This window comes from Motacilla alba, chromosome 13, assembly GCF_015832195.1.
Source record: "Motacilla alba alba isolate MOTALB_02 chromosome 13, Motacilla_alba_V1.0_pri, whole genome shotgun sequence".
Taxonomy (NCBI): domain Eukaryota; kingdom Metazoa; phylum Chordata; class Aves; order Passeriformes; family Motacillidae; genus Motacilla; species Motacilla alba.
In genome coordinates this window covers 8,999,857-9,070,899 of record NC_052028.1, presented here as the reverse complement: position 1 = coordinate 9,070,899, position 71,043 = coordinate 8,999,857, and the positions used below count along the sequence as shown (strand labels likewise).

The 71,043-nt window shown below is 47.5% G+C and overlaps 2 protein-coding genes across 3 annotated transcripts; both read left to right on the top strand.

The window, feature by feature from the left end:
* The first annotated feature begins 42,926 nt into the window (after window positions 1-42,926).
* On the top strand, window positions 42,927-50,626 carry LOC119706672 (atherin-like). The gene is made up of 3 exons (XM_038150590.1): window positions 42,927-42,972; window positions 43,622-43,657; window positions 49,677-50,626. Exons 1-3 carry the CDS (start codon window positions 42,927-42,929, stop codon window positions 50,624-50,626), a joined length of 1,032 nt encoding a protein of 343 aa, XP_038006518.1.
* On the top strand, window positions 50,111-65,663 carry PITX1 (paired like homeodomain 1). 2 transcript variants are annotated; one of them, XM_038150642.1, is made up of 4 exons: window positions 50,111-50,155; window positions 58,972-59,153; window positions 61,919-62,124; window positions 65,079-65,663. In XM_038150642.1, the coding sequence occupies exons 2-4, from the start codon at window positions 58,991-58,993 to the stop codon at window positions 65,616-65,618; spliced, it is 909 nt and encodes a 302-aa protein (XP_038006570.1). In that variant the 5' UTR covers window positions 50,111-50,155; window positions 58,972-58,990; the 3' UTR covers window positions 65,619-65,663. The 2 variants fall into 2 exon arrangements, with proteins under 2 accessions (XP_038006570.1, XP_038006569.1); XM_038150641.1 differs by lacking the exon at window positions 50,111-50,155 and adding an exon at window positions 58,493-58,856.
* Window positions 65,664-71,043: the final 5,380 nt, after the last annotated feature.

Here is a 71,043-nt window from a genome sequence, read left to right as displayed (position 1 = left end):
CTCTTACAGCAGAAAGCACACTCCTGGTCACCTCTCAAGTCCCCCTTGGAGCTGTTAGGGTCTGTTGTGTAAACACAAGGGAATGGATACTTTTTAAGTCCCAAGGAAGAAGATTTCTAATGTGGTAGCTTCATACAAAACCCCTCCCCTTGGGTGCAGCTTGACAAGCAGATTTATATACCAGAACAATTATTTGGATAAAAATTCAGGTCAAGCTATTTAAACTGCTAAAATAAAATTCCAAGAAGATCATAACTGTGAAGATATGTGATTTCCTTATCTTTAAGAAAATACCTCAGCTTTTTATAATATTGCATTTCTTGGCCCTCAAGCAGTGTGTGTGGACCTGCAGCTGCCCCTGCCAGGCTGAGGGCTCAATCTCCCCTCCCTTGGTGAGGGCATCACTGGAAGGGAAGAGTTCTCTTTCCTTCTCGGCTTTTTCTTATAACCAGGGCTTTAAAAGCAGGACAGGGCATTTCAAAATTCAAAAGCAAACTGGGAAATAGCAGCAGCTGGTTGATCCATCCACACTGATCCATCCTTGTGACTGAGCCATCCAGAGTCCCCTCCCACCTTGGGTCCCTCTCGCTGGGACTGAGGAGGGGCGCACATAGAAATTCCACCAAGCAGTACCCTGACAGTCTTCTCATTTTCAGTTATTCATGCTGATTTAACACATATGCCCTGGTCATGCCAGGTTTCTAAACAGAGCTTAGCAAAACCATTTTGTGCTAATTCTGAGTCATCGTCCAACGTTATTACGGTGATTTTTTGCCAGCATTATCTTTTTCCAGCAGCATCAGCCTGTATATTATTAATTAGCTATAGGCTGATAATATGTATATTCATATATGAATGTGTAGCATGTTGTTATAACAAACCACATACTATAGACAAGTAATTACTATATGTTCTATATGTACTGTATTACATTAAATCACTACATTGTACTCTACTTTGTCTATTATTTTTTGACTGTTACATTAACAATAATAAAATATAAAAACTTAACTGGAATTTCTATTATTAGATAAATGCATAGATAGATAGATAGATAGATAGATTAGAAAAAATTTAGAGGCCTAAAAGGTATTGCCTTATTTTTAATTATTTTTTTCTTGCCTTTCTGATACTTTCAACATGATTTTCCAGCTGCAGAGTCTTCTGCCTGGAAAAAGATGCTGTTCGCCTAAATCAGTGTAAACTGCTGTTCTCCTTATCTGCCTAAAAGCACATTTTCTCCAATTCATAACTGGGCACTCCTATACTGTTGACCCAAACAAGGAGAGGACAGAGGCTCATATCATCATTTTATTCTTCACGTAAGTAGAAAGCAGAATTTATGCCTCTGCTTTGGGGAAGTCCTTTTCCCCATACATGGTAGCACACACAGCTCAGCAGCCCCTGTTGTGTTTTCCATATTAAGCCATATCCAAGGGCAGCAAACAGCAGGGGTTGACTGCACCCATTACAAAAATCAGAGGCCGATGAAAAGCACTGGTGGGGCTGGATGATCACATCTTGCCTTTCTGCTTTACACAGTAGTCCAGAAGGAAGACCTGACTGGTGTTGAAGCCAACAGAAAAACAGTGGCATTATGGAGAGTGGAGCAACACTGCAGATTTTTGTTGATTATTATATTAGCTGCTGCTAAACTCAAAGAAAAACTCAGGAAAAGGGCAATCACAGAAAGGCACATCAAAGTTTTCAAGGAGGATTTGCCTTTAAGAGGGCACAGGCTCATTGTCCCTGGAAATATTCAAGTCCAGGGAGCTTGGAGAACTCTGATCTTGTGGGAGGTGTCCCTCCTCGTGGCAGGGGTTTGGAGCAGGGTGGTCTTTCCCTTCCAATCCAAACCAATCTGTGCTTCTATGATTATGCTGCGAGGCTCCTAAATGCCTTCTTGGAGATTTTGTGCCATTATTAATGTCATTAGCATTGTCCCTTCTTCTGTCATGACTAATCATTACAACAAGGAGCCATGAAAAACACATGGCCTTTCACACAAAAACTTTCTGACAGAGGAGAGATCAGTGGAGAAGCAGCTGGTGGGAGGACAACCACATTAGACATCACACTGTCCCAAGGGTCTCCCAGACGTACCCAGGTCCCCCACAACTCGTGCACCTCCTTCTTCTAAGCAATGCATGCAAGATTCTTCAGAGAAACAAAAGGCAGAAAAAGGACCTGAGCCTTGTTTTAGTAGTCTTTCTACAGAGGAAGAACTGAGAATTTGGGCTTTTCAGTAATGGTCCCTGGAGGTTGAAAATTAGGGGCTGGGGTTTGGGAAGAGTCTGTTCTTTTAAATTATGGAAACACCAAAATAAAAGGAAAATTTCCTACATTCTCTTCCAGGGAAACAATCCATGTTTTAATTACATGTTTCTGTTTAAACTCTCAGATGCTTCTGGTGCTATTTAACATATTTTTGCATTTGATGTTCCTGTTTAATTTTGTTTCCCAAAACCAAGGACTTTTGTTTCACATCCCCTGGAGAAGTTTGGGTTCTGGTCACTTAATTTTCCTCACTCACAAGCACAAAGTTCATGTGCTTGAGTTGCCCTGTCTATAGAGAAAAAAAAAAAAAAAGACATTATTTTGGAATTATATGTTTTCTTGTTTTTTTTCCTTTAATGAAAACACTCCCACTTCACTTATAGTTTGTGAAACTTTCTTTTTACTGATTTTCTTTCCCGAACCTAGGTTTCAGCCTAAACCAAGTTGACATATTTCTTTTAATGTGTTTTTAAAATATGCTTAATGGTGCTGAAAGCTAAGGAAGCTCAAATATAATTCCAAGAGCCTGAGCCCACCAGAAGCCTAATGCCAACATTATCACAAAAACTCCACAATGGTTAGAGATTTCAGGGAAACCTGGGTGTTCATTAACGACATCAAAAATGATATCTGCACAAGGAAAATATGTTCTGTTGTTTGACATCTTGATGGCTGTTCAGTTTTTCTTTTTTCTGCACGCAGAAAATCTGTTTCCAATGTTTCTGCCACAAAGAATATGGAACAGCAGGAGCAGGAGGAGAAGTTGATGCAAGGGGGGGATTTTGTGATTGTTATTCAGCTCACATCTCTGGAAGACACACTCCCTCTTCCCAGATTTCTCCCGAGAAATCTGCTGAATAAAGAATGGCTCCAATACAAAGGGCAGGAGAGAGGAAGAATATTTCTCCTATCCTCATGGGACAGGCATGAGAGTTGTCCAGCAAACATTAATCAATAGTCCTTACCTTTCCCCAGCACTCAACTTTTGGCAAGCGGAGCAGGATGGTCATTGTTTGGGCAGCCTGGGGAACAGCAGAGGGTACAGGAGCTCTAGGGCAGCCAGAGCTGAGCCCTTGTGCCCCTCGTGCCAGCAGCCCTCACCTCCTGCACTGCTGGGGACTGGCACTTCCAGGGAGCTTTTCACTCAGCCAGGTGTCCCCAAAGCACTTGCCCCCAACACACACTGCAAACACTGGCCTGGCCTGGTCCAGGAGGACCAGTGCTTCCCTGGCTGAGCATCCAGGAGAGGACTGAGAGGCCAGTTTGAAAACAACAGCAAATTGCTTCAGTCCTCAGGGAAAGACCACCTGTGAAGGTCTGTGTCCATGGGGTTCTCAGGAGAAGAGCTCCCTCACTCACCCTGGCACCAGCCCCTGCTATGCAGAGGCAAAATTCCAGCTAGGACTCTTTGGTGGTGTCTGGAATTCTGGTCCAGGCAAGCACACAGCTCAAACATCACCCTGAAATATTTGCTGGGAAGCTACTCTTGTAACTTCCAAAAGAGGCAAAAGCAGAGGTTTCTTAGATGTTTTTCCCTTCCCACCTCAGCAGGGCAGGAGCATGCTTCATTTCATCTCCAATCAAAACCTTTCTGGTCACACATGGACCCCGGGTTTTTACACAGTGACATTCCTTTAAAGGATGGGGACACAAAACCCAAATAATCTTCCTGTGGCTATGCCATCAACACAAAAAGAGCCCAGGCTTCTCTCCCCACCAGCCACCAAGGAAGGATTTCAATCAATGCCAGCAGCTCCCTCCTGCATTCCTTGTTCCAGGAAGCACATGGACAACCAGACTGCAGTGCCTCTGCCTGCTCCCATTAGGGAAACCCTTCCTTCCCTGTCCCTTGTCACTGCTGCTGCCTGCAGGGCTGACTGCCGTGCACAGCAGTGGCTCATTTTCGGCTGTGTCACCTCAGCAGTCCTGAAGGTGACTCTGAGCAGAAGCCTGTCTGTCAGGCTGCCCTGCACAGATGGGTTTTCCCAGGGAAGAAAGGTGTTAAACCACCTGTGCTTCCCTCCACATGGGGTTTCTGCAGAATGCCCTCACCCCACCATTAATCCTTCCTATGGATCCTCCATTTCCAAAAGAAATGGGTCTTGAGTTGAGAGGAGCAGCATCTTCCACAGCAGAGCTGATGACAAGATGAAGACCTCATTTCTATTACCTGAAGCATCCTGTGGATGAAAAGCAGAAACAGTCTGTCCTGCACCCATCCGAATTCTGCTCAGCCTCCCTGGCTGCTTCATGTGCTGGCTTTGAATTCCAGCTTTGTCATTGAGCCACATCCAATCTGGCACAAACCCCCAAACTGTGTTATTTGGAATTTTGCATCCAGCTGTTTCAGGCTAACTTTTCTTTTTTTCACTTGTTTTTTTAAAAAGTCAGAACTAACAATTACATAAACAAAACTTTTTCGTTGGGATTTTTTTCCTGCACTTCAGATAGGAAATTATCTCTGTTAGAAAAAAATATCCTTCTCTTCTAAAATGTGCTTAGCTGCATGAATTCATTCACAAGAATATCCACTGTTACTGAAGTAGCAGCAAAAGAAAAAGAAAGGAAAGAAAACCTGAACTCAGTGAACCATGATCAAGTAATCCAAGGAAATCAGCATGTTTCTCTCTAGACAGTTCAGAATACCAAATGCTAAGACACAAGAATCCCACTAAATATACCTCTTCTCCTTATCTCTGTAAATGTCTAACAGTATTTTCAATTCTCATCATTTTATCATGAGTCATCTGCATTTACTGGTGATTTAGAGCTTGGATCAATTTTTAACCCAACAATTTAAGCTTTCTTTTTCTTTAATTTAGCACATATCCAGCTTTCCTGAAGGGCACATGAGTGCAAAATGTTCAGCCTTCTGAGAGCAAATAAAAGAACCTTAAATGAAACATTTTCAGCTCTAGTTTTAAGCCAAGCTCATTATTTCAGAAAGGTTGGATTAAGCAATAGGGCTACTTGAAAATAAAAATACTTGAAACAATGTGGAGTGGAGTAAGCAATGTATTTGGTACACGAGGCCTCAATTTTATTTCTATTCATTCTTTTTTTCCATTGCTATTTGCCTACAAAACTCTTTTTAAAGCATTATTCCAGGTTTCAAAACTCAGCACCAGCCTGAGCATCATTGAATCACTCCTCATCTTTCCACGTCTGACTATGAATTCACACTGGGTGGATTTGGGAGGACTATTATTATTATTATTATTATTATTATTTGTATTTGTATTTGTATTTGTATTTGGAAGAAATTCTTCTCTGTGAGGGTGGTGGACTCTGGCACAGGTTGCCCAGAGAAGCTGTGGCTGCCCCATCCCTGGAAGTGTTCAAGGCCAGGCTGGATGGGGCTTGGAGCAACCTGGGATAGTGGAAGATGTCTCTGCCTGTGGGAGCTGGAATGAGATAAGTAAGGTCCCTCCCAGCACAAAACATTTGATTATATGATTGATATGATATGATATGATATGATATGATATGATATGATATGATATGATATATGACAGGACTAAATGGAAGGCCAGGTCCCACCATGAAGCTCATCTTCAGCCACCTCCCTCAGGCATGAGGGGGATAATCCGGCAGCTCAACGGGCTGGAGATGCCCCTTGGTGCTCCCTCCAAGAGCCTTTCCCAAAGCTGCAGGAGGCTCTACACTGCAGCCCAAATAGTTATGAAAGCCTGAGATGCATATCTATATATTTGCTTTATTCCTTTATTATAATACAATAGGAAAGGGAGCAGAGGAATTCAGCCAGCAGCCAATGCCAGCATTGCCCAGGAGCGCTGTCAGGGCAAGCCCTGGCCGTGCCACGAAGGAACCTGACACAGAGAGCAGCACGGAGAGCACACAGCCCTGTTCAGCCATGCCTTGGGGATGGGGCCTGTGCTGCCTGCTGCCCTGCACAAACCCCATGGAGATCCTGCTCTCAGCTGAGCCCTGGGCTGGGCAGTTACCCCAGGGAGGATTGGAGGGTGCCCAGCCACCTCCTCCTGCCTGCTCTTGCTGTGCCAGTGCCTGCAGGGCTGATGGTCAGAACTGGTTCCCATCTGGGGAAAGAGGCAAAACACCATAAATCATATTTAGTCTGCTGAAACCTCCAAGTGATAAAACAATCGAAAAGACTACTTTATTTATAAAACACATATGGAGGCCTTAATCAAGGCAGGAATGAGGTAATTTCTGCCAATTAAGTCTCCCTCATTCTGCAGTTGGAAGCAATCAAAACAAAGGCAGAATTATCAATGGCATGTCTGTGTGCTGCAGCCCCAGAAAATACCTGTTATATTGGGGCTACAGTAAATCACCTCTCACCATGTGCAGGGAGGCTGCTGCTCTCAGCTCCCCTGGACTTGGGAGGAAAAGAGAGCTTAAGAGTATTTACCTAATTAATGAGTAGTATTTTGAAGATATCCTATCTCTTTTCAAAGCAAAAGGCAGTATTGTAACAAAATGGCAAAGGGATAGCATGAACTCCAAGTTCCCACTTGGAAACAGGTTATGTCTTCCCTACTCTTCTCCTCCTGCTGCTCACTGGAATTGTTGGAGGGGTTTCTTTGCTCAGCGTAATTTCCAGATCAAGGAAGTCGCACACATTGCCTCTTGTTGGAATATCCCATTATTATTTTATTTGTCCCACTGGTGATCAAATGGTGAGAATCGCTCTAGTATCTTGTGAGAATCTTGTGAGAATCGCAAAATAGCAAGGGAAGTACTGTTGCTATTATTTTTCAATATTGCTATTATTGTTCAATATTAGATATAGGACACCTACCAGGCAACACCAAAAAAGAACATTAATTCATTGGATTATTGTAATGAGTGATAAACTGACAGCAACAGTACTTTGAAATCCTATGCAACTTCACACAAAACTTTGAGATTTTGGCCACACGTTAATGATCTTTCCAACAACTCTGTAATTATTAATATATTAATTTTAATTACAGAAAAGTGAGACAGAGATTTCTTTCATGTTGATGTAGCAAGCCCATTTATCCTGAGAAGCTTGCATGCTGCCCTAATCCAAATCATTCCTCTGCCACTGCAGACACAAACTGTGGAGCCAAGAAATCTGCAAAAGGACTTGGATGCCCATGCACAAAATTATGATCTTCAAACCTCCATGACTCTGCAGAAAGCATCTATAAACATCTGTGTTTTCTACATTAAAGTACTCCAGATGTCTAAAATTCCCAGAAGTTCTCTGCTCCTCTCTGTGCATTTACAGCTCAGTGCTTATCTCATCTGTAAACTGCGTCGGCGTCTGCAGAGAAGATTCCTGCAGACATTGCCCCTGCAGCACCCAGCCTGACAGGCTCTCACATGGCAGAGGAGCACCCTGAGGCCCAGTCCCAAAGCCAGATGAAGTTCAGGAGCTGCACACAAAGACTACCTCCTCCAAATGCAGAGGACCCCCTTCCTTCTTGTGCGCCAGGAAAGTGCACCATCACAGCCATGATATCTCACGAGCGGAGCACCAGGGAAGGCTGGGCACAGGGCAGCTCTCACAGGACCCAGCGCGTGCAGGGGGCACAGGACAGCTCTCACAGGACCCAGCAGATGCAGGGGAGCACCCACAGAGTGCACGGCCTGGGCACCCTCCTCCAGCAGCACAAACAAGCAGCGTGGGGGTGAGGAGCCTTCGCCAGTGCTGTGCCCTGTGGAACGCTGGAATGGCAAGGGGTGTGGGTGTCTACACCCCAGCCCTGGTCCTTCCTTCACCTCTGGAGGCTTCAGACATGTCCCAGCAGGTCACGGTTTTTGACTCTTGGGGAAACACTGGGGGCAGGTGATGAAAGCTGTTCCTGCAAGGCAGAACTGTGACCTGAGGATGATGCACATTTCCTGCTCCTGATGTGCAGGTAAATGGCTGCAATTAAAGCGTGTCCTTCCTTCTGCACTCACGTGGGCTTCCCTCCTGCCCAGACTCAGCATGCCCTCACCAGGCTCAGGATAACACCTCATCCCAGGCATTTCCCTGGCATAGTTCAGCAACTCACCATGTCTCATACAAGCACAAGATGCTGGAAGTTACTGCACTGTTCCACAGCTCCAGCAGGACTTGCACTTCATAGTGCTCACACTGGTAAAATAAAAATACAGACACAAGACCAGGGCATGCAGGGTCAGTAACAGGGACTTTGTTATTGATATATCAGATGTGCTCCTTCAATTAGACATCACAGATACTGGCAATGAACATGGAAACTGCAAACTGAGATTCTGACACAAAAGAATGAGCACCCTGAATCTGTCCACTGGGAGACCACACCAAGGAAATATAAATTTCTGGCGCCACACTTTGAACATTACTCTTAAATGCTCAGCTGCTGGAGACATACAGAGAAGCAATTAGCTCAAACTCCCTTTCTCCAAAGGCATAGTGAGCTGCAGAAAAAGCCATCCTGATTCTAAGCTGAAGGTTCAGGAATGAAAAGACAAGGTATAAACACCTTCCTGCTACTACTGAAGGAGGATATCAAGTTCTTATCTTCAAGATCTCAAATTCTCAGTTTTCTGAGGCCAAATTTAAATTATTTTATTATTTCTAGAGTTAGCAATATTTTTATGATCCATTTGAATAGACAGAGTGATTCATTTCAGTCTCTTAAATAATGAATGCCTGCAACCTCAAGAAGTGACTCTTGGTTTATCCCCTAGCACAACTAGTTATCACTGCACCAAAACAACATCAAACCAGTTCAGCAGGGGACTTGGGGATTGTTTTCACTAGGCAGATCATGTCTCCCCGCAAGGAGATTGGTAGTAGAATTGTACACCTGCTTTTCAGAAATGTTTGCAGCTCCAAAGGGTGGAGAACCTGGGTGTCAATAGAGCAGAAGTGGAATTTTTAAAAAATAAACAATTACGGTTATTAAATGAAAACAAACTGTTCTTCTGAACTGTATAATATTGATCAAAATATCTGTCAGAAGGCTGGATAGGTCCAAGGTAGAAGCTGATGCCCAGTCAGAGCCATTCCTGGTCCAGACAGGGACACGTCTCTGCCCAGCCAGCTAAAATAATGACAGGAAATACAGAAAGATTCGCTGAAACACTAATTCCCCTTCAATTAAAAGCTTTATATCAACAACTATTTCACTTACAATGGGCAATTTCCTGCTTCCAGGTACAGTTTAAGGCTTGCTTAAGCTTCAGTGGTGAGGTGTTTTTATTGGTGTACTTAATAGTGGATTTAGATTGCTTGTTATTCCATTGTAATCCCAAATCTATCAGAGATACTTTTATGTGGATTCAGACCAGGGAATCAATGGAGCTCTGCTTGTGTTTAACCCGAGTGTTGTGTTGCATTAGGGCACTTGTACAGGAAAGGTTTATTTTCTCTTATAAATTTCTCCTTTTTCTGAATTGGTGGGGAAATTGTGATTTTGGGGTCACATTAAGGAGTAAGGAGTTGCAGCATCACTCGATGTCAGCAGGATCTCAAAGAACCAAAAAGAGCACTGCCAGCACAAAATCAAGGGGGAAAAAAATATTGAAAGGGAGGGGCAGTGCTGGGCAGCAATCCTTGAATTTTGTGTTTACAGGAGATCTCAGAATACCCTTTGCTTCTGCCTACCTGGCATAACCTCCTGCTGCCTACTCATACTGTCCCAGAATTGACTGATAGAAACTGTGCTGCTAGGCAAAGCAGAGGAGAATTGGAAAGCCACTCCCATTTATCTTAAATATTTGAACCAGGTGCACCTACACACAAAAGAAAAAACCCCAAAAGGTTGCTATTCATTACTGTATTACTGCCATTGTTTGTTCTGTAATTAGTGATGATAGGTAAGCAAGCTGGAAGGAAAGCAAATAAGAAGCTAGTAAATGGAGCAGCATTCCAAGTGGGCAGAAAAGCAACAAAATGGGACTGAAAATGACACTGGAAAAGTACATTAATGTCTATTCTCTTAATATTTAATTCACATCTGACTTTCAGATTCAGGGGTTTCTGCCTGAGCATAGTGAGGGGATGGAGCTCCTGGATCAGCTCCAGGCTCAGGTGTGCAGCAAAGTGTGCCAGGCCAGTTGTAGGACATCAATCAGCAGGTTCTTATTGATGAATTAAACTAGCAGAGAGGTTTTTACCCCAAGCCACATGGCCAATGGAAAGCAGAGGGGTTTCCACTGTCATACCGAGATAGAGCTGGTACTGCTGAAGCTCAGTTTTGCTGTTTAAAAAGGGGGAAGGGCTTCCCAGGGACAGTTTTTGCTGAGATTGAAGCTTTTTCAAGCAAACAGATACTTTTAAAAGCCCATTTCCATCACAGATTGTGTAATGTTTGAAAGCTTGGAACTTCAGATATGTGGAGTGTTGTCTGACATTTCATGGGGCAAAAGAGTAACAAAAGGGGGAAATAAAGCTTGACTGCATATAGGAAAATGCTATCTAGCAGGGACCCATGGCTGAAACCTGTGCTCCTGCTTCCAGCTGACTGATGTCTCCTTCCAATCTTCCCTGAGGCTGAAAGCCAGCCATCCCACCTGCCACCCTGCTCGTGACAGCCCAGCTGTCATCTCCTCAGTGGACCAGCAGCAAGAATGGAGATGAGATTTAGAAGAATATTCTTCTGGGAAAAAAACAAACAAACAAACAAAAAAAAAAAAAACACAAACCAAAACACGTATTGGCATTTTGAAAGGCTTATGTTGCACATGCTGCCATTCCACCATGCAATCACACCACCACACCACACCAGAGCCTTTGTGTTATTGCACTCATGTCTCACATTGTTCTCAGTCTTATTGCGCATTCTTGGGGGAGGAGATACAGGTTAGTCGTCAAAATTATTTGTGTACTGAAAAATTGAGTGATTTGAAGACCATCTAGAGGAGGGACTTTTACAACACTGCTTTTCTATCCATTTTAGCTCCATCCTGAACACACATACCCATTGCCTAGAATGCACTTCAATAGATGGCGGGTTTCTAACAGAGCTTTTTTAAATCTCCATATCTTATCTTCATCTTGAAGTACTCAAACAACTTCACACCTAGTCAACTCAGGCCCTGAGGCTTCTCAAGGGTGAGGGCTGCACCCTGATACCTCATCACCCCCGGAGCTGAACAATGGAGAGGTTCAACCCATGGAAAATTCTGTGTTGGGCAACAGTCCCGCCCCACGGAGGTCACAGCACACCTCCACCGCCCACAGACGGCAAGGGAAGGCACAGTGCTTTGAGCAGCATAGAACACAGGAAAACTCACTGGGAATGGGGCTTTTAACAGGATTTGGCTTCCTTCCAACTTTATTCTTGCCCCAGGCAGGGTACAGTCCCCAGTGGGCTCCAACCCTTGGCTTGATGGCAATATATGTTCTAGGGTTCAACCACTTTGTTGGGGCTTGAAGAGGAGCTCTTTCTCAGTAATTACTCATAGCAGAAACAATCTGCAGAGTCAGCTTTGTCAGTGACAGTCCTGAAGGGTTGTCAGCCCCACCTAGGTCACCTGGTGCACAAAGCATCATAACACATGGTACAATAAAAAAAAATATAAAACCAGGAAAAAAAAAAAAAAAAAAAAAACCACCATCCAAGGCCCTGGTTCTATTGTGGGGACCTTGTAATTAAATAACTTCCAATGAGTGGCCTAGAATATCACACAAAGACCTGAAAAAAGCCCAACAAAGTGATAAGATCACTTATTAGTGCCAAACTTCTGATTTAATTATATATTCCTGGAGCCCTGTTCTCAAGGGAACTGCTTACACAACCACATGGTGAAACAAAAGAAGGGATTAGAACCTGTGGGAGAGAAGCTGGAGAATTTTCTCCCAATTCACAAAGAAAAGTCTCCACACATCTGATTGAGGAGGACTCTGAGATTAAAGTACTGAGAAGGCTGAATAAAGGATTTTCTTCTTTTTTATTTTTTTTTTTTTTAGTGATAGGGAGGTAACAAAATACTTGTTATCAACCTGAGTTGGACAGTCTGACACAGTGCCTCTCTCCTTAAGGGAGTTAATGCACCAGGGACAGGGTGCACCAGAACAGCAGTGTGCCCTCCAGTCACCATCTCTCAACTGTCCTTATTTTTTTAGGTAAGCTCTTTTAGACTTCATCTGTCTCCAAACTTTGCTTAATCCCAAATGCCAGGTTCAAACTGGCTGGACAGGGAAGGCTGGGCTAGAACCAGTTCAGCTCACAGGAGGGTGATACAAGGGACAAGGGCTTTACTCCACTTTCTGTGGCCAGACATTTGGACTGTTGGCAATGTCTAAGGAGAGCAGTTCCCACTACACTGTTACTTTTGCAGAGGAGCCACTTGATCTATCTGCCCATGACAAAACTTATAATTGAGCAGTTAGCTGTGATAACCATCTCTTGCCCACACACTGAGCCTCTTTTGAAACCTTTGTGTTTAGCCCTTGTAACATTTCTTCCATTCTTTCCTTTTCTTCCTCTGTTATCATCTCCAAAATTCTGTTCAGGACATATCTTTTGCCATCTTCCTTATCACAAACCAAATTTATTTGGCCTTTCTCATATGTGTTTCTTCCTGGCTGATTCACTTAACCAGAGCCAGCTCCCAGTGGTGACATTGCCACTGGCCCTTATGGAAGCACCCTCACTGCTGAATGCTGTTTTCACACCTTCATCTTCACAGGACTTGTTCCTCATGAACTCCACAGAGAAATTAAAATTAAATTGAACCCTTAAAAATCACCATCTCCAAATTCACATACCTACACAGATTCAGCAAAACCCTCCACACCCTCTTCCAACAAGCACCACCAGGCTCCCACCCTGCCGTGTTGCTGGAACCCAAAGCCAATATGGGGACTCACCCAAAAAAGTTTTTCTTTTTCTTTACCCTCCACTTTTGCCCAATTCCATCATGACAGCAGAACAAATTTGCTTCCCTCATTGGGCCAAGTACCTTGTATAAACTGCCTGCTCCATGCACTTTCAGAGAAATATGGAACGACCCTGCAGGGGTGCCAGCCATAAGCTGAGATATCTCCAGTAAGCTGGCCAGCCACCACACAGGGTGCATGACAGGAGTGCCCCAAATGCTCAGCACATCACCCCTTGGCCCCATCAGAAGTGGATGGACAGTGTCAGGGATGCAGCAGCTTTGTGCTTGTCAAAGCCATCTGGATTTGCCTTCCCTGAGCAGCCTGCCATGCTGCAGCTCCTGCTTTGTAGGGGGGCTGCTCAGACAGTGTCTGCAGCCCCCAGGAGCTGGTCCACAACACGACTGCAGACACCCCGTGGCTGTCCATGACTGCAGCTGGTGGGAGCCAGCAGTCAGGTTTCACACAAGTGAAGCTGCTGCAGTCCTGTGATACACAGAGATGTTGTGCACTTAAAAGCTGAGCACTTAATTACCTTCAGGCTCCTGACTCACCAAACAGCAAAACACACAGCAGGTTTTCTCCCAAAATTTGGAAAGCTCTAATGGTAAAGAGGACCATTACAAGGGGGTTTAACCAGTAATCAATCTCTTAAGACCAATCAATCAATATTCCTATGGAGCAAGGACTTAAAAGTTGTTAAAGATGGGATCACAGGTCCAGAGTCCTGTCAGGAGGAGGCTCTTGCCAGCAAGAGCAGGAGCATCACAGCTCGCCCTGGTCACTCCCCTCTCCCAGGGCGAAGGCGGCCCCAGCACTGCAGAGATGATTCTCTGCCTGTCCAAGATAATCCTATCCAAAGGAATCATCTGTTAAACAACTGGAGAGAGGCCAGCCCACACACTGCAGATCCAAACCTGAATGTTCCCACAACCTGAGGAAGGAGCTCAGGATCAGGAAATGTTTTGAAAAAAAGACATATCACATGAGAAGTGAGAAGAACACTGAACTGCTCTCCAAAGGCAGTGGCCAAGCTACTGTTTATTCAAGACATGCATCTAAGCTTTAGGAAAACTGCCATTTACATGTGAGGCAGACCCTCCTCCCAAGGAGCAGCCTCCCAAGGGAGGCTCTTGGAGCTGAGCACAATGTGGTACCTGGGCATTGTGCTCCCACCCCTCCACTGCCAGGGAGTGGAGGCAATGTGTGCCAGCCTGTCTGGCTACCACAAGACCAGGAAAGCTTTCCTGCTCCATCACCAGTCGCAAAAGGAACTCAGCACAGCTTTTTACCTCACTCTGAGCCCTCCACCCATCTGTGCAGGAATTTGGGCCAAAGGCTCCCAGAAAGGACCCCAGTCCTTTCTTGCAGATTGACCCTGGAAATATCCCCCAACACGCCCATCTATGAGGAACCTTTTGGGTGGTTGTTTGGCTATTTAAAGGAAAAATTCTGTGTTATGACAAACAGACAGCTTTCCCCATTTATTAAATGCTCATAATTTGTTTTAATGGTTTCTCTAAACAAGTAGACTTTTTTCTCAGCTCTTTGAGCTTTTAAATGACACAACTGTTATGTTAAAAGGGAAAAGGGTGATGATTTACATTTGGTGTGGGGCGGGGGTGGCCAGCAGGCAGAGGGACAGCTGCAACCCGTCGGACGTGGCTCGCCTCCACACAGATATTTTGTTTGCACCATTGCAGCAGCCTGGGTCTGTTTGTGCCCTCAACACCAGCCGTGGCCTTGGTCACCAGCACACAGATGGTGGCTGCTCCTCTGTGTCCAGCAGGGACACCTCCTGGCATCCACAGTGCTGCAGTCATCCTTTCCTCTGCATGAAGCCCATGGAAGCTGGGAAGCGTCCCTTAAAACCTGCATGAGCTTCTCTGGACTGTAACCAAGCCAGCATCCTCTGCTAATGCCAACCTCCACTTGCAGTTGGGGAGAGCCAATGTGAAAATCAGACACTCTTTATATTTTCAACTTACAGTCAATATCAGAAAGCAGTTGGCATGCTTGGCTCCCTGCATAGGGAGTATGGCCAACAGAGATTGTATGGAAATCAATGAATTATACAAAATAGCATTAACTGTACAGAGGATGAACGTTGAAAATACTGCTACATCAGCCACAAGTGGCAAACCAGATGAACAAGCTGCACTTGCTTTTCCTTTACATAAAAAATTCATCTCTTCACGAGACGGCTCCCAGCCACTGATGCCAGCTGGAGGAACCTTTTCAGTCACCCATTTCCTTCAACCTCTCCTCCTTGTGTGTCTGCAGATCCCTCACGTCTCTGCAGCAAAAACTAGAAGAGGAGATAAAATGATTTTGTGTGCACAAACCCCAGAAATTATTTTTTCAGGAAACTTCTTTGGATAGCAAACACCTGACTCAGGATTTTCAAAAGCTGTAGAGCGGGTTGGGTTATCTGATCACCCACAGGTATTTGGGTGGCTTCTGCTGTGATTATTTCCTTCATATGTACATAATCTTCAGGAAGTATGAAGCTATACAGCCAGGGGATGAATTCCAAAAAATATACATTAAAGAAATAGCATGTCACTCTCATTTACAGAGCAGAAAACAGGAGGTTTTTCATGTCCCAAACTTTATAAAAATTAATGCCAGCTTGAGGCTCCAGATGGTAAAGCGAAGGATGCATGGACCCACTTGAGAGCTGATCACCCTGCTCCTTGTTTTCTTTTTTTCTTCTTTTGCCTCTGGTTGTTGTTTTTCCAAACTCTAAAATGTTTGTACAAACTTCCATCTTGGAAGCCCAGCAGAATAAACAAGAATATACACGAGGCGCAAGAAAAGCCAGCAGACGGGAAAGAGATTTCTTTTTTTCAGTTTATGGGCGTAACCATTGTAGTTGTTGAAAATATGCACAAAAATAGCTATAAACCACACACAGGAGTCATTAAAATTCTCCACCTATCCATACCAGCAACTCAGGTACTCATTTAAAATAGTCCCTGAAAAATTTACAGTGAATCCTTATAGAATACTTCGGAAGCCAATAAGCCTAGATTCAGAGGGGTGAGCATTTTTCACAGCCAAAGGTGTCCTTCCAAAGCTAGGATTGGAACAAATTGGTGAGGTATCCCAAAAAAAATCTGCTCTGAACTCACTATCTGCCTTGGAATACAAGGGACAAGGTGTTCCCTCAGAGAAGAGCACTCAGATGCTAAAAGGTAGATCCTGCATGAAAATGAAGTCCCAGAGCTGCCTGGGGGTTGCCACAAGCTTGACAGAGCAAGGACTGGCTGAACAACAAGAATTCCATTTGGAAAAAAAAAAAAAAAGGAAAAAGAAAAGCCAAATCCCAAGCTTCAGCTATGAGTTCTGTTCCAAATTGACACGAAACTAAAATCTTCCTCTGAACAACTCTGAGGAAAGTCTGATGTGCTGGGGAAAACTGTCTCATACAGAGGATCTTCAGCTCACAGCTACAACACCAGGGAATGCTTGTGTTTCCTAGTAGGCCACACAGAGCAAGTGTATGAACAAGGAGGTTTGGCAGACAAATGTAGCCCCTGTCAGGGTGTTTAGCTTTCTGGCCTTTGTCTGCTGTAGAAGAGATGCTACTCTATCCCAAGAGACCTTTCCCAGTGCAAGCTGCATTTAAAAAAATACATTCTTAAAAAAAAAAAAAAACCAAACAAATTAAAAAAATAATCCTGGTTCTACTCAGTGCTATGCTTCAAATTTTAAAATATCTGTATAAAACCACACTCCCAACCAGCTGGAGAGGCTTTACAGACCAGATACAGAAGCACAACCTCTGCAAGCTCCTTCCACAGATAGACCTCTGGCCACAGTAGGGATCTGCTGAGCCTCCACAGTCTTCTTCTGCTCACCAATATCCTTGAATGTACCTGCAGGAGTCGTCTCCCTGGCTTCTCTTGTCCCTCAGTGTTGAGAGGAGCTGCCTGGGTGGCTGGAGTGCAGTAGTGCACCCTGGGGTAACCACAGGCCTGCACCATGGGGGTTTCTGTGCTCAGCCTCATTCTCTGGGGCAGTGGCCAGACCTTCCTATGAAAAAGAAATAAGATGTTTTTGCCAAGAGAGTTTCCAATCTGCAATCCAAACAGGTCTTCTTGTATCCTCAGGCACTTACAATTATGGAAGCATCCTATTTGTAGACGTGGTGCATGAGGACATGGTTTCATGGGGGACTTGGCAGCTTTAGATTTACATTTGGACTCAATGATCTTAATCATTTCCAAACTAAATGACTCTATGATTTCCAGCATGTAACACAGGAGCACTAACTGTGCAGGAGACCACATGCCTATGAATTTTACCCACTTTCAACACAAGTGAACACCACCAGACTTCTGATCTTACACCTTCCTACCCACACAATATGGAGACAGTACTCATATGGCTGAGAGACACAAGCAAAAACAGCCATTACCTCCCTGGCCAGCATCTCTTTGGACAATGCAAATGCCGTTAGCCCAAACTAAAATATTGTGGATAATCTTGGCTCTACTGAAGTCAGTGGAAGTGTTACCCTTAGTTTCAACAGAGCCAGCAGGGTTTTACCCATCTTCTACACAATCCGGTTGCTTCATACCCAGTCTTCCACCCACTCACAGAATCCAGATGGTCCTGAATGAAAAAAAAATTCACCTCTTCTCCTGGCATCCCAATGTCTGGAATATTTACAGCAGGCAGGCTGCAGTACACACAGAGTGAGAAATAGAGTCACTGATGCTCTGAGCGCACCATTCTTCAGCTATTTAAATCAAATTTATATAGTCTTATTTGGAGAAAAACTATGATAGATCAACTTCCAGCAGCTTATAAATAAACCAAAGCAAAGGTGCTCAGCACTCCTCAGAAGAGAAAGAGTCCTTTGCAACACTGCAGGCACCTATCAGTAATTAAACTGGAATCAAAGCTAATCCCTGGATTTCTAGCCTCACATGGTTATTAGGGTAGACATAAAGGTTTAATAGAGCAGACTGTATGTGCTACAGCTGGACTGACAGGTCAAAGATTAGCATTTCAAATTATGAGTTGTGATTACATCCAGTTCTGAATTTCCTGTAAATTACGAGATGGCAAAAGAGATAACAGCAGTGCAATGGGAAAGCCAAGATCACTGTGTAGACAAGAAAATGGTGTTTTAGCCAGCAGCCAATGTAGAGACATACAGATTATCCAAATAATCAAGTTAAATCAAGAGTATTTTGCAAGACAGTGGTTTATAGAGTTGTATTCACAGAATATCCATTTTTTGCAGAAACAAGATATATATTACTGCAAGAGAACCAGCTTTGGATTTGGGATGCTGTTAGTCCCAGGTCTGCTGTTGTCTCACACAGCCTTAGTGCATGTTATTTTAGGATGCAGGTTCCCAAGGAACTGCCAGGAATTCTGTGTCCTGATCACATGGGCTTTCATGGGCCATGAGTGTAACTCCCCAGGATCGCCTGAAAACCTGAAACTTCAGTCAGGCACCCATGAAAATGAGAAAAATATTTCCATGTTTCCTATATGCAATGCATGGCTTTATGCTATGACTGATTCTCATTATTTCTGAATTGAGAACATTTCCCTTCCAAAGCAAATAACATAATAATAAACTAGTAATTGCACAAACAAATAAAGGTTAATCAATACAGACCTTGGAGTTGAGGATTGTTCCTTCCTCTGTGTTTGGACAATGCCTGGCACAATGGGATTCCAGATCTAATTGTGGCCTTGGGGCACAATAGCAAGGGCAGTAAAACCAGCCATGTTTTCTTGCAGCAGTCATCCCATTCCAAGCCCCACATTTCCTTCCAACATTTTAGTAAGAAAAAGAAAAGGCAAGGATCTAAATTTATTCCCTGGTAAGAAAATGTTGTGTGACTTTTGGCTGGTTTGTGCCTCCCCTTGAAGCAGCCTCGCAAGAAACTCAATTCTGGTCACAGACATACACAAAAAAACCAGCAATGGAATATTCAGGTTGAAAGTCCAAATTAATCTGTGGTGTAATTGCACAGTCTTCCTGAGCTTTCTGCTCAAACCTGCCAGATGGGATGCAAAGACTTCAGTGTTTTTGCCTGGCATCACTCAATTCTTGAACTGGATTTCAAAAATGGCATTGAGCTGGTGGTGCCATTATTGCTCTTTGTGGTGATTGACACGTTTCTGGTGCTTGTGAGATAACTCCTTTCTAATGCTGGCCACAGGTCAGCTCAGTCAGCAGGCAGGGAAAAGGGAGAGGCTCCTTCTAGGAGAAATGAGTTTCCTCCTCATTCCCTCTCTCCAAGTACGGGGTTAGTTTTTTGACATGCAAAAAAAAATTGGGAGCAAAACCCTGCATGAGCAAAATTGTTCATGCAAAATTATGATAACAACTTTTACAGTCCATCTTAAAAGAAAAAAAAAAAGGAAATATTTACAGCATTTGCAGATGCCAGAGCCTAAAAACCAGGAATCATAAATTGACTTTCTAGCAAGGAGGTCCACAGGCTGCTGCAGCTGACCTCCAGCTTCTTTTAGGTCAAGAACATCTATGTTCATTCCACACTTCTGACAACCACTCCTTTTGCAAAGCTGACTCAGTATTTATTGGGATAACCTGGGTGAGACAGACAAATCTATCATTTTTGGACCAATTTGTCTGCTCTGTGATCAAAGATGTTTAGATGTCATTAAGACTCTGGAACATTATTATTTTTGAGACAAGATAAATGTCACAGATACCAAGTTGCTGGATGATTTAATGGTTAAAATCTTTTTTTTTTTCGTCTCCACCCATTCCACAAGATTTTTGGATTGTCTCCAAGCTGAGTTCATTCCAGTGTTCCCTCATTTTAGTTCTGTCCTTCTGCAAAGGACTGCACATCCCAAACCTAACAGAGGATTTGGCAAAAAATCACTCTCCTTGTTTAACATACTTACAGAAACTATAGGCTGGATCTGACTACATACAGCCTGTTTATGCAAACATGTTTTATAGAGGAACTTGAAAACATTAATGTCTTTTCTCTTTGTCAGTCCCATTCTGGTGCTTTTCTGGATACATTTCATGATGTTTTTTAAACAATAATATGAATTATCTGGCTTTCTGTCTTTTCCACAGGAAAAAAAAGGAAAATATTTATATTTGCCATAATGTGTTCTCATCAAAGTCAGTGACTGAGACTGACCCATTACCTGACAAATTAATTGTCTGGAAAGTAATCCTGATCCCCATCTTTTCCCCTTACACTGCATCAGAATGGAAGGGCTTCTCTCATCCCATCAGCAATCAGCAGGTTCGAGATGATACCACACAGTATTTTGCAAAAGAAAAAAAATCACACTATATAAAGCTATTTTTGCTTTGGAGCTTTTATTGGCCTGTAAAATATTTTTACATTTATTACGCTTTTAATGAGAACTCCTAGAACCAAGACTGGTGTAAATAATGAAAACAACACTAGTAAATGTCCCCATAAACCTCGCACCAAGCCTTTGATGCTAATTTGCAGGCCTGGCGTCCCTTCCCTCCTCCCACCCCCTCCTGCAGCAGGGCAATCCCGACTCAGAACACAAGATATCCAGCAGGAAAGGCATCCTGCAGGGCTGTGCTCCCTGCCCGGAGCTGCCCGGGTCTGGCAGAGATGGCAAGCCCAGGCAGGGCAGGCGCAGCACTGCCCTCTCTGCAGCCCCCAGTCGCAGCAGCTGCAGCACCACTTCCTCCCAAGCAGCTCCACAGGCACGGACCCTGCTCCCCGTGGTGTTGGACACAGGGCTCTCCTTCTTCTAGGAAGCTGTGTGTCACTTAGACGAGTCAGAAAATCTTGGAAGCACCTTTACAATTGCCAGATGCTTGGCATCAGCCCTTGCAAACCCCAGCACTTCTGCCTTAGCTAACAACACCCAATGCCCGGGGTGATGCAGTGGAGCTGGTCCCTGATTCTCTCTCTCTCACTGACAGTCTGATTTCTTTATGTAGGTGGGACCTGGAGACAGCACAAAAACCAGTTCAAGGGTCCATTTTTGCAGCAGAATTCAAGCTCACAGCTAGTGCACACACAAAATGCAAGAGGTGGTTGTCCTGCACCACCTTCCCTCTCAGGCTACAGGTGTTTCTCCAAACACCTGTAAATTAAATGAGTCCCATCACACTCAAAGGTCATGATGCACAGGACAGAAAGAGAACACAGGCAGGTTGTGGATTGAGCCCAGAAAACACCTTGAATTAGCAGGTCACAGGGCTGGACCTTGAACTGACTTCCAGTTCTGTGCTTAAACCCCCAGACCGTAATATCTCCTTTATTTCCTGCTGCAAGCCTGACCACAGCGTTGCTGTATTTTGGGTTAAATCCAATAGAAAAAAGCACAAAGCCTGCTGATGGAGCACAGATCAGCACTCCATGGCAGCACATGATGTACAGTGTGTTGGTGCAGCCCGGCAGCAGCGTGGGCTGCAGTGCTGCGCAGAGCTTTTGGTGATTTGTTTCCTGTCTCAGGCACTTCCCAGCTGGGTTTGACACTGCGCTGTGGACCTTCCCTTTGGCACCTCCAATTCAACACACATGGATTAATTCTGACACATGGACTGATGGCTTCAAAAACAAAAACATCACAACTCAAGGGGCTGCCCTTTTCCCACCGTGGCACATCCTTCCTGAGGCCATAAGAAATGCAGGACTGCTGCAGCTGATTTCTCCAGCCCCGACTCCCATCCTGTTGCTCTTCACAAATGGTTAGAAATGGCTGGCTGCAGCAACTGGGACTCAAATTCCAGTTCCTACCAGAGCTATCATTTCTGTGTGCTATCAGTTACAAATAGCACATTGGTTTTTCCTTTGCTATTTAATCCTTTCAATTCCAGGGCCAGATCCCATAAAAATTCCTTCCAGTATCTGCATCACAGAAACACACTCAAACCTTAACAAATCACTTTTTGCAGGGCTTACCAGCCCTGCCTGCTGCTGCTTGTTCCAGGTTGGGTCAGTAGATCTTTTTTCTCCCCAATTTTCCTATGACATTTCAATTGGAGTTTTCTCTTCTCAGTTCCCATCCCAAAACACTTTGTGCCAGTACAATGCTCTTTGAACTTAACTCGATGCATCTCACTAATGTCAGCTGGATTTCACTAGGAAATTAAGATAAAAGAGCTTTGGGTTAGACCAAATTCATATTTTGGTTTTTCTTCGGGATTCTCTTAGGAAGAAACAATACCTTCAATAGACACATTTCTTAGCTGGAACTAATGACTATTCATTCATGAACTTTGCAAAATGTCATGTAATAAAGGAAATAGTAAAAAGTTATGGTAATGCACCATGATAAGTCATATCATCTACAAAAAAACACACACAAGAGTTTCAAGTCCACAACCATTGAACACGGTGTTCCACAGCCCCTGTGAAATGAAGGAAAAGGAGAAAAACCATCAGCGTCCATGAGGATAACTCAGGACGTAAGATGAGCAATGTGGCATTGTGACATTCCCCACATGCAAACTGAAGATGTCACTGAGCCCTCAGGAGCCCTTAGAAAACATTTCATTGAGGCTTCTCATCACACAGACACCCCACCTGATGCTCCCACCTTCACAACAGGAGGAAAAACCTCTTTACACCAAGCTAAAACCCCTTGCATTAGTGGGGTTTTTTGTAGCACAAAAATACCCTTCAGGATCGTTTTCCCAGACTACGGTGAAGGCGGCATTCCCGCAAACCAAGACACGAGGCATTGAAAATGCAAGGGGGTTTCACGTTGCCTGGCCCAAACCCAGCCAGAGTGGGCCAGCGGCAAGCAGAGAGCCTTCCCTTCACCAGATGTGTCCAATAAGGGGCAACCCAAAACTCAGCCCTGGTGGGATCCAGCTTCACCCTTAAGCAGTGGCAGAATTAACCATTGTGCTCGGCTTCTCCAAGGGGAATGCCGCTGCTCTTGCCACATAAATCAAACCCGGCTGAGAGATCAAAACCTTCAGCAGAACCAGATGGCTGCACATGGGGCACACAGAGCACGTGCTCGCCGTGCAGGCAGCCCTTGTGCAGCTCCTGCAGCAGTGGAGATGCAAGAAAAATTATGTATTCCTGCAGCCTCCCCGAGTTTGGGCCATCTGTAGGAACAGGAAGACTGCCACGGGGAAAAATCTGTATGTGCCAGTCAGCAAGGTAAAAGCATGCAGTGCAAACACAGAACCCACAAATATCTGCACAAACAGCCTGGAAATATTCTTTCCTCACATGTTCCCAGCAGGAAAAATCCTCAAGGAGGGCATTGGCACTGGATCCCACAGCACCCCTCTTCCATGGCACTTTTAAGAAGTCTCTGGCTAATCCTCCAAGTCATGTGAGACTGGGAAAGAGCTGGTATCTTCAAGGACATTCATATTCCTAACTCCCTGGGTTGGTGCCCATGTCACACAGCCTGGAAATGTGTCCCACACACATCTAAGAAAAGAAAAGTGACATTGTGGAATGTGGAAAACTAATTAATTTAAAAGCAATAATTGAGATAGGTAACCTAAGCATGCAAACCAGCATGTAACTTCTAGATGGGAAATTTAATGTATGACATTTCCTCAACCTGGCAAGGGCCAGTGGCACCCAGGGAAGGCACAGTCAGCTGGAGAGACCTGCCTGTGCATCTGCCTGGTGCTGTGCCACCCCTGCCCCCTCACAGCGTGTGTGGGGCTGCTCTTCACCAGGGGTCATGTACCCTGAAAAAAGCACCTCTGGGAGAATGACACCAAGGCACAGACCTGTTCCTCCCTTCCCTGGTTGTCTCTTTCTTTTGATTGTGATCCACAGAAAGGAACAAGCGAGGGCTTGCTGCTGACACGGTGATGGATAGCTCCGGGCAGAGGGATGAGTGACAACCTCCCAGGACACAGAGCTCATGGCAAACAGCCCAGTCCGCCAAGCTCCACTGCTAAAGAGGTGGAGCTGCACTGCACAGGGGGACCACTCACGGGCAGTTTCATTTCAGCAGTCTGAGGCCACTGGAAAAGCACTTTCTGGGAAATGCAAGACGTGTGGAGAGCTTCAGCTGTGCTCAGATCTGCCATCAGCAGGGACACACCACACAGCATGGTCTGGTCAAGGGAGGTGACAAGCAGGCTCACATAACCCATGGTTGTCCTCCAGAGATGGGCTGTAGCAGTTCACAATCCTTTGTGATAGCTATAAAGCACCATCAGTGTCTACTTCACTGTGTGCCAAACACTGTGCAGCCTTTTTTTAAATCAGTATATACATGATCTTTAAGGAACAGGCAAGTATTCACAGAGAGCATGGGGATGGCATTGATTTACTAACAGTTGAAATTTCAGTTCAGATTCATTTCCATTAAACATGCCAAACGATATGGGGGTTTTATGGTTTTTCCTGAAAATAAGATCTCCGTGTCATGTGAGATCTAAGAATTCACCAAGAAAAAAGGAGTAACTATGCTTCGAAGTTATTTACTTCACATTTCATTTCAAAGCTATTTAACCTGTTGTACACAGGAACTGCTTCAAACTTTATTTATTTTTTACCACTTTCTTCAGAAGGCTGTTTTAGCAAAGCAAAGAACACATAAGCAATGAGGGATCTTTTCTAACTCTTGAATGACACTGAAAAGAAAACTGAATAAATTGACCTATACCCTTTTCCTCACACCACATGTGAACAAAGAACTTGTTCAGGAGCCCCCAGAATCCAGCCCACACCTCTCTGCCAGAAGAGCATCTCATTTACCCACTTTCTGTTCTTCAACCACAAAGTAAAACCAGAATTTCCACACAAAGCACTCTGCAGTGGTGGAGAGCTGATGCCTGCAAAGGAGAAAAAAAAAGTTAATTAATAAATAAAGCTTTTTTTTGGTTCTATGCATATCTTGAATCTGCCATTTCCAGATATCTTTGATCTTGGTGAGTCATTCTTACATTGCAATGCCTAGGGTGACAAGCTGAAAAGCTTAGGGCAGGGCTTGGAGAAATAAAAACCAGTAGCAGTTTCACCAAATGCAGCTGGGTACCAAGACTGAGGGATAATTTTTTCGCCAAAGGAATGTTGCCTCACCTGCAAAATGCTTCCTGCCCTCACCAGCAAGAAGCCAGGGAATGACACCTGGAGTAGGGCAGCAGCACCACCCTCCCTTGCTTCCCAGCAGAGCTGCACAGGAGGGAGCCTGGTCCTTGGGGCCATCACAGTCTGTTTCTGGGCGCTGGTGGCTTTTTTCTGTCAGGGGAAGAGCAGATTTGTTCTTGTTCTTGATTCTGGAGCAAGGAGGACATGCAATATCCCACCCACCACCAGAGCCTAAGCCTTGAACATGGATTACCCATGGTTCAACAGCTCTGGAAAACATTCATTTAGAGGGAGAAGAAGGTTGTTTTTTGAATAGAAATCCACTCCTACATCTTACCTCATTATTGAAAAAAGATTTCTGATTCATGCTTAGTTCAACCCTGCCAGCACTCCCCCAAAGCTGCACGATCTCCAGGCCCCACTCCTTCGTGCAGCTACTGCAGGCTGAAAACCCAAGCCCTGCCCCAGCAGCTTTTTTTCTCAGCTGCTTTGCAAACATTTGCCATACATCATTCATTACACTTACAACAAGCCTGTGTGCTCGCTCCTTCAACCACTGCCAAAGTCATCTGCAGGGGAACCCCAGGCAGGCAGGTATGGGAATACAGAGCTTCCTGCTTGTCTAGAATGCTGCAGTACTTTTCACTCTGAATTCCCATCCATTGCACCTTGTCCTCAACGTTCAGGACCAGTCTTTGCTCTGAGACATGTTGAACACCCATCTGGTACAAATATACTTCGTGGAAAACCATAACACATCTTAATTATCAACACCGTCCCTTCAGAAGGACGCAGCCAAGTTTATGGTAAGATTCCATTACAGCCTTAAACACAGATAGCTCCTGTACAGCAGGAAAGGAGGAGAAAAGGAGTAGAAACCAAGTCAGTTAATCGAAAATGCACTATCTGATTGAAAAAATCTGTTTCTTCAGCAGCTCTTTGGGCCCAGGGTAAGTTAATGAAAAGAAGGTTCCCCGAGTACATGTGTGACTCTTTAGGCGACAGTAATCAGGCTGAGGTGCATTTCCTGGGGATTGGGAGCCAGCTGAGAGGAGCTGCTGTGCCTCGGGTCATTAAGCACAGCCAGGCAGTTATCCACTGCAGCATTGCCATTACTGCCAAGTCCCCTCAGCAGAAAAAAGAACCCTGTCCAGCTCAAAGGGGGAGAACCCTGGGGATTTTGCCCCTTCGGCACCGTTTTTGGAGCTCATGGGATGTCAGGAACCTGTGTGCAAAGCTGGGTGACACAGCAAACCACCCTACTGATGCTTCTTGCAGTGTGTGGTGACAACACTGTTTGCAAAGCTGGGGTTTACACCAAAATAAGCAGTTTGCTACACTGAGGAATCCATAGATATCATTTTATTTCCCTGTAGCCACTGGAAAAGGGTGTTTGCTTTCACTGTCCTACAGCCAGAATGACGTGCTTTGTTCATCCCTGAGTTTCTTCCCTTAAAGAAGTGCAGTAAGATCCTTCAGAAATGGTCTGGGAGAGGCAGCAACTGCTAATTTAACTATGCTTTTTTAGTAAATACCAGAGTAAATAGACATAAATGTACGGGGTTTAAATAGCAACAGCCCTAAGGCATAAGTAAATTATCTTTATCCTCTTTTAACTAAATGTTTTCTGAGGGGTCGGGAGGGTTTTGCACATAAATATGTATCTTAACAAATATTCAGCAGAACCCTTTGAATTTATGTCCTGCTTATGCAAAGAGAAAAAGGAGTCTTCCAATTCCCAGCACCTTCAGAGACAGAAGGAGGGGCAAGCACAAGGTTGCACAGTAGGAAAGCTGCACTTGGCACAGAAAATAAATTGCTCTCTGGTGCCAGTGTGGGTCCCACTGAGACCAGGAACCTGCCAGGGACACAGCCTAGCGGGATGGCTGCTCACCATGCTGTGTGAACCATGCCCAATCTGCAGATGGTATCAGCACTTGTACTCCTCGTCTATCAGTGTGAAATCTAACATGATTCACAGCCCAAACATCACTCTTCAGGCTATAATTAAGCAGAAGTCTTGTTGCTGGTTTGCAATCTGATTTTAGGAAGGGGAGTGATGAGATTGTGGTTGGAGTCTGCAAGTGGCTTTGATGGGAGCATATTCGCATCACATAATCGCATCCCAGAACGTCAGGAACAGCATCTTAAACCTCCAAGGCCATTTTCACTGAGCCTTATTCATCTTTCACCATGTTTATTTTTATCTTTAGAAACTAAAATGATCCTTCACAAACAAAATTATAATGACTAGGACTTAAGCAACCCATTTGATCCTGCAACCTTCCCAAGCATTTTCCTCACTCCCACCACTCCCAGCCCAGACTCCCAAGGCATGAAGAGGTGCAGCACCTACTGCTCTGCAGAGGGGTGCTGGTGCCACCCTGTGATCCAGCCCCAGCTTGGGCATGTCTAATAGAAATATCTCTGCACATCTACTGGTTTTCACCAGCTCTTCAAACTGTGTCTCTGCATTTCAAGCGTAAAATCTTCACAAACATGAAGGGCACATGGAGATTTTAAAATGTGTGTGTAAGCAGAAAGGAAGAGAGGTGAAAGGGATCTTGGTGTTCAGCAACCCCTGGCTCCAGAGCACTGTGTGTTTACCAGCCCTGTTGGATGCAGTCTCTAGCCCTGTCCCACGATATCTGAGTGCAACCCAGTGGCCCCTCAAACTCCTGGTGTGAATTATCTGTCCTTCAGGAAAGCCTGCTGATAAATCAGTCACTGGAACCCATTTTCTTTCTGGTGCTCAGTAATTGTTACAGTCTCTCCCTGTGCCCGTGATGGCTGGGTTTCTCATTAGCATCTCAGTGAGCTGAAAGATGTGTAAACAGGTGTAGCTACAGAATTTCCTACTGGGTACACATCTGAGGAGACTCCAAAGCATAAATTACTCTTTCTAAAGTCAGTTTTAAATCATGCTCACTAACAGTCATCTCCTGCCCTTGATCCTCGTTCCTAGGATGGCAACAGGAGTTTCACATATGGTTTGAGTGAAGCAGGAGCCCTTCAACGGCTCCACATCCACCTGTTTCAGATTGTGTCATAGGTATGTGCTTAAGCATTTCATTAACATTTCCCTTTTTTAATGCTAACCCAAGCCATGCTAACTCTACACATGCATCTGGAAGTTTGCAGCAGAAATGCAACTTGCACCCAAACCTGACGCATTCCAGAGGCAGCAGAGTGTGAGGCTGGTGGGTGAGCAAGGCAGCTCTGAAATATTCCTCCTGAAAACAGGATGCTTTCTCCTATTTAAAGGAGATGAAAACTCTGTGGGTGCACGATGTGCAGTTTTAAAGATCCATCCCTAAATGTACAGATTTGGAGTATCATCATTCCCCTGGGAAGCACACACTCTGCTCAAGGATCTCAGCTGCATTCCAAGGCCACATCCACGTTACTGCTTTTTCCTCATCAAAGCAGAACTGCACCCCACCTCCTTTATTTTGTGAGCTGGGAGGGTCCTTGCTATTTCATAATTGCTTTAGGAAAACCAATACAGTACCTGTGATGGAAAGAGCCACCCATTGCTGAGCCTTTGTTCCACGAGCAATGTTACCCAGCAGCACAGCTCCAAAGCCTGGCTGGGAGCTGAACAGGTTTTAGCATGTTTTTTTCATCTCATTTTTTCTGTCTCCTTTCAGTTGGAAGCTCAACTGTCAAGATTAAACCATCCACCTGTGTGGCATACCCCAGCATGGCTGAACTTGATAGATCTGCACAGTTGGATTCTGCAGCAAAGATCACAGATCTGAGACGTACACATTGAGAATAGTCTACTAATCTTTCCCCCTCCACTCCTCCCCCCACAAAAGAGAAAACCCAAACCCAAACATGTGTTTTTCCTCGTGGTGCTTTCTTTTTAAGGTAGCTCCTGTCAACAATGTCATGATGGGAATTCTCAGGGAATTCTCAAAGGGAAACCTTTGAAAAACTAGATTGCTATTGGTATCTCATGTCTTACACTCAGCATATTGCAGCAATTGAGGACAGAAATGTGTAAAAAATTATTTGCAATGGGGGAAAAAAGAGAAAAGTCAGCTATGCAAGACACAGGTGGGTAGGGTGTTCCAAGTCTGGAACCTCCAAGCACAGTTTGGAAAAAATGAAGAACTCCACAGAAAAAGGAACAGAACTGCAGGAGTGGTGCAGGGTGAAGTGGGCTCAAACACCAGGCTGTGCTGCAGGGAAGCCCAGAGGTGAAGGAGGTGAAGGCCTCTGCACAGATGATTTGGTGATTATGAATTTTAGAGTAAGACATCCACCCATACACTGCTGCTCTCTTTCATGGGAAAACATGACAGAAATGACACAAATTGCTCAAGGACCTTAAACCCCCCTGAGAGGAACCTTAATATTCAGCCTTCTCAGGTCTGGGCTTGGAGTAACTCGTATTTCTCAGCATTTCCTCCACAAGGTGTTTTCTCCCTGTTGTTCTCAGTGTTGCTACCACACCACCTGCTATTCAGTTTTAGTTGTAAAACCTGGTGCATTCAAGTCCACCTTCAAACCTGTGCTATAATGCTCCGTGGCATCGAGTTCTGTGTCTGATCTCCTTTCCATTCCTCAAACCAAGCTGCTGCCCCTTTGTCTTTTATTCTTACCTCATCTGTTGAACAAATGTCACAGCCACAGTTATTAGAAATATTTGAACCTGACAGCTGCAAATACTCAGAGGCAACTATACGTGCAGAGAACTATAATTAGTTGGAGCATTTAATTTTGTTTCTAAATCACTGAGATCCAGTATTGGAATCTCTGCAGACACAGACAATCAATACACACAGTGTGACTTAGTGAGCTTTACGGTCATTTATTTTCCATGTATGAAAGGATAACTAATACACCCTGCCTACCATGACATATATTATATTGCACAAGAAGGGATTTTGCTTCCCTAAAACTCAGGCCTGGAAACATCCACTCATACCAACTTTAGCAGTGATACCACACTGAGTGCAGCAGTCAAAAATTACCCCTGGGAGAGCAGAAACTACAGTCTCGGGCTAAAAAAAATTAGTGCATAATAATTACTTAGTGATTGCTGCAGGGTGCACTAAAATCATCAGCTGGAATCTCTAATGTTGCCTAAAGTAGGTATCTCTCATCACTCCTGTCTTATGGATGGTCAAGGCACAGAAGTACCCCTTTTGCTGAAGGCAAAGAGATGAAGTTTGAGTCTACAAGCCCCAGCCTCATATCTCATTATTCAAAGCCCTTCAGAGTTCCTTGGTACTGACAGTAAATAAAAATCTCTGATTTGTTGCATTTCCAGCAGTTTTTTTCTCTGACTGGATGCAATCTTCTCCAGAGCTTCAGAACACCACCCCACTACCCCACCACCTTGTCCATACACAATAAATCCAGGGAATTTATTACCTTCCCTTCTCCTACAGCCAAAGAAGCAGCAGACATGCTCAGAGCATATCGTCTCCAATTAGCCCATCTTCAAATAATTCCAATCAAATTTAGGAGTAAATCCCAGTTTTCTCTCCCAATTCAAGACATTCTTCTCTTTGCTGTTTTCCAAAGAATCCTTTCAGAACTGGGATATCACAAGCAAATATCTCATCATTTCTGTTTCTGCATTCATGACTGATGTAGCTGTGTGGGTTGTGTAAAGTTACTTTGGGTTTCTAATTGTGATATTAATTCACTTATCTGAAGAGAATACGGTTGAAGTAATGAAATTAAGAAGACAAAGAAGCAGCAGCCTATAAAATCATTATACCCTAGTAGTTTTATTGATAAGGATTAGGAGAAATAGCAGGAAGACAGAGAAGGAATAATATTTAGTTCAGATAATAAAATTATATGAGCTGCCATATTCATAATGTTAAACAAGACCTGAGGGAAGCTTAACTTGAAAGATTACACAGGTGGATTCTTTTCCTTTGGAGAACATGAAAGATTATTGTAAATGTCTTTTTACACAGCTGCCTCTTCAAACACAGTCACAAGAAATTAGCCAAAGGCCCATTTTTCACCACATGGTCTGACACACACAGCAGTGTGGGGATGGAGCCCTTATTGCTGCCTCTGCTCCGAGCAGGGCTCAGGGATGCTATTCTAGCACACCAAAAGTCTGGGGGGGTTGTGCTGTACCAGCTCTTTGCCCCTGTCCTGCATCCCATGGCTCAGGCACCACAGTTTGGCTCATAGGGCACCACAGGCATCCCCAGCTGTGGGGATCATGTGCTGATGGCCAGGGGATAAATGTGTAATGATATATTAAGATAAATCATGTACTCATTGCTCTTAGAACAGGCACTTGGGTTCTACAGGCAACCAGGTAATACCTGCAGGCAGGGGTCTTTCCTTTCCCAAAAAAAGGAGCACCTATGGAAAAGGCACAAATGAGAAGAGGGAGGAAACAAGTCTCCATGCCCTCCCAAAGATGCTGCTGTAGCTGGCTACCAGTGGGTTTCATTCATTTAACAATTTAATCCTGGTTGAAATGAGCAGTTTACCGCAGAGACTTGCTGCTCAGTAACCCATTTGTTTGGGACCATATTCTGTTAAAATGCTCCAGCCAAGCTCTCTTCAGGTGTTCTGGTCCTTGCTTTAAAAGTTGTTCAGTGGTACAACAAGTCTGCAAGCAAGCTCACTTAATCTGAGAGATGATGCTGAAAATTTAAAAAATAAGGTAAAGAAAAATAGCAACGTTTCTGTCCTAGGAGCAGGAGGCATTCCCAAATAGTCTTTGCTCGAGGCTTGGGAATTTGTTTTGGTTTTTACCTTGATGTTCACTCACTTTAAGCACGAAGATCCAAAGCCTATATGAGAGCAATAACCATTCCAAGACATTTACAAATGACCCTCTTAACTGTTTATGAGACATTATCTGAGGTAAAGCAGAGTAGGAGAAATAAACTTGAAGTAGGAAGAGCTGGCTCGCCTCCCAGATGGAGCATGATAAAGCACCAGTGTCAGTGTTTCTTCTCAGTTTTATGGCAGCCTTTAACTGCTTGGTGTTTAGGATTTTTTATCAGAAAACGGAAAGAAGAAGGAATGGATCCAAAGCAAAGAGGTTTTCACAAACAATATTCTCCAAATGACTTTATTGAGCAGATACTGTGTTATCTGGCTATCAAGATAACACCATTTATTTTTTTACTTGCCGCAGCAGCCTGCTGCTCAGATTCCCGGTCCTGGGATGTACGAGGAATTCCTGAGCACAGCAATAAATTTTCAAAGGGATCTGGATGACTCCACTGCTTCTTTCCTATTAGAAAATATCCTGAACAAAGTTAATCTCTGCTCAGATTTAACTCATTAAATTGATTTCTATTGTCTCTCCTAAACAGTGTGCTAGTTCTCAGTTCCCATATTTAGAAAAGCTCTCTGGATTTTGTTCATCTCCCACAAAAGTTTAATGAATGGCTCTTCATGAAACCATGGGAGTGGAATACATTTTTTACTCAGAAAGCTCTCCTGGTAGTTGAAATTGCATGAAAACTGCCTCACTTCTACTTTTTCTTAGCCCAATGCAGAAATAAACTTGAATCACAATTTTTGCTATCCCTTCAAAACATTTTCAGCAGTACTTTGAGGAAAGCAGAAAGGGTAAACCTCAGTTGTTCCAGTTTGTTCAAATTTTTAAATGTAAGATACAAATCAGAGCACTCATGCTGGGTTTGGAGGAAAGGTAAACAGCAATTGAGGGCTCTCAACAGGGATTTCTGCTTTTAACCACCTGCTTTAGGCAGCTCTGCAGCAAGGAAGAGCCTAAAAGGTGTGACAGGGCTCCAAACAAAAAATGATATCAGTGAACCAGTGGCATTCAGCTCTGAAAGCACACACTAGTTTGCTATTAAAAGAAAAGACAGCAAAGCCTCATATTTACAAAGCTGGTGGTTGGATCTTTACTCCTTTCTATAGCTTACTCCTTGGTTATGAATGACTAAAGCCATCCATTTACCCCATCCTCCACAGAACAGACAACCAGTCAGGTCTAGGGAAAAGAAAAAGTATATACTCCTTAACATTATTAAGCAACAGAACACCCTGTAAAGAAAATACATTCATTGTATTGGATGTATTGGATTAAAAGCTTCCCAGTTTTATGAAAACTTTATTGAAATGGTTGTCAAATTCACAGAATGTACAGAGTTTTGACAAAAATGTCTAAATCCATTTAAATAACATTTTTTTTCTCATGGTTCTGCAAAGAACTTGGAAATGTGTAAAAAATTTGATGAAAGAAATCCAGCAAAAGGGGGAAAAATTAAAATACTTCAGCAACAGATAACTAAAAGTCATACTTTGCATAAACAGAATGTTTTGCTTTTCCAGGATACCAGTGCTCACAGCACCTCTATCATGTGCCATGAAATGCCAGCAGGACTAAGGGAAGGACACTGGGAGGAGCAGAGCTGAGGGAGGTACTGGGAAGGTCTCTCATCTTCTCAGGCTGCAGCTGAAATCAGCGCATGAGGACAGAGCCAAAGAGCTGAGGAAACTCCATGTCTCGGCACCCATGGAGCCAGTTCTTGTTTGGATTCAATATCACAGGCTTCTGCCAAGTCCAATGAAAATTTATCATCAGCTCTCTGAAAACTGGTGTTCTTCTTATCCCTAATTGATTGATTTGGTTTAGCTCCCTCAGACCCAGCTTCTGTTCAGAGGAGAAAGAGGAAACGATTTCTCTTTGAGAATTTACCTGAAGATAAAGCTCTTCCTGGGCTGCTCAAACACACAACGAGCTGCAGAATGAAAGACCCAGCCTTTCCCAGGTCATGAGCTCTCCCAGTGGCTCTGCTGTGTGCCACAGCCCTGTGGCTGATGCTGGTCTTTCCCTGGGGCAAGCTACCCCCCTCAGAGCAGGGCAGCATCCCTCCGGATTGCCACCAGGACAACTCAAGCTGTGACCCAGAGCAGCTGGTCCAGCCCTGGGGCTGCTGCAGTGAGCTGTGTGCTCTGCAGCTCCTGCAGGCCCTGGGGAGGCACAGGCTGCCCTGGTGGGCACGCACAGAGCCCACAGCCACGGCACTGGGGTGCCCCAGGGTCCCTGTCAGTGACAGAGAGGCAGAGCTGCTGCTCCAGCCCGGCACCAGATGCTGGAAATCCTGGATAAATATGTAAAATCCCCTGATTCCACTGGTATAAAATTTCCAGGCAAAAAAAAAGAAGACGTGTCCAAGGAAACCACGCAACAGCCTGAACTTCAAGCTTTCAGTTCCAGGGATTTCATAAAGCCCTGAATCAAAATTTCCACTAACACCATTTAAAAATATACCCTCCCCAGCCAGCAGGAACCCAAGTGAAGAGTTAAGAATTACTGGAGTCCACAGCAAGGAAAAAAAACTCATAGCTAGGTCCTGAAGGATCAGAATGGTTTGGGGGATCAAAGAGAGAAAAGTGATGCCACCCCAGCAGAGGTGGGATTTCCATTGCTTCCAAAAGCACAATGGCCCTGTTAATGCAGCCCTGAGCCCAGGATAACTCATTTGGAGCAGCAACACTCTGTTTTTCTGCCTTTGGCTTGCTGTTATCTTGGGTAGGTCTGGTGGGGGTATCTGCACCACAAACCTCTGCCCAGATCAGATGTCTTTCCCAGACTAGACATCTTTCTCAACACAGAAAAGTTAACCTCAGCAAAAGGAAAATCATTGGAAAATCTATTTCACAACATGGTGCAACTTTACAATTTTTCATTCATACCATCCAACACAAGGATTTTTGGGTATGGAAGTGTTATTTCCCATTTGCCTCTTAGAGGAAAAGGAAAGGAGAGCCCATGATGTTCAATGTGCTGCTCATGGATTAATGTTGAGAAGAGCAGTTGTAAAATAAAAATGGGGTCTTAAAAAATAAAATAGCTTGACAAGGAAATATTTGAGCTGTCCAAAGCAGATTTATTTATACTTTTTGGCAAAGATCACATTTTAATTGGGGTTATTACTCACATGAGCCTGGAACTATATAATATTATCCAATAATATAGAGAATCTGACACCAAAACATATCCCAGCACACATTATATTTGCATTTGCCAGACATGGAATCCCATAAATTGTTGTCTGATAAAGGTCTGCAGTTCAATGGACAAGACTTTAAACAATTTGCAGGGGATTATGGATTTCGACATACAACATTCGGTCACGGTTATTTGCAATCAGATGGTCTAGTGGGAAAGGGAATTAAGCCTCCTAAGCAGAGCCTGGCCTGAGGCTCTGTTGGACTTGAGAACAGCCCCTTCCAAACCTGGGCCATCCTCCACAAGAGCCTGACAGCCTCTGCTATTCAAACCTCCCAAGGAAGATGAAGCTGATCTGGATGTCTGTGAAGAAGAGGAACAAATCCTCTCACAGCATCAAAGATCCAAAAACTGGGATGTGCAATTTGCTGCATGCATGATGCCATTCAGGGACAAAGGAGATGGAGATTTTATGGCAGCTGCTCATGTTTCCCATAAAATTCAAAGCTCACACAGGGAGACTCATGAGGAAGCAAGGAGTAATTGCAACTTATTTTCCAGGGAAACAGGGACCTGAACTGGAAAAGGATACAGCAAAACCACTGCAGGAGCAAAAAGAAGCAATGGGGATGGAAATGCTCCTTGGGGCATAAGCCCAAATACCCAGAACTCCTGAAAGATTCAATAAGCTCTGACACAATAGTCACCATCACCAGGTTCCCTGCAGCACACATCGTGGAAAATTTTCTGGCTTGTTATGAAAAGGGAGGGCTGGGTAATCCAGCACAGGTATCTAATGCTGCTGAGTGATCCCAGTCAAGGTGCCCCAGGCAATGCCACCTCTCTGCAAGAGAGATGCTCAACCTCCCTGAGCACCTTTTTTCCAGGTCATGTCCAAAACTCTGAGGAAAAATGTCATGGAACTCTCCAGTTTTTCTCATGCTTCATTTGGTTTAATTTAGGCTGGGTCTTGTGGACCTAGTGGCTCCTCCAAGAGGGTGGTCATGGAGGAATGGGGACAAACCCCACCCTGGAAAAGCACAAACCCTTGGCAGCCATGCCTACTACTGAAATGAAATGTCATGAAATCACAGTTCCAGGCAGAAAGACCAGCTCTGGGGCTCAAGTTTTGAGTTCAGTTGTACTGAGCCTCTACTAACAGTCATAATTAGGGATTGCAGATCATTGCCAGGAACATGTGCAAAGAACACAGTAAAAGCCACATGTGTCAAGGTTTGGAGTCATGTCATCATGGAACATTTCAGGAAGGAATGCATTTAATGGGATGAAATAGTAGGAAAGGAATATAAGCAGGTGTTACTTTCAGACAGGTCTCTGCACACATGGACAGCAATAAGCAAAATACAGATGAAAAGATGGACCTGGATGTGGAGGTGCACTTGGAAACAAGGACTCTAATCTAACTGCCTTAGACAATCTTTGCCTTGGTCTTGCACTGTCTCGGAGGTGCAGAAAAGAATAGCAAAACATAGCCTTGAATATCTTGAATGTCAGCTGAACACCAAGGTTATATTCCGCTCTTTCCAAAATTTCCACAGGATCATTCTTTTCCCCCTCTTTCTGTGGAGAGTATTGAAAACCACTTAAAAGAGTGTGTGCAATAAGGCCAAAGCTTTCCAAGTGAGCTGAGTGCTGGCAAAACAATCCAGGCTGAGAGCAGTGGGAATTGCTCTGGTCCATTTAGTAAGAGTAGGAGAGCACCACATCAGTAGTACAAACAGCCCTGCATCCCACTGCCAGGAATCTCTGCTGGCCAAGGAAGGACAAGAAAGAGAGGCTCAAAAGAAGCCATGCACATGCTCATACTCCATGCTTTGGCAATATCTGGTTCAAGATACTTTAATCATTTCCATGACTTAGAAAACCTAGTACTCACAGGCTGACCTTCCTTTTCTTCTTGGGGACTTGTTTCCTTGAAAACAAAGGGACCCTGTGAGGGATTCTGTGAGCTTCCACAGAGCACAGAGCTCTGTAAATGAGGAATTCCACGGAAGTTAAAAAAAGTTTGCAAGTTTTGGACTTTGGTTAAAAGTCCAAAAGAGATTGCAAGTCAATGAAAATTTATAAAGTGCTGCTAGTATGTGTCTTCATTTTCGTCAGTCTTCTGATTTAAGCAAAAAGTTCAGTTTTTTGTTCCTCAGGGTAGACTCAAAACACCAGGAGTTATACCGAGTAACCTCAAATTCACATGGAAGGGGAGCTCCTGGCTTTGCACTGCATGATGGCAAGAGCAAAGTGTTAAACAAAAGGCACTCCCTTTTCTCCAATGGCAGTCATCTCACTCAATTTCTGCTGTGCAGATTGCAATGTATACACATTTGAATCCTCTGGTCCTGTTCACTAGGACAGCTCAGATTTGGGTCATGGCAGGGGGTCAAATAAATCAATAAGAAATTAAAGTATACCTGAGAAATAAAAACTGTATCCTTTTATTATTTGATAACAAAATTAATGTAGTATAAGAGATGCCTGGAACTACTCTTGACAGCTGCCAACAACACCTACAACAGCTACCACAGAACATTTTGAAATGGGATACAGTGACATCTATTTTACTGATGGGCTCCCGAGGCAAAAAAAAGGCAAGAAGTGACAGTCCACACACTCACCCTGGAGAGCAACTGAATCTGGGGCCTTTGCAGGTGTAAAACCACCACACAAGATTGACACATCCTCCTCAACTTACCAGAGCTCCATGGAAGTTTTCTGGAGCAAAACTGACACCTGTGTAATTTCTACAGCATCTGTGCTGGGGATGAGACTATGTCAGTATAAAATTAGTACAAGAGATAGGAGTCAAGCCTCATAGGTAAAAGCCTTGAAATTCTTGTCTCTGATCCACCTATCAGCATGAAAAACAAAATGGGCAACAAGAATGAAATTCAGCTTTTTAGCTACTTTTGGCTAAAAAAAGTGAATTTATAATAAGGAATACTACAACTATTAAATGATTCATGTAGGACTTCCAAGAAGTCACACAAATAGTGCCGCTTGAGGACTTTTTAATACCACTTGAGATTTTCACTGGGACTTTAAGTTTTCCTGACAAATGACTCAAACTTTCAGGAAATAATTCCATTATCTGGAAATGGCACTAAGGAGAAGTGCACACCTCTCAGCCATCCACATGCTTTGTACACGGGTGACCTTAGCCCTGCCTGGACCAGTGCTGGTCCCCAAGGGAGGATACCAGGAGCTTTCACATCCCTGGTGCTTCCAGCCATTGCCCATCTTCTTACATGACTCTTCCTGTTTGGGGCCTGCAGTCAGCCTGGGACAAACACAGAGCTCATTTCCAAACTGCTCCAGTACCTAACTTCCTCATTGGTGCCATAACAGCAAGGCATTCCTCACAGAGTGCTATTCTTCTTTTTGTTGTTTTAATGTTATTAATTGTCCCCATTGACAGTTCTAAATGGTTGGTTGGTTTTTTTTCCCCTCTGATAAGACAAACACATTTGAATCAAACAAGCCTTGACAAATGCTGGAGATACACATTGCACTGGAATAATGAGGGAGCTCTTAAACACAGCACCACAATGTGTATGGGCAAGTTGTTGCACTGGAGCAGTATGAGCTTGTCAGATCACAGTGAAAGAGTATTCACTGAAAGAATGGGTACAAGGAAGAGCAGCAGAAAGTATTCTGCTGTACAAACATGCAGCTAAGCAAAACCTTTGGAAAAAAATAGGACACGTGCAACATTGAATTGTTTCTGTACAAAACTGCCTGATGTCAATAAAATTACCAACAATAAATAGAAATATTTCCCTGACAAAGACAAAAGCACAAATTAAGCCTCAAATTTAGTCAGGTCCAGATACATAAAACAGAGAAAATTAAGAGCTGTCAATAGCTGCTGATTTGCAAACTATAAAGCTGAAATAAGCAAAGAGAAAAGTGGCAGCACAATGGTTGTTAAAATACACAGGTTTACAGCAAATTCTGATAGACATGTACAAAGTTACCCTCCCCAAACCACCCACAATTAACTTGTCTGTATTCCTAATAATGTTAATTAGCTAAAATCAGGAAAAGGAAAGCGTGACAGCCGTCCTTCCCACCTGTGTTTGCCTGTGTGTGCATAACATGGGCAACAGCCTTCCCAAAGCACAAGGCAGCGTGACTCACACTGTCAACATAACTCCCAACTCCATCATTAAAAGGAGGTGCCAGTTTCATGCTGTTCAAAGCATATTTTGAAGGGCAAATGCTTTCTGGCCTGACAGAGACCTGCCTGCAGTACCAGGCAGCATGTGCTGAGCTGTGTCCATGGAGCTGAGCAGTTCTGCTGGCTGTGTGACAGGAAGGTGAGATGCTGTGAGCCTCCTCTTCCACACCGTGCAGGAGCAAGCCCGTGGGGCTGTGCCTGCCTGGTGTCCCTGGCACTGCCCTCTCCCTGTGTGACAGTGACAGCAGGTGGTGCACAGCCCTTGGTGGGTGTTTTGGCATGCAGAGGCTTGCAGGGAGCTCCTGCCCTCGCTGGAGGGGTTAGCAATGGAAAGCTGGGAGATGGGGCTTTCCCAGGGCACTCCTTGTCTGGAGTTCACACAGATGTGAAATGCAAGGAGCAGTGTCACCACCACCAAAACGAGAGGTGGTGGCTCTGATGGAGAGGATGTTGGCTGCTCCACTTCAAAGGACCTCTGTGTTTGTAACCACCCACAGCAAGAAGAGGCCCTGCAGAAGGAATGGATTCTGCCTGAGGCAGCTCCACTCCAGCACAGTGACCACAGGCATTAGCCATCACTAAGCACGTGCAAGTGGTGGTTTGCATTGAGTCCTCCCAGGCTGGTTTGATTGGACCAGAGGACTCCAACCTGACCTGATCCTGCTGGGTTTGTGCCTTCAGGAGGAAGGTGATGCCCTGCCACCATGACCAGGGTGATTCTGAGTGCGACCTGGCTGCTGCAGCTCTGAGACAGGGCTCAATCTCCCCTCCTAGCCCAGCTCCCCACTGCCTTCATGTAAGACACAAGAATCTGACCTCCAGAGACACTTTCTGGAGGACAGAGATCATCATCCACAGGCTACACAAGCTGCGACCTTGCCCTTGGGCATTTGCCTGCTCCAGCATCTCTCCTGTCACTGATGAAGTGCATCTGGATCCTCCTCACATGCTGAAGAAGGAGGAAGGCAAAACTCCCGCTGCTGAGACTTCCAGTCCAGCACTGGCACTGCAATCCTGGAGGAAAAGGGCTTGCACGGAGCCACCACCCAGGGCTCTCAGTCTCCTGCTTGCTTTTGCTTTTGCCGTCGCTGCAGGCACTGCTGGTCAGGGGAAGATGATAGCTGCAACCCAACACAGAAATAATTAACTGTGGGACACCGAGGGGAACATGCCACGATGATCAAGAGCCCGCAGCCTGAGGCAGCCCAGCGTGTCAGGAGAAGGGAGCAGCATCCCTGCGAGAGCTGCCACTCAGCGCTCTCATTTGTAGCGGCCAGGCATCCCGCACCGGCCCGCCCTCCGCCCGCTGTCAGGAAACAGCTCCGGGTGGGAATTTACACCGGGAGGAATTAACAGCCTGCCCTGGGCTGCGAGGAGGCGTTTCGGGTTTCACGGCCGCCGGTGGATGGCGGGAGCCGAGCGCTGCAGAGGGGGACCCCGAGGCTCGCAGCATCCCGCAAGCTGCGGGAGCGCTCCGGGAGCGCTGCTGGGCACCGCTTCTCCAGCTGCAGCCACCCCGGGACCCCCGGCCGCCAGCTTTAACATCGATCGTCCTGCGAATAGCCACTGGCTTTAACTCCTCTGGGTGAAAAAAGACTCAAGAAAATAAAATTGCATGATGGTATCTCTGCAGTAGCTCAGCAAGCCCTGCTGCTCAGGGGAGAAGCTGCTCCTGTCTCTCTTTTCCTCGGAACAGAAAGGAGCTGAGAAAAGTTCTGGAAGAAGAAAGGCAAAGCGGGTCAGAAACATTGTTGTGTCCGAGAATACGCAGGAGATGGGAAAGGAGCACCATTGACAGCCCAGGCAGGTCATGAGGACCGGTGTGTGTCCTGCACCCCACAGGGACAGCTCTTCTGATCCAGCTCTGTGGGGAGCACTCCAACCAGAGTCCCTCATGGCAGAGCAGTGGCAGGGAAGAGGTTGGAAGGAGGTTTGAGGAAAGCAGAGGACCATGATAAGGCAGCTGGGATGGAGAGCGTGGGCTGAGCTATAAGGAGAGGAAAGCAGAGCCAAATACATCTCAGTCAGCTGGAGGATAGCAAAGGGGACATGATAGGAGCCTAAAAGTATCTGGAGGTTGTAAACATCAAGGAGGGAGAGAAATTATCTGCAGTTGTATAGATGGCATAATTAAGAGTAATGGGATGAGATTAGGAAAGGAGGGGTTTAGGCTAAATATCAGGAAATATTTCCCAATGATGAAATGTGCTAGGTTGCTGAATAATCCTTCCAGGGAAGACATGGGAGCACAGCAGTTCAGAGGGCTATGACTACCCATGACTAAAGCCTGGGCTATGTGCTGTCAGGCGTAATGGATAATGTAATTTCTGTCTCTGGCCTCCAAGGTTATTTCCTTTCCATCTCTACAGGAGGAATATTTTATCAAGTAATACGTGCTTTGAACGTGATGCTCCTTTTGTCAGAGACAAAGAGGCTCCCAGTTCCCAGCCCTGCCAGGAGTGTCACTGCAGCCAGCGGATTAGGGATGCACCCTGCTCTGCTGGTCACACCTCTTGCCTCTAGGGCACAGACACTTCTCCCAAATTCCAACCAAAACAAATACAACCTGCACTTTACAGTAAAAAAATAAAATAAAATAAAATAAAGTGGAAAAAGTGGAGCTGGTTTTCTTTTGCATTGATTTTCAGTTTGCAGTTAGATAACATGAAATGTATAAAAGTAAAAAAAAAGTTAAAAAAAATACCCAAATGAAATGCTGGAAAATAGGGAATGGAAGCATCACAAGTTTGCAGCAAATTTCTTTGTTCTGCCTTATTTGTCATGAGACAGATCTGGACTGACAGCATCAAACTACTCCTTCAGTCAAACCTAGGAAGCTCTTGTACCCCACAAAATCTGTACCTGTCCAGAAAACAGGATTTCCGGTCATTTTCATGGGAGGGTTTCCATTCAGGCCTTAATGAGGAAGAGTCAGTCATCAAACAAGAGGAAGGCAGCACAGAAAAGCCAGCCATCGAGATCTGACTCACTGCACTTACAGTTGTAATTAGGGGGCTGGAGATGCTCAGCAGCAGCATTCAGTGACAGAACTAGAACAGTATCACCTTTCATAGCTCTTGAGAAAAGCATCAGGTACAATGCCTCAGCCTCAGCAGTGCCAGTGGAGTGACAGGGCTGGTACAGGGAATGAGGGGACAGAGACACAAGTTTTCTGAGGCCAGGTGGGGTAAAGCTTTATTCATAGCATGTTTCTCCTGTTTGTTTACAGTGGACAGCAGGGGAGCAGCACAGGGGTGAGCTCCAGCAATAAATGGAGATCCCGAATTCTGAGCAATGGTGAGGAGGCAGTCAGGGAGAAGTGGGATTTCTGAGTTTTTTAGAGCCCCAAGGCTGGGACATGGTGGGAGGAGGAGGAGTAGGGAGCTATAATAAATAAACACTCTTTAACACTGGATCTCAGTGATAATAATCCATCAAATCCTAAAGGTTTGCCCTGAGCAACTACCCAGTTTATGTACAGTGGGTTACTTCCTTTGTACAAAACCTTTCATGCATCCTTATTTCCCATATACTGTTTCACCTCATGTTATACCTTGTAATCTTGGCTTGTAATGCAGTTTAGAGTTATGATATGTCACATAAGGGTTGAAGTTTAAAGAAACCAAACCGCAGCTGAGCTCAGACACACCGTAGCACTGGGAGGAGCTCTTAGAAACGCTGACGTGAACTCGCGGAATGCTTTTCCCACCTACAGACTTTAACACCAGCAATTTCCACATGAGTGAGCCATGACCAAGGACCCCAGCATATCACAGGGAGCAAGAACAGAAACAACTGGAGCTTTCTCCTGGCTGAGCATTGGTACAGCCAAGGCCAAAAGGCAGCAGCAGCTCTGCAGGCGCTGTTGATGAAGGCAGTGAGGCTCTCGTGAAGAAGCACATCTAATATTTCATAGTGTTTTAAAACTAATGAAGATGTAACAATGTGAAGCCAAAGGCTTTGCTGCCCAGGAGGGACAGGATTGGAGGATTCAGTATGCAGCTGGTCCCTGCGTCCCAGCCCACATCCATCCCTCATCCCCCATCCCACTGCAGCCTGCACTCACAGCAGCAGCTTCTCCCACTATCAGATGTGAGTCACTGCCAGAGGCACAATGCCAGACCTGATGAACCAGAGGTCTTATCCGGTCTGGAGGATCTGAACTTCCAGTGTTTACTTAAGAATGAAGAGGAATAAACTCTAGTTTTTAAAGCTAAACATCTAAATGTACTCACTAATCTGAAGAGGTACAGTAAGCAACTGTACAAACACACCTTAAATGCTTCTTGGCAATTTTTGCAGTTCACTCAGAAAGATGTGTCATGTTTCAAAACATGAAAATCCATCTTCTCCAAGTCCACAGGGATGTGTTCTGCTTTTCTCTTTTGCAGGTACCAAAAAGGTGAAGCAAGAAAATCTGCAGCTAGGTACACCTTCACACAAAACACCAACCACTGTGAGCAACACAGAGGCAAAAGCACTTCAGCAAACAGAACATGCAGGTGGATTTCCTCTGCAGTTTGGGGGAAACAAGGCAATTAAAGTACCTGACACCCTCATCTGTAGTGTTTGACTTGGTGACCAGGAGCCTAAGCCTATACTTCTCCCCAATAGCCACGTGTGATGCTTTTTAAAAACTATTCCACTCCAGCCACAGCATTGAAATATCATTCAAATACATTCTGAAAGTTTTTGGTTTTTTTTTCCCTGAAAACATGGGCAGTTACTGAATTTAATGTTTTGTAGAGCAAAACCACAACTTTTCATTCAGTCCTCATATATAATTGTGGTAGACACTAAAAAATCCCTTGAGAGCTCCAGCACACACAGAGCCAGACCAGATCTTCCAAGTTCCTTCCACACACAAATCCTCCTGAATAACAAATATTAATATATAGTAAATAATAATTGCAATACTTAGCACTTCCCACCCATAGATCTCACAGTAATTCACTGAGCTGGATGAATGCCTTTAATTCTCCTGCTCCCAGGCAAACAAGCACTTCTCTTCTGCAAACATTTTCCATACAGGTGTTTCATTTTAACCTTACACCTAGTTTTGGTGATTATGCTGTGGTCAGCCTGGGAAAGCTCCAGCTTCATCTTCTTCTGTAAATGTTCCCCTCAGGAGAGCAAAAATACTAAATGTGTTTTTAACCTACAGACATGGATGATTCATCTGCTTTCTAAGCAGCAAATATTTGCACCCAAACTTGAAATCAGATGGGCTTTAAGGTCCCTTCCAACCCAAACCATCCTAGGATTCCATGATTCTGTGATCTTTGGCAGGATGGTGCTCTCTGGAGCATGAGGACAGCCAGGATGAGATGGCAGCAGCAGCACCATGAATGCACAGGAGAGTTCTTTGAGGAAGCTCCTGAGATGCAAAGCTTTTGGGTGTAACAAGATCCAACAGGTCTTTTCATGTGCAACTACCAAATCCACCTTGAGCATCCTCACCTCAGTGCCTTGTTCTGCTGGAAAATACATGAAGACACAAAAAATGATGGTTTTTCACATCAGCTCCACGGGACACTCTCAGGCTGCCTCTGGAAGTCGTCTCTCCTTTTTGCTCCCTGAATTTAGGAGACCTTGATGATAGGTTTGGCAATTAAAAATCATTTAAATACAGCTACATATGGTGGGTCCATGAATAATGAGATGCATATTTAGAAATGAGTGCAGAGTTGGTTGCATCCTCCCTGGAACAGCACAGAAAGTGCAAATTCCCTCAGAAACGCTGCCTCTAGTGCAACTCCAGCCTGTGTTTAACCCCATCTGCAGACACGGGTGGTGGGATGTGGTGGTGCTGAGCACAGCCAGGGCAAGAAGTGGGAACAGCAAGGGATCCCCCTGGCCTCTGGGTGACAGCTCAAGGCTAACACAGGGCAGGCTCTCCCAGAACCAGAACACTCGACGGTTCCATCCATCCCTGCAATTAGGAGACAATAACTCTTGGGGGGAGAAAATGTAACAAAATATTAAGCCATCAGTTTTCATTTGTATGAAGCCCTGTGTTTGCTGCCAGAGAGCTCTGTCCCATATACAGCTCCTGCCAAATAATGTGCATTTACCTCATTTCCACCCACAAGCCAGCATGGTCACCTATAAAGATTAATGTTTGGGACCTGTGCACAGACTGGAGATGAGTTTCAGATGGATCATCAGGCACTTAAATAGTTTTAGAATGGCCTTGTAAGTCATTAATCTTAATAGATACAGCAATAATAATATAAGACAGAGAAGGTCCCATGGGGCAGGGGAGGAGGTGATCCTGGCTCTAAGAAAGTCTTGTTCCACTATTTAACTTCAGGAATCAAGACTGGCTGGGCCAAAGTCCCCTCTCCTTTCTCTCACCTTGGCCCAAAGCCAATCTCTGGGGAAGAAGGAGGAATAAAATACATACCCAGTGACAGATATGTGTCACTGCACATCTCTGCCCTCAGCATCTTTTCAGGAAGGAGTACAAATGTACCCGTGAGTACAGGCTCAGTCCCTGTTACAACCAAAGCTAAAAGAATCTCAACTAAAGGTATGCTTAAGTATCTATATTATACCTATATGAGTTGATTTTTTTCCTTGACAAGATCTAAGAAGCTGGTTTGAGTAAATGCCAGGGTCCAATACAGGGCACATTCAGATCCAGTGTGGCATTCAGACAGTGGATGAGCTGAGACACTGCTGTGCTGTCAAAGCATAGATGAATAATACACAGCACAGTATCTGGAGTCAAAGGTAACAACTACCTTGTGAGAGCACAGGAAGCATCTGGGTTAATTTGAAGGTATATGGACCATTTATCACCTTCTCCAAAACCCATAATGCATGGAACAGACTGCAGTACAGATAGTTGGATCGATGTCTAGACCTTAAGTAACTTTTCCCTAATGCCCAAATCCCCAAGACTCTGTTCTTTGGCTGTCAGTCCCCTGACAGATCTCTGGAACATCATTAAATGTGTTGTGATTTCACTGGCAAGTAAGCAACTGACCACAAGCTGCAGAATCAGAAAATCCTGCAAGTGCAAAGATGAGAAATACATCAGTATTTCATTGATGGAGATCTACTCCCGTTAACATCTACATTGTATAAGGAAACATCTCCAAATGTTGTCCTGCAGAATAGCAAGCAGTTTTATTGGAGTAAATGTGGCCTTTCCAGTTGTCACAAACAGGGCTATAATTATTTTTTAAGAGAATTAAGCTAAGCATTACCACTCTCTACAAAACTTTGTTTGTTTGTTTCTGTTTGTTGTGGGTGATCCTTGGTTTGCAGCTTGTTAGCAGCATGTCACCAGGGAATAAACACAACCACACACACAAAGGAAATTTCTTTCCCAACATCTTTCAAGGCTCTGGCTGCTCCTAATTGCTGACGCACACAATTGCTGCAGTTTGGGTTTTTCTGTTGTTGCATAGCTGTCACTATTAGTAGTTTGGGATGCATTAATATCACGTATGTTTATTACTCAAAGATTGCAGTGATGATGAATTCAGTGATTTAAAAGGAGTGAAGGGATTTCCTTGCCACAACAAGTGTTTTCCCTGTTTCCATCTAACCACAAGGCGGTGATGCCCACCTCATTCTTTCCACAAAGGATTTGGGTCTAGCTTTATTGATCCAGTGCAGCTGCAAGAGCCTTTCGTAAGCATGATCAAAATGCCAACAAACTCTGCTCTTGTATAGCTTCTCCTATTTATCCAACACCTTTTCCTGCCTTTACGTGCCCACGTCCCGGCGGGAGGTCAGCGCAGTTGGTTGCAAGCACATAAACCTCATACAACGTGCTGGAATCACACCAGGAGACTGGGCAGGGCTGGAAAAAGGACTTCTCCCAGTGCTCATGCTTAATTTTCCTTGCATAAACTCACAGATAGGTTTTTTAAGGGTCAGAGCTGCTCTGCTTTTCCTTCCTGATGGGCACGTTTTCCATCAGCGATGCCAGGCTGTGGACGAGGTTAGGGGGAAACGGGGACAGCACTGGGTCTCATCCCGCTGCTCTTCCCATAAATCTGAGATGTAGACTTCTTTCAGTGGGGAATAGGAGTGAAGCAGGGAGGAGACTGAAGTTCTGGAAATATTGTCCTGAATGGATGATCTTGCAGGCCTGACTCACACCAAGCTCCCAGCGGAGTGAATGGGAGGGCTGCTGGACTCATATGTAGAGGGAAAATTTCATTATTGACTCCCTTCCCCCCATATGGTTAGGTCTGTCTTGGGAAGGACAATATTTTCCAAACAATTTGTCATTTCTTTTTCTGAGCTCTCCTTTCCATTTGGCTCCAAAACAAATGTGCGTGCACAGAAAGAAGCTTATTCTTTTACAGTTTGCCTCTTCTGGGAAGCTTAGAAATGTTACAATCCAGTCATGTTCCAAACATCCCAGTTTCTCCCAGGGAAGCAATGTGGCCTTTTAGACACTATTCCAAGGATGGACTAACAGGGAAGGCTGCAAATAAAGGAATGGGTGAGTTTGGAGAGTCATTTCTTCACTATGTTTGGAAATATGGAGAGGCATTCTTTTAATGAATGTTTGTGATGGTTTAAAAAAGAAATTGCCAAGGGTTCTTCTCTTTATGTAGGAACAATCTCTGTCACCATCACACAGAACACCATCTTGGCTGTGGAAACAATGCTTTTGGAAACTGGCTTGGCTTGGAGTTGATCTGATGCTGGTTTTGTTGGCATCAGGAAGGTCACCTGGTGGTGAGGTGCCCTTCCCTCCCAAACCCTGCAGTGCTGGACACTCCTCGCTGTCTTTTGGGCACAAGCCCTGGTGTGTTATTGACATCCCTCAGTTCATCTAATGTCTTCTTTGGGGGAGAAGCTTTGCAATGTCCATCTTTTGTTATGGAAGCTGAGAAAAGCAGACACTGAGACTAATTAATGCACCTCTGAATCGAGTGTGAAGGAAATAATGTGATTTAGGCACCTGCTTATACTCACAGCTTCTATTTCCACTGTATCTCAGTTCACTGCTACATCTTGCCTCAAAGCTGCACTTGTTTCTCTAGTACCTGAAGCTTGCTGTTAGTGCTGTTAGTGCTCAGAAATGTCTCAGTCCAACTGACCTATGTGGCTGAGGAGCTCAGTCAGGCTTCCAACCTGTAATACACATTCAGCAAGGACTGTCTCCCAGACTAGGAGGGGTGGAATCTGTATATAATCTGCCCTTGCAGCCCCGAGGCCACAAACCAGCCCCACTGCCCTGATGGGTGGTCTCTGACCAGTTGTTTGCCTCTCCAAAGGTCTTTTGATCCCCTCTAAAAGGAGGTTCACTCTGAGCTTGTCCCTTCAGAAGGAGGCTCCTGGGCTGGGGGATATTCCAGCATCCACAGCCAATCTCTATGGAGGAAGGATCTTGACAGCCACAGCCCAGGCTGCACATGGGCAGGATGCTCTCAGTATTTGCCCTATTCACCTGCTCATAGTCATGACTCAAATTACTCAACAGCCTTCACAGAATCAGAATCACAGGCTGGGTACAGTAGGAGGGCACCACTGGAGATCCTCTAGTCCAACATCCCTGAAGAATTTCTTCAGCACCCACCCACTGCCATGTGCTGGGCCATCTGCGAGACTGGAAGGACACAGGGTGTCTCCCCAGCTTCTGAGGCAGGCAGCCTGGGAAGCTCCCCTCCGTCCTCAACGTGTAAACATCTGCTGGAGGAAGACTTTTCTCCTAATAACACATCATTAAACATTGATTTAAAGACAATCATCTTCCCTTTTTTCAGTTTCACAGCACCTTTAAAACAGCTGTTAGGCTGCAGAGGAGATGATCAGCTGAACAGGAAACACATTGTTAGCTCCCAGCATTAAAACAGTAGAATGCATTAATTTATGAGCTCCTACTCCCTCTCCAAAAGTTTTATTATGTTAATATCACCTTGATGTGCTGGTAGGCCCCAGTGCCAAAGCTCTTTCACCCAGTGTGTGCCATCCTAAATTACAGGCTGGTGCTTCCTGGAACTGCCTTTGGAAAACTGGAGCAAACCAGTAAGCACTGAAGTTAATATTATCTTACAGACTAACAACCAGCTAATGCTTGACATGTGAATCCCATTTACTTCTTCTCTCTATAACAAATGGCAAGTGTGGGACTGGACTGTTCCTGATTTTATGCTATTTATCTTTCTTATCCATTCCATATTCGTTGTCCTTAGTTTTCAGCTACAGTTATAGCCTGTGTGTGTATGAGTGTGTGACCTGTTCCACTTAGGAAAGCCCTAGGCACACCCCTGCTGTCGTGTTTGCTTGGTCACTGCATGACTTTTGTGTTTTTCTCTCAAGAGGGAAACTTCCAGGGGGTTACGTATGAGAAGTGCAGTGTCTGGAACTCCAGAAGCATCCCTGGAAAATTAAAGCAGACCAAGGGCCTGGGAACGAGGCTAAGTGTGCCGATATGACCCAGGCCAGCATCTCCTGGAGCCCTGCATCCTCCAGCCCGGGCAGCCCTGGCTGCTGCCCGCAGCCTTCCCCCGGGTGCTCAGCGCCGTGCTCGCAGTTCCATACTGAAGTCCCGAAACAAGACAGTATTTCAGGGGGTGGGAAAAGAAGTAAAAAAAGAGTCCATTCCTTGTACCTGTCCCCTCGGACAAAAGCCCCATCAGGGAGAAAATGAAGAGGGCAGGGGCCGTGTAGCCAGGAGCACGAAGCCGCCCCCCGAGAGAGGCTCGGCCGGGCGGGAGTCGCCGGCTCGGGGGGCCGGGCTCGGGGATGCCTTCGGCGGCAGCGCGGAGGTGCGGGGCGGCCGGCGCGCCGGTCTCCCGGTGCGGGCGGCGCTGGCCCCGGCCCTCCCCCGTCTGCGGCACCCTGGGACGGGGCTGACGTCAGGAGGAGACGGGGAAATCTCCCAAGAAAACCCTGGAGCGGCGGCCGGGGCGCGCACAGCGCCCGCCGGGCCCGGCACCCCGCAGCGCCCGGTGAGTTCCCCACGCGCGTCCCCGGCCCGCCCCACGCGTGTCCCGAGTACATCCCGCTCCCGGCCCGCCCCACGCGTGCATCCCTCTCCCCGGCCCTCCCCACGCGTGCATCCCGCTCCCGGCCCGCCCCACGCGTGCATCCCGCTCCCGGCCTGCCCCACGCGTGTCCCGCCCGTCCCGCCCGCCCGGCCGCGTGTCCCGGCCCGCCCCACGCGTGCATCCCGCTCCCTCCCGGGCCGCCCCGCGCCGCCAGTGCCGCGCCCGGAGCCGTCCTGCCCGGCTCCCGCGGAGCCGTCCTGCCCCCAGCCCCGCTCGCCTCCTCGGGGTCTCCGCGGGGCCGCGGGCGCGGCCGGGGGTGCGGAGCGCTGCGGGGCTGCGAGACAAAGCCGAGCCGGGCCGTGCGGAGCGCCCCTGCCCGCGGCCTCGCCTCCCGCCCCGCGCTCCGCGCTCCGCTCTCCGCGCAGTCCTTGACATCTTTATACCGTGTATAAATTCTTTCGGGGCCTCTGCGCTTCGTCAGCTCTGACAAATGCGCTGGGAAAGGCAATTCCAGAGGGGTTACCTCATTTTATATTTTTTTTATGTATGTGTATATATATATATATATATTTAATTTTTTTTCCAAACGCACCGTAAGTTTCCAGCCCCCAGCGCTGCTGCTCGGGACGCTCCGCGGCTCGTCCCGGTGCGCTCGGCGGGGCGGCCGGTGGCGGCAGCGCTGGGTGCTGCAGCGATGCCCGGAGCCTCGGGCGGCCCCGGCGGGGCTGGGGCTCCCCGGAACGAGCCGGGGGTGCGGGTGATGCGGCCCGGGGCTGCGCGGTGCCTCAGCGGGGCTGCGCTGCCGCGGTGAAGAGACAGCTGCTGCCGGGGATGCGCGGGGCGGGCGGGCGGAGAGACCCTGGGCCGTCAATGAATTTTACTTTTCAGGAAAATAATATTCTACAGCCTCTGCGCTTTTCTCTTTTCAGTTCGGGTTGTTTTGGTTTTGTTTTAATTTTAATTTTAAAAACAGACACCATCTTTGGGAAGTATATGCTTCGCGGGTTCCACCCAGCTCCTGTGGTGAAGCAAAGTCCTGGAACGGGGGGAGAAATTATTTTTCTCCGCGTGTTAACCCTGCTTAAATGGACGTGAGGAATGCCCACCGATGTTATCTTTCGGTGATTTCGGTTTTAGTCTCGCTTTAAGAACTTTGTCACTAAGCGACTTTTCTATTATTTCTATTATTTTGTATTGTTTCGTCTCCTTTCCCCAAATTTTGCCAATCACACTGCAGACAAACACAAAATCCGAGTCACGAATTAAACATAGAATGATACGGAGTGCTTGAATTGAGAACCTACATGTTGTTTGCTTTTTTCTTAATAACAATTTAAATATATATTTTTTCCACTTAACAAACCAAAGTCCATGTTCTCCAGGTTATTCCCTGCGCCAGCTCCAGCCGCCTATATAAAAACTGACTTCCGAATATTTCCTGAGGTCTACTTCACTGGCAGAACTTCCCCAAAAATCCGTCATTTGCCTGAAATAAGAACAAAGTCCTTGGAAATCCCGCGCTGGAGCCGTGGCCGCATTTCCCTGGGAAAGTTTTAGACGAGTTAGAGGCGCCTGAGACCGAGGCAGATTTTTCCTACCGAAAGCCAGTGCCGAACAGTAACCTGGTGGCTTTGCCACCTCTCCTTTACTGTGCCTTTCATTGTTCATGCATGTGTGATTATGAAAATGTGTCTTTCCAAATATATATATATCTATATTTATATAAATATCTCCTTCTTATCGGGCTTAGAGAAGAGAGCGCGTTTCTCCCAGAAAACGACCGCAATGAAACAATTCATTATTTCCCTCCCGTGATGAACCGCTCGGATATATATTGCTTCTAAATAACAAAAGGGGAGGAGAAAACATTCTCTAGTAAAGCGGAATTCCTTCGTTAGACCGCCTCCTAAACGTGCTAATAAAACTAATTCGTTTTATTTGCCCTGAACTTTTATATCTAACCCGGCGCGCTGATTAGCACAGCCCTCTGGAAGGCGGCGTGTTCCTATCTCTCCCGAGATGTGCCCGTTTAGATACGGCCGCTCCCACAAAGAAACTGGAAAGAAAAGCGTGCCGTGCCTTTATCTCGGCGCTGTTTGCTCCTGGGCCGGGGGAGACGAGCGGAGCTGCGCCGGGAGCAGCGGTGCTGCCGAGCAGCGGGGCGAGATCAGCCCTTTGGAGGGAAATAAAAAAAGAAATCAGAAAAAAAAATTGGAAGGAGAGAGAGAGAAAAAAAATATGGGGATGGGCGAGGAGGAGAAGGAAAGAAAATAACAGAAAAAAATTAAAAGAAAAAAGTATAAAGGGAGGGAAAACAAACAAAATAATATAGAAGATAAGCTAAATGTGCTCAAAGGGTATTTATTTCTCTGATTTTGCATTCTAAGGCAGGAAATGTGTAGGTCTTGCAGAGATTTGCTGCTGTTCTAAGCACATTAAAGAGTCCAGCGCATTATTAGAATATTTCAGTCCTTCAGGAAATGTCCTCTTGAATGGAAATGTGTTTCCCCCATCCAAATGCTGGAGCAATTAAGAGGTTGCTCGCTCAAAACAAGGTGAGGGAAACCCACAAGGAAAGCTAACGTCGTTCATTCTAAATGTAGCCTCTTTTTTCTCCTGAAGAAGAGTCTTCAACTAATGCCAACAGAGTGCTCGGGCCTCTGATTATCCTGTTTCAGAGGCATCTTTTTGAGCCCACAAAAGAGCCACATTTCGGGATCTAAAGATGCACAGAGTAATATGAGCAGGCTTCCCAGCTAACTCCGGTGCCCCTTCCTCCGTCAATTAATCAGAAAAGCATGTTCGCTCTACCCAGAGAGGGAATTGTGTGGCTGTATTGTGATTTTCCCCTCTTTTTCCCCCACCTAGGGAAAAAAAAAAAAAACGTATTCCTGAGCTGTCCATCCTGTCCGACGCTGTCATTGCAGTGCACTGACACTCTCCCACTCACACCAGGTTTATCAGAGGCAAATCCAAACCGCTGCTAGCAGCAAATTCATATTTTCTTGGAGCAGAGTTCAGTGTCTGTGGTCTGACGGATGCAAGGAGGGCTGGAAGGCAGCTCCTGGCGAGGGTGAGACTGTGCCGCCAGGGGTTTGGGGTTAAAAGAAGTTGTCCCACGTCGGACAATACGAAACGGTTTTATTTTCGGGGTGCTGGTAGAATGACGACCGAAGTGAACCAGCACCATCCCACTCCACCCCCGGCCGCTTCCAGCTGCAGAAACCCGAATAAAAAAAAACTGTTTCTCCAGCCGTCAGTCGTTGCATTTCAAGAAAGCCTTGGGGTATCATTTGTATCTGTCAGAAAACATTAAGCCTTCAACATTTTCATCCCGAGTTTTTTCAAGCGCTGCCGCTGGCCGCCGCGCCCGGGGCAGCCCCGGAGCGGGATGCGGCTGGCGGGGCGGGGAGGCAGCCCCGGGTGTCCCAGGTGCCCCGGGAAGTGTCCAGGACCAGACACCTCCTCGTGCGTTTCCTCCATCGTGTTTCAGTGGCGGGGAGAGCCGAGCTGGTGGGGCAGGGTCGGCCGGGCCGAGGGGAGCGGGATGGGGCAGGGAGGCAGTGGGAGGCCAGGGGGGCCGAGAGCGGCCGCTGGAAACCCTCCCGCAGAGCATCCGCGGCGCGCAGGGGCCCTGCGCTCCCGCGGAAGGCGGAGGCTTGGCCAGCATACGGAGGGACGAAGGCTACGCGTCCAAAAGGGGCTGTTTTCGTTTTGCTCTACTTCTTAGGAAAATTGCTGTCCTGGCTGTGCAGAGGAGGACAGGCCGGCCGGGAGCCAGCATAATTTTCCACCTTCCCCTCCTGAGCGATTTAACACGCACTTCGGGCTGGGTTTCTTCCCTCTCTCTGCTTCCCACTCCACCCCGCCCGTGGGGGACCCGGCTCCAGCTCCGGCAGAGGTCGGGGGGTTCTGGGGCTCCTTTCGCCGTTTTGGGTTTTGCTTCCTTCTTCCCTTCAGGCCGGGACCCCGGTCGGGCGGGGAGAGCCGAGCTTTGCCCTGCGCGGGGGCATGAACGCGGATCTCCGCCTCGTGCGTAAGGGTCGTGCTTTTCATTTGGGGTGATGCTGTTTTGAGGCAGGACACCCCTGGAACACTTCCCCGACGGACACCACTCCCACGGTACAGTGCAACAACAGCCCCCGCCCCGCAGTGCGCTCCGTGCTCCGCGGGGCATCGCGCAGCCCTGCGCACATTTGAGCGAGCGCGCATAGCCGCCCCTGCTGCTTCCCACACGCGTGGTCACCCGTGGGGCAGAGCCGCGCGTCAGCAAAGAGTGCCCTCGGGCACTTTTTTGGATGGTTCCATTATTAAAAGTTGTTTTCCTGCCGCAGGTCCAGTCTCCTGGGTCCAGCAAAGGGGGAGCCGAGGGAGGTTGGCGGTCTTGGTTTGGGCTCGGTTTGGCTGGGATTGCATTGTTTGGGTTTGGCATGGCTTGGTCTGATTGCATTCGTTGCGGTTTGGTTTGGTTTGGTTTGGTTTGGTTTGGTTTGGTTTGGTTTGGTTTGGTTTGGTTTGGTTTGGTTTGGTTTGGTTTGGTTTGGTTTGGTTTGGTTTGGTTTGGTTTGGTTTGGTTTGGTTTGGTTTGGTTTGGTTTGGTTTGGTTTGGTTTGGTTTGGTTTGGTTTGGCTGAGTGGACTTGAGTTTGGTTGAGCTGGATTGGGTTTGGTCGGACTGAGTCTGTTTGAATTGGGGTTCTTTGGACTGCATTTGGCTGGGTTTGGTTGAACTGAATTTGGTTGGGTTTGCCTTGGGGGCCTTCTCCCTCCTCTCTTGCCTCACTGCAGCTCTGTTTCTCAGAAGGCTTCCCTCTCTTCTCGGGTAGAGGTGTGCTTGGGAGGACGTGTCTTCATTTTTGTAACAATTCCCAATAATTTATAGACTGGATCTGAGTCTATACAACGGTAATAAATCTGAAAAGGAAAAGCTGGCAGGGACTGAACTTCACCACCTGATATATGGCCCAGGTGGTTTGGCATTGGCTGCAACCACCGCAACCAGCCGGGGATGGGAGCGCCTCTCCGAAAGTAGGGACCCCCTCCAGACGCCTGGGGGTGAAACGGCGCTGTCCCCTCGGGGACAGTGAGAGTCCTGCTCTCGGGCACACTCGTCTCTTCTTCATGGGGCTGTCACTGGCGTGGCCAGCGCTGATTTGTTTCTAAGCGCCATCCTTAGTTCTGCGGTTATTTATAGCAGGAGGAAGCGGTGCGGTTTTATTTGCGGGTTCCCAGCGTTTTACAGATCCCTGACGCAGCCCCCAGCCGGGCTGCCGGGAGCGCGGTGGCTGCGCGGGCGCGGAGCGGCGGTGCCACCCCACGCGGAGCGTTCCCACGCGAAGCTGTCCCGCCACCCCGGGTCCCCGCCGGAGCTCCCCGGGTCCTGCTGGCCCCGGCCCTGCCCTCCCTCCTCCTCTGCTCGGCCCTTCCCACGCCCACGCAGGTCGCGGCTCCCCAGGGACGTCCCGGCGGGGTCTCTGCGGCCGGGCTGCTGCGGCTCCTCCTCCTCCCCGCAGCCCCGCAGCCCCCGAGGGCTGGGAGAAAGGGGCACCCGAGCCCGGCGCCCCCATCCTGCCCAACCACCGCGGCCGCTGGGCCGCTCCCACGTCCCGGGGAGAGCAGCCGGCTCCAGGTGGGACATCAGGGTTTGCCTCGGGTCGTGGCCCGGCAGAAAAGTGTGACGTGAAGTCGGGGAGGCAACCAATGACGTCACGCGAGCGGACCCGTGACGTAGCGCCCCGTGGAAGGAGCTGCGGCGGAGCGATGTCCTCGGCATCCCGAGGCAGAGCGCGCTTGGCTGGGAGGGAAGAGGAGAAAGCGCAGACCCGGGGGTGACCCTGGAGGCGAGCTCTGCTGCCGCGACACAAGCGTCGGGAGCAGCAAGGGGAATAACCGGGAGGATCTGTCTCTGTGCTGTAGGACTGTGCCCGCTGCACAGAGCGCCGAGTGAGAGCATGCCCTTAAACCCACGAAAAAGACTATGAGACACACAGCGAGGACAGATACATGGTGTGGATGAGATGGATGTAAGATTAGACTGGATAGACTTTTGATAGGGATATATTCTCCCGCTGCCGACCCGTGCCCAGGTGTGCAGGGAATGCCCCACCACGGCGCGGCCCGGGCGCGGACACTCATGGAGACAGGCAGGGGAGAACCAGGATCTGCTCCGGCTCCCGAGGGCCAGCCCGTCGCTCTCTGTTTAAGGGCGGTATCGGGGGATGTCTGCCCCGGTAACACCCCCGGAGGAGCCGAGGGCTGCGATCGCCTGGAAACACAACCGGACCCGGCGTTACCGCGGTCGCTGCCTCGGCAGAATCACTCCGCTGCCCGGGCAGAGCCTATCTTTGCGCCCAGCCGAGAGGAATTGAACCTAGAACGAATATTTTAAAACTAGATTTTATAGAACAGAATAAAAACCGTAATTCGGAGCATTATTATTTTTTTAATGGAAAATTAAAAGGAACGGGGAAATGCTGCCTCCGGTTCAGAGGCTGCTGTGAGCAGTGGGTTTAAAATAGCCGGAGCCGGGCTGTTGGCAGACTCGTGGAATCATAGAGCCATCAAGGTTGAAAAAGACCCTTAAGGTCAACGCCTCCCTCCAACACGGCCCGCTGCGCTCCGTCCCCCTTCCGCCGAGGGCGGGGGAGCCCCCGCAGGCCCATCCAGGAAATAAAGGGAAAAAAGGGGACGGTGAAGGGTCTCAGACACGGTGCACGATTGCAGTATATTCACCTCCCTCCTCCTTGGGAGAAAGGCCGCTCCCACCTCTTGCTTCTCACACTGGAGGAGGTCTCCATCCTTCCCGTGCCTCCTGCATCAGCTGAGCCCCTTGAGGCTCAGAGACCCTGGTAAATATTTGCATTTTAAACCACGTCCATCTTAAACAGCCCCGAGGTTGTCTGGTTCACCTCGGGTGCTCGAAATTCCCAGCCATTTGCAGACTCCTGAGCGAAGTTCAGCCGGGAGCGGCGAACAGGCAGAAGGACATCAAGATGTCACTAAAAAAAAAATCAGTAAGAAGAAAGAGAGCTTGGGAGAGCTGACCCTGACAGCACCACATGTGCATTGCCTGAACGGTGCTACAGACTAGAAGTGAAGGGATTCGAAGCTTTGGGCTCCCCACTCCTGGGGTTCCCGGGCCTTGCGGGGTGCTGCCGGGGGTGCGGGGCGGGCCCGACTCCATCACCTCGGCGAGGTCGGAAAAAGCCTGCACGGCTGGAACACTGCTTCCCTCCACTTTTCCATAAAACAGTTCAAAAGTTCTCTCCCACATCTTTACTTGATTTGAAAGCAAAATAGAGTGTCAGGATAGATCAGTTAGAATGAGCCGAGAAAGTAGAGAGGAGAGAGGGTCCTTTCCCATGGCAGTCAGAGCCAGGGTCTTCCTCCCGTTTCCCTTCTCCCCTTTCCCCTCACCCCCGGTGCTCGCGGTTCCCACCTTCCTTCCCCCGTGGGTTTTTCCACTTCGCCAAAACACCGAGGTGTTATCCAGGAGGGCTAAGGCCTTATCCCGGCCTGCGTGGGCCGCACCGGGACGGGTCCTGCTCCACACGCCCCTGCCTCGGGACAGGCTGCACCCGGGAGCGATGCAGGAGAGGGGGTCTGCGAGGAGGGGTGGGGGTCTCCCAGCCTCCTCCCCGCCGGCTGCCCAGGCCCCCGGACTGGCACAGTCGCAGAGACCCCTCCCGAGGGTCACCGCGAGTTCGGCTGCAGCAGGAAAATTATTTGTTATTAATCACGTGCTGGAAGATGATGTGATGGGAGAGATGGCACTGCCGCTGCTCCCCGGGCTGCGCTCCCCGGGCCGCTAGGCAGGGCCCGGGCAGCGTTCTCATAACCCCCGCCGCCTGGAAAATAATGTTAAAAATATTAAAACCGGTTCCGACAGAGCCCACAGCCCAAACAGCCCTCCGGGAACATCTTTCCCGTGGGACTGAAACGTGTGGTGGGGTCGCCTAGCCCAGCGCAGAGACGCTGAGGAGTGCGCGAGTGCGCATCCACGGCTGGCTGCGGAGGTTCCGCGGGTCGTGAGGCCCAGTCTGGAGGGGAGTGGGGACACCCGTGGGGCTGCCGTGCTGCGCGGGGGCGCAACCTGCGCGCTGCCGGCTGCTAGGGGATTACGGAGGGGGGCGAACTGACGGGGTGCTGGGAGCGGGCGGGGGTCTCCAGAGGATTGTTCACCTTTCCATTCGTTTGTGAAATCTTTTTAATACATCACCGCGTTTGGGGGAGGAGGCGGGTGAAGAGAAGGAGGAGGGAAGGCACTCCCGAAGGAGCCGCGGCCAGGCGGCGGGGGCCGGGCAGGGGCGGCGGGAGGCCGCGGGTCTGGCCGCGGACGCGCAAGGGGCGCGGATGGCGCGGAGTGCGGAGTTAGGTCCCGCGCGGCCGGGCTGGGCCAGCGCTAGATGGAGTGATGCATGAGCGAGACGGGGAGGTTTTAACCTTCAGGGGGAGGAGCCCCGTTTAACTACAGGCATTTGTTCTAGGGCAGGTCACTTTAATCTCTTTAGCTTTAAACTGTCCAACTCGCAACTCGCGTTTCTCTATAAGGGATCTTTACCACTTCCCTGCCTATGCGGCCGGAGCGCCGTGCCTCTCCCCAGCAGAGACAACCGCCTTCCAGGCACTGCCCAGATCGCTTCCGACACCCTTAAAATAATACTGTTAGTAATAAGTGGATTTGCTTTTGGTTTTTGTTGATTTTTTTTCTTCTTTAAAAAAAAAAAAAAAGCTCCTTGTTCCTTTCTGTGTGGAATAAACACCTGCAAACTCCCCCAGGCAGCCCGGCGCCCCTGCCATGGATTCCTTTAAAGGTGGAATGAATTTGGAGAGACTGCCTGAGAGCTTGAGACCCCAACCCTCCCATGACATGGCTTCCAGCTTCCATTTGCAAAGATCCTCGGAACCCAGAGACCCGATCGACAACTCAGCCAGTGAATCCTCCGACACGGAGGTGCCAGGTAACCCTCCCCCTCCCGCGCCCCCCGCGGCCCCGGCCCGCTCCCCCCGCGCTGCCTCCCCCTCCCCACCGCGCCTTCCCTCCGCGGGGCGGCCGGGGGTGCTGAGCCTGCACCCCCCGCGCAACCGGAGGCGATGGAGGGACAGGGCTGAGCGAGAGCCGCCGGTGATCGCGGCGGCTCCATCCCAACCGAGCCCCGGGAACCGAGCGGGGGCAGAGGCCCTCCCGGAGCTGCCTCCCCCGCCGTGCCCGGCGCTGACAGCCCGCCGGGGGGACGCATGGCTCCATGGTCCCATCCCAGGAGCTGCTCTCTTTTATTTGTTTTATTTCTTTTTAAATAAAAAAAAAACTGTCGTTATTAATCGATGGGGTCGGGAGGAAGGGGGGGCTCTTCGGGGAGTGCGGTTTTGCCGGATGTTTCTGAAATAATGTCAGCTTTTGCCCGGGTTTATTTTCCAGCTCGGGTGGTGCAGAGATGGAAAAAGATCTCTCTGTCAGCGAAAAAAAAAAAAATTTAAAAAAGAAAGAAAGGGCCGGCAGAGCCGGAGAGGCAGCGTGGGGCCAAGGCAGGCAGCGCGGGCCGCCGCGGAGGGGATGTGCGCGGCCGCGGAGAGGTTTTGCGTGGGGGCTGAGCCCTTTCCCCGCAGGAAAAGGGAAGGATCCCCATGCCCTGACCGCCGTGTGCGAGGGCTACGGGGAACGCTGTGCTCTCTCAGATTGCATTTAATGAAAACAACAACATTTTTAGAATGACAAGGGAAAGGTAGAAGAGAGGAACAAAAGCTCAAAGAAGGAGTGTGATATTCCTTCTCCAGCAAGACTGTTTCAGAGGGAGTTGATGTTTTGTATAATTTTAGTTTTCTAATAGCTATTGTTGCTTTTGGGAATTTTAACCTAGAGAGTGGCTGTTGTAAGAGTGGGTCCCGAAGTGGCACTCGGTGATAAAGAGGGTTTGGATTGTGCCTCCCGGCCTGATTCGCAAACAAAGTTAGAGACCGGCGTCTGGAAGGGACTCTGAGATTAGAGAGGATTATTGGAGATTAGAGAGGGAGATTTGCTCCATTTTGCCCTACCCCTGTGTGTGACCCCTCGGTGCTGCCGGAGGGCTGAGGAGATGCCTGCTTTTCTTCTCCGAGAACCTGCAAAATACCTTTAGATTTTATTTTTTTTTAGTGGGAAAAAAAAAATAGTTACAAAAGCCCATTAAAGATGCCTTGCCTTATGATTTGGAATCGTATCACAGCCCTGCGCTGAGGCCGGATTTTTAGGGAGGACCAGGAGGGTTAAAATCAGCGCTGGGCGAGGGGGCCGGAGCCCATCGGGACCACTGCCGCTTCCCGATCGCCCCGGCTCCCTTTCGGCCCGGTTTCCCCGAGCCATTCGCGGCCGAAAGCGGGAGGATTTGTTTTGGAGGGGGTGATTTTTGTTTCTGTTTCGCCGCCGCCGGGCCATGCGGCTCGGCCGGTCTGGGGACCGGGGGGCCGGGGGCGATGGGGTCTGTGCTCAGAGGCCTTGGACTCGCTGCAAACCCCGCAGAGCCTTCGGCCCCTTTGGGGGTCCGCTGAGCAGCTGAGGTTCGCTCGCACCCTCGGCCCTTTCTGTGCAGGGCTCCCAGCAAGGTGCGATCCAAGGGTGACTTTGCAAGGACGAGCCCTCCCGGGCTCTGGATTCAGCCCGCGATTATTTTTAGACTCCCGCTTACCTCGCAGAGGTCGGGGCTGTAGAAATGCCCCAGGGCCCGCCGGCGGCGGGAGAAAACCCTCTGAAAGGGGGTTAAAAAAACAAAAAAAAAAAAAACAACACAACTCTTTAAAGGAGGAATAAAAAAAGCTCTAAAGAAGAAAACTGGCCGCGGTTTTTCCCTTCTGCAGCAGCAGGACCGAGGCAGGGGCTTGGCCCTGCACGGCCCGGCCGCACCTTCCCCGCGCCTGCGGGGCCCAGCCCGGAGCGCTTTGGTTCAGGGCCTTCAGAGCCTCTCCGAGAGCTTCAGCCGGGACAAAGCGGGCCGAAAGCGGGCTGGGAGAGCCAGAGAGCCCGTTACGAAACGGGAGAGGGGGTTCGCAGGGCCGCTATTGAATTCCCGCTCCCAGCCCGCGCAAATCCCGGCCGAGAAAACCCTCCTGGGTGGTTTCTTTTTTTCTTTCCTTCTTCCGATATGATTTTTTGCAGAGGGCTTCGATCAGGCCTGTGTTAAAATAAACACCAAAATCCTAAAATGTGAAGAATAAAATAATTATGAAAAGAGAATGAAGCGGGGGAGCGGAGAGGGGCCTTTTGCAATTAATTGCTCCTGGTTTTTCCACGCTTGCCCTTCCAAAGTTTCCCGACGCGGCCGAGCACAACAAAGACAATGGAGCAAAGATCACGCCTTGGTTTGGAGGGAGCGAGAAGGTGCCGCAGGAAGGCGGAGCGGCCGGTGATACGGGGACCCCGCTCCCCCTGAACGCAGCCACCCGTCGGGCCCGCTTTGAGCTGCTCTGGGGGTCCCTCCTGCTGCGACCCTGGGTGCCCTGGGCCCGGCAGGGCTCGCTGCTCCTTCCCCCGCCGCGCCGGGAAAGCCGGGATGGGCTGCGGGGCGCTCGCTGGCTGCGGGCTCGGCGGGACACCAGCGGGTGCCCCACGCGTGCCGCCGGTGGGGTGGGCAGCGCTGGGTGCGGGGCGGGGGAATCTGCCTTTGTGTGCCTGCACTGGGAAAGAAACTAAAGAAAAAACACAAAACAAAACAAAAACAAATAAACCAACCGTGCCCAACCCGACCTCTCGCAGAAAAAGAGCGGAGCGGCGAGCAGAAAAACGAAGACGGGGCCGCCGACGACCCGGCGAAGAAGAAGAAGCAGCGGCGGCAGCGGACCCACTTCACCAGCCAGCAGCTGCAGGAGCTGGAGGCCACCTTCCAGCGAAACCGCTACCCCGACATGAGCATGCGGGAGGAGATCGCCGTCTGGACCAACCTCACGGAGCCCCGAGTGCGGGTAAGAGGGGCTGCAGCCCCGCCGGGAGCGAACTCTGCCCTGGGGCCGCCGGAGCGGGGGGGCTCGGGGAAGCTGCCCCTTCTGGGGGAGCACTGCCACGGTTTGCTCTGGGCTGGATTTTAACGACCAAAATTGGGACCCAGGTCGGAGAGGAGAAATTCAGCTCTCGGCCACGGAGAGACGCCGGCCGGAGCGGGTAGCGGCCGTCGGCCTTGCGCCGGGGACCAGTTCGAAAAGCGGGCGGCGAGCGGCGCAGGCAGCGGCGAAAGGCCGGGGTGGGGAAGGGTCTGACTGTGGGGGGAAGAACCCTCTGGACTGCACGAAAAGCGTCGCTGGGATGGAGCAAAATCCCATCCGAGCAATTTCCCCTTGCTCTGGTTATTCCCAGTAATCGCCGCGGCCATCTCCCACCAAACCCCTGCCCCTCGCTGTCGCGGCGGGGGATGGCGAGCTCCAACCCGCACGGAGCGGGTCTCGGTGCCGGCCCCTCCCGGCCGCGCGTCCCCCAAGGCCGCGGGCTCTGTGTGGAGGCCGACAGCGAGGGACAGGGGCTGGGGAGCGGTCGCAAAGTCAATACGCGCTGAAGACACAAACTGGTACAGCGAAGGTGCTCGATTTTTACACTCCCCGGAGCCCATGCCACCATATATATATATATATGGTGTATATATACGCATACATATATATACGCATATACATACATATATATATAATATATATAAAATAAATATATATATAAAATAAATATAGATATAGATATAGATATAGATATAGATATAGATATAGATATAGATATAGATATAGATATAGATATAGATATAGATATAGATATAGATATATACACACACACACACATATGTGTGTGTATATATATATATATATATATATATATAAGAGCCCCTCTTAGCCAGACTCGAGGAGGGGCTCGGTAATGTTGGTGCACATGGCTAGAAACATATATATGTGTGTGTGTGTGTGTATGTATATACGTATATATATGTATGTATGTATGTGTGTGTGTGTGTGTGTGCGTGCTTCGGCAGTTCCTTAGAGAGATTTATGAGCAAAAGGTCCTGGCAAAGAACGACCGGGCCGAAGGGGCTCGGTCCCTATGGATCCATCGCTGTGTCTCGGTTTGTCCGCCTCCCAAGTGCTTTTTTCCACCCGAGACGTTTCCCCGCGCGGTTCCGACAGTGGTCGCACGCCGCGGGAGCGTGGGCTAAGCACAGGAGGAAACGGGAACTGCGGAGCGAAACCCCACCGCACGGAAAATCCACTTTTTCTTTTTCTCTTTTCGGTTTTTGTTTTTAACTTGGCAATTAAACCTTGAGTGACCAAATCGGATTACAGAGATTCTGCTTTAAACGTTTGAAAAGTAAACACCCATCTGAAACAATTGCGTCTGAAAGCATTGTCTTAATTGAGTTTAAAACAAAACAAAGCCTGAGCATTAATACTGGTTGAATATTTCAGGGAACAAATATAACTAAAATATGAGTTGCAATTAACATAATTTCGTTCTCCTTCTGTGTGGAGATGTTTGGGTTTGATGTTTTGAGATGGCAGATTGCAAATCTAACCTTAATTTGCTATGAGGGCCTTCCTTTAAAATGTCTAGGAGCCATAATTAAAACTATTACCCTCATTTTCAGGAAATTCCTGTCTGGAAGCACCTTCCGAGGAGTATATTACAGGTTTTGAACATGTTGGCTTTCGTTTCCTATTTATACAGGATTCTTTTTATTATTGTTATTTTTTAAAATAGACTCCGCCATCCGTTCCCCCACGGAGTTTCCATCCCCGAGCCCGGTATTTAATAATAGTTGTGCCATTTCTGCGCCGGGAGGGGAGGCCCCAAGAGCCGGCCCCCGCCCCCACCCCGGCTCCGGAGGGAGCGCAGCCTGCTCGGGGCCGGGGCCCTGCTGTCCGCAGGGAGCTCCTGGGCCCCGGCCCGGTGGGAGAAACCCGGGCTGCGGTGGAGAGGATGCTGCAAGGGAGCCTTGCAGGCTGGGCGCAGGCAGGGCAGCAGGATGCAGATTTTTAACCAATTTTTAAAGATTTTTGAAGCTGCCCGGCTTGAATCAAGGGGGACTCAAATGCTCTCCGAGGGCTACATATATATATATATATATATATATATATATATATATATATATATATATATATATATATATATATATATATATATGTATGTATGTATGTATGTATGTATGTATGTATGTATGTATGTATGATTTCATATATATATGTGATTATATATCTATTGTTACGGATAAAAATAATCAGAGACTGGAACCGGTTTTCGCATCAAACATCAGGACCAGCCCCTCTTCTCTGTTTCCTAGTTAGGGCTGTAAATTCTCATTAGATATAAAGGCAGAGGCTGCATCTATCCGAGGGCGATGCGGGGATTGATTTTTTTTTTTTTTTAACCTAAACATACTAATCTAATCCCTTTTTTTATGATCTGTAACAGGGGGCTTTTATTACACGGCATTAGCGTTCGGAAACGCGGCAGAGCCGGGGCGAGCCGGCCCTAATCAGAGCGGGCCGTCTCTTCGGCCCCGTCTGGCTCCGGGGAAGGGGCGCGGGGGGTCGGGGGGGCCGCGGACCCCCGCGCAGCCACGCTAGGCACAGGGCCGGCTGCGCGCATCGCGGCTGGCGCATCCCGCTGAGCAGGGAGGGATGCGCGCAGAGCAGAGGTGCGCAGCAGCCTGCGGAGCGGGACCGCGTCCCGCGGGGGCGGGGGCGGCGGGGACAGGCGGTGCGGGGCCGCGGAGCCTGCTCTGGCGTCCCGGAGGAGCTGGCCGGGCCGGGGGAGCAGGCGCTGGGCTGCGGATACCTGCGCTCCCCTGCGCGCATCTGCGCGCCGGCGTGGGCTGGGCTGGGGTGGGGTGGGGGGCTGCTGCGGCCCCGCACTCACCCAGACGTGTCGCTCCCCCCTCCCCACGCAGGTTTGGTTCAAGAACCGCCGAGCCAAGTGGAGAAAGCGGGAGCGGAACCAGCAGATGGACCTGTGCAAGAACGGCTACGTGCCCCAGTTCAGCGGGCTGATGCAGCCCTACGACGACATGTACGCCGGCTACCCCTACAACAACTGGGCCACCAAAAGCCTCACCCCGGCGCCGCTCTCCACCAAGAGCTTCACCTTCTTCAACTCCATGAGCCCCCTGTCCTCGCAGTCCATGTTCTCGGCGCCCAGCAGCATCCCCTCCATGAACATGCCCTCCAGTATGGGCCACTCGGCCGTGCCGGGCATGGCCAACTCCGGCCTCAACAACATCAACAACATCAGCGGCTCCTCGCTCAACTCGGCCATGTCCTCGCCGGCCTGTCCCTACGGGCCACCGGGCTCGCCCTACAGCGTCTACCGGGACACTTGCAACTCCAGCTTAGCCAGCCTCAGACTGAAATCAAAGCAGCACTCCAGTTTCGGCTACAGCAGTTTGCAAAGCCCCGGCTCCAGTTTAAACGCCTGTCAGTACAACAGTTGACGGACTTGACACAAACCACCTCCGACAAAGCACCGCCGACAAAGCAAAGCAGAAGCAAAGCGACGTTTAACGGAAAAGAAGAAAAAATTAAACCCGACGATGATTAAAAGCAAAACCCAAGCAAGTGAGAAAGGGAAAAAAAATAAAATAAAGCACACACACCTCCCCCCGCCCCCCCCAAAAAAAAGCCCCCAAAACTCCGCGGACTTCGATTGTCTAGGAAAAAAAAAAAAGGCAAAACAACGATGCAACCAATGAACAGCGCTTTAAAAATATTTTTAAAAAATTAAAAAAAAAAAAAAACACCTCCATCTAAAACCGTAAACGGACCAGAAAACTTTCGCAAGAGACACCGAAATCTGGTACATGGATGAGTTGCAATTTTTTTCTCTGGATTATGCGGGTTGTATGTGTTTACTTGAACTTGCACAGGAGTCGGTAAGGCGGCCGCTGCCCCGCGGGGAGGGCGGCAGGAGGGGACGCCTCGGTGGTAAGAGCTGGTGGGACGGTTCTTGGCCGCTTGTCGCACGGGAAGAGTTTGGTTAATGTTTACCACTGAGAAACAGAATCACACTCGGAAAAAAAAAAAAAAAAAAAAAAAAAAAAAAAAAAGCTGGGGGAAGAGGGGAGGGAAGAAAAACCAAATCGCAGAGTAGAATCTGCAGGGGGAAAAATGGTTGGAATATTAGGTATGAAACTATTAAAATAATAATGACAAGGGTCAACCACTTATATAAGGTTATATTTATATCTACCGTTGCATTGTGCCAGATCATTGTCCTTGGCCGTTGAATAAACTGTTTTTAAAATGCATGATTCTTGATGTTTTTTCTTTAGTTGGAAGCTCTAATCCAGTCATTCCTGATACTAAGCAGCTCAAGGTTCCTACCTCTTCATCCTTTCCAAAAGACTGCAGTATCCCCGGTCGAGAGAGAGCACAGAAACCCTTCAGCAATGCGAAAACTGTTCATCTTTTTCCCCATCCAAAGTCTTATCCTGATAATGAAATTATCATTCATCTTTATTTAAATGCAGGGGGTGTTTTTTCTCTTTGAAAAGTAAAACGGAAAACCAACCCCCGTTTATAAAGTCTCGAAAAAAAGACGAAAAATGGTTTGTAATGAAGTGATTTCAGATACTGCATCTCTGCTAGAGAAACAGAGCCTCGGCGTCCGGAAAGGTTCTTAGCAAAGCTGAAAGCGTTCCTTGCTTTTCTGAATGTGAAGGAAAAACAAGGAACCAAAAAAAATTTCTTAAGGTGTTATTATCTTAAGGTGTTATTATGTAAATATAGATACTTTTACAAGTGCTTGTTGGAAAAAAAATAAAAACAACAAACAAAACATGGAAATTATAAATATGATTTTTATTAATACGCATACAAAAGGCATATGAAGTTTAATTGCAGGCATATTTGTTGCTTATTTTTGTCGATACTTATTACCTGTAGATGACAAAGAGACATAAAATGCACACGGTACTTCTTTCCCAGTGTATTTCACACCTGTGGTAAACGTTACGCTGGATGTTTCAATTATGCTGTTGTGGATAAGGATGCAGTATATATATTGTTTTATAACTTATGTTTTGTGATTTTTTTTTCCAAAATTAAGAGCATGGGAATAAAAAAGAAAACTTAAAAAAAAAAAAAACTAAACCGAAACGAAATCTAGAAATGCCTTTAATGTTCTTTTCTGGCTGTGTTTAAGAGAGTGACTAAACAAGAAGAAAAGCAGCTTTCTGTCCCCCGCCCCGTGGTGACATTTCGGGGAGCCCCCCCCCCCGCTTCCCCCGTCTCCCCGCGCCCCCCGCAGCGTCCCGACCGGGAAGGATCCCCGATCCCTGTCCCCGCTCCCCGGGGCAGCCCTGGCAGTGAAACCTTCCCCAGGTCCAGTTTTAGGGCAGATCGTTACTGCCGGCGGCCGGAGCTGGGGGTCCAGCCCTCCTTGCCGCTGCGCTGCTGCATCCCTCCGAATCCCAGCGCCGTGGCTCGGCCTTTCCCTGCCCCAGGGTTCATCCCCGCACCCTGCAGCCCCGCGGCGGGCCGCAGCCCCGGCACTGCTCCTTGTCCCGCAGTCGCCCGTCCGTTTTCTCTCGTTTCTCCAAATTCCCCGACATTCTGAATTTTAAAGCGTGCTCGATTAATTCTCCTTCTCCTTTAAGTTTTTGCGAGCGCAAAACCCCTCTGATTTCATTGCTGTTTATTTCTTATTTATTAACTATTGCAATTACAATTAATGTTTTGCCCCAAATGCCGTAATTGATGTAACGAATCAGTGAAATATCCGGAGCCGGCGGCAGGAATAGCCGTGGCCGGGGCCCTTCCCGGGCCCAAGCGCGCTGTTTGCGCGGCCGCGGATGGCCCCGTTCCCCGAGGATCGCGGTTCTGTGTGCTCGGGGGGCTCCCGCGCCCGTCCCGGGACTGGGGGGCTGCGCAAGGGCTTTGTTCTCATCACGGGGGCTCAGCAGAGCAGATCCCAGTCTCCCCGGCTTCTCCATCCCTCTCCATAGCCGCGGGAGTGTCACCAGGGCAGCACAAGGACCGATATCGCCCCATTTTCCGGGCGGGAGGGGATCTGCCAGCCCTCCGCTGGGATTTTAGCCAGGATTTTAGGTGTTCGTTTTCTCCTGTTCCCGGAGGTAGCACCATTAGCCCTGAGTCAGAGCGCGGCGTTCAGGTTTTGCCAAAGCCTGCCCCAGGTTTCAGTTGTTGTCGGAGTCCTGAACCAGCCGGCCCCTCCCAAAACTGTCTGCAGGAAAAGTTGGGGGCCAGGGACACAGCCTTCTGCGCTGGTGTCCCTCCCCAGTGTCCCCCCGCCCTGTGGCTGTCCCACGGAAAGCTGATCTGCCGCTGCTGGGCGACATTTGGGCATCTTGACACATTTACGGCTCAGGGAAAGGAAAATTCCAGGGAGACGCTGAGCAGAAAGCAACTCCTTCACCTTCCCTGTGCACTTTTACGGATGCCCTGCTTCCAGCAGCCTTTGGGTCTCCCCCACAATGGTTCGAGCTTGAATTATTCGGGGGTTTGGAGCGCTTGAGGCACGGCTTTGGACTGCCTTTGCCTTGCCCAAGCACATTTTCCTCAGCGATGTGCCTTGGAGGTGCCCGGGTATGCCCCCGCGCTGGGGCAGCCGAGGAAGGCTGTCATTTAATGGTTCATTAGTCCCCGAAGTCCCCACGGGGGGAGGGCAGTATAAAATACCGCTCACCACCACCCCTCTCACTCTGGGTTTTGAACTCCCCTTGCCGGCATCTGGCCGGTGGGTGTTTCCACACACCGGAGGCGATGCTTTCCCATCCCTCGCCCCGCACATTCCTCCCGGTGGTTTCCAGCGGGTGAAGCTCGAGCTGGGGTTCCTGAAGCTGCATCACTTGGATCTCGAGAGGCTCCATCCCGGTGGGACCCTGCCCTCCCGCGGGTGCCGCACAGAGCCCCCAGACTCCTGCCTACTGATTGCGGGCTTTGTCAAGGCAAGCAGATCCTTGGAGCCAGAGAAATGCCGGAATCGAGTTTTCCATTTGTTCTGGGTGTGCTGGCTTACCTCGTAGCATTTCCAAAGCAAAGCTGCTGGGCAGAGCTTCGCCCGGGTTTGCCTGGGAATGCGGAGTGGTCCTGAGAGGTCGCGGAGCAGCCCAGGAGCGGCTGAACAGCGGAGCTCTGGCTGCACCAGCCCAGATGAAGTTCACAAATACCTTATGCCTCAGACTGTGCAGTCCGTTCAGGATTAAATGTCTTCTAATAAAAAGCTGTGGTCAGTTTAATTCTAAATTGCATACTTCACTTTATCTGTGGCCTGGAACTCAGCAAACTATGCAAAGTCCCATTTAAATTAATAGGATGCTTCAGTACAGATTTTAATGGGGTTTTGTATAATAAAAATAACACCTAGAAATGCCCTAACATTTTGCTGCAATCTTGCAACAAAAGTCAGTGGAACTGGGATAATAAAAATACAGGTTTTATATGAAACCTATGAAGGGTTTGTCATTAACTTCAGTGGCACAGTTTCAGGCCTTATTATTTTAGTATATGCTTGTATAAGTAAAAATTACTTTATCAATTAAATGGGAATCTGTGACTTTTCTGTTTCTGTCTGGCAACTTGTGTGTGAAATATTTAGTTTGATGCTATCAAAACAGCCAAATACACCAACTTATAAACCAGCCCATATACAAAGACTGAGAACAAACAAAAACACAAAACTACACAGTGCTTTTGCTCAGTTTGCCCATCAAACAAAGCTGAGTTGTTACTTCTAAGAAAATACTTCATATCCCTCCTTTAATCTATCAAAGAGAACAGTTCTCTGCTCAGCCTCATAGAAAACAGTAAAAACCTCCTTCAAAGTAAATATATTTTAATTAACAGAGCTGCAAAATAAAATCCACAGCTATGCAGCAAGCCTCCTCTGCGGCTCACCATTGTGTGAACTGCTTGGACAAGCTGCTCTTATTAACAAGCCATGGGCTCCGCTCTGTTCCAAACTGATTAAGCAGTAGGGCTGCAGGCTGATTTTCTATCAAAAATGTTTCAATGGCAGCCAGCCTGTTCTTCTGCAGAGTGATGGGTTTTTTAACAGGAAAAATTAATTTGTTTATGCCCAACTCCAATTTCTTTAATGAAGAAAGCGTATGCACAAAAATTTTATTTACCAAATAACTTCCCAACAAATAAAAAATTCTCATTGGAAATAAAAAGAAGAAAAATGAAAGAACATATGTATTTGATTTTTTTCCCCCTTCTTACTCAACCATTTCTTGCAGAAAGCCAGGTAACAATGTTCAGTCTCTGCTAGAGACAAGCAAATTTGCTCACAAATCTTCCCAGGAGATCAGTGGAGCTGAGCGAAGGCTTGTGCCCGGGGGCAAACCCCACCGATGTAAATGAGGAGCCCAGAACCAGCTCCTCCCTACACCTCTGCCGATGCAGCCCTGCAATCCACGGCAGCCTGCGATTCCTCCCTGGAATAACATGTAAAACAGCTCTCGCTCCGGGTTGCTAATTCAAGCCTTGCAGAGCAACTTCAGACCTCCCCCGTCAGAAAAAAAATCCCAGAAAACCTATGTGTTAATATGCAAAAAACCAAAAATCTGACCTAGTCTGAGCAGGGACAAAGTAGTGGCTGTCCCCCAGAACACAAAGTAATTTATATTACAGGGTTCAAAGTGATACATGCCCGGGTATAGGAGATTAGCAGTGGGATTTTCAAAAGCCCTACGTGAGTGAGGACCAGATTAAAAAAAAAAAATTAAAAAGATTAAAAAAAAAATATCACTGAATCAGCCCTGGTGTGAGATTTTCCTAGAAGTGAGTTAGGCACCTGGGATTTAGACACTAAGGGTGAGACTTTTAGAGGGATTTAGATGTCTGAAGATACAGCTAAGTACATAGTGGGATCTTTGAAAGCACCCAGTACCAGTG

Bases quoted from the DNA above. Each gene is read 5' to 3' on its own strand.
- LOC119706672 (XM_038150590.1), top strand. From the start codon at position 42,927: ATGCTTTTCCCACCTACAGACTTTAACACCAGCAATTTCCACATGA. The intron at 42,973-43,621 runs GTGAGCCATGAC...TCTCTTTTGCAG, and splicing joins CACCAGCAATTTCCACATGA to GTACCAAAAAGGTGAAGCAA. The intron at 43,658-49,676 runs GTACACCTTCAC...TGCATCCTCCAG, and splicing joins GCAAGAAAATCTGCAGCTAG to CCCGGGCAGCCCTGGCTGCT.
- PITX1 (XM_038150642.1), top strand. From the start codon at position 58,991: ATGGATTCCTTTAAAGGTGGAATGAATTTGGAGAGACTGCCTGAGAGC. The intron at 59,154-61,918 runs GTAACCCTCCCC...GACCTCTCGCAG, and splicing joins CTCCGACACGGAGGTGCCAG to AAAAAGAGCGGAGCGGCGAG. The intron at 62,125-65,078 runs GTAAGAGGGGCT...CTCCCCACGCAG, and splicing joins TCACGGAGCCCCGAGTGCGG to GTTTGGTTCAAGAACCGCCG.